This window comes from Pelobates fuscus, chromosome 10, assembly GCF_036172605.1.
Source record: "Pelobates fuscus isolate aPelFus1 chromosome 10, aPelFus1.pri, whole genome shotgun sequence".
NCBI lineage: Eukaryota > Metazoa > Chordata > Amphibia > Anura > Pelobatidae > Pelobates > Pelobates fuscus.
Window position 1 is genome coordinate 130387740 of NC_086326.1, and position 72089 is coordinate 130459828.

Below are 72089 nucleotides of genomic sequence, written 5' to 3' on the forward strand. Positions count from 1 at the left end.
TGGAAAATATAGAGCTCAATTTAAAATTCTGTCTCAATTTAAAATCTTCTGTCCGTACTCCCACCTCTGATCCTCGCCTTCAAGACTTCTCGAGGGCTGCACCGTTCCTGTGGAACTCGCTTCCCTCCTCCGTTAGATGCTCACCCAGTCTCCACTCCTTCAAAAATCGTTAAAAAACCACTTCTTCATAAAAGTGTATCAATTAAACTGTTAATAGCTCCCAACTGATTCCTCTTCTGCAACTGTCACTAGTTTAATACTATCCTTACCTTTTTGTGTCATTTTACCCCACTCCCTCTAGCATGTAAGCTCATTGAGCAGGGCCCTCAACCCCTCTGTTCCTGTGTGTCCAACTTGTCTGGTTACAACTACATGTCTGTTCGTCCACCCATTGTAAAGCGCTGCGTAATTTGACGGCGCTCTATAAATAATATAATAATAATATAATAGTAATAATTATGTTAAAGGTTTATCTGAGGGGAGGAGATGTGTGGGTTGTACCTTGTATTTTATTGGTTACTGTGTTAATTGTGTAGATGTCTCCCTTGCATGGGCAGCATCACATAAAAGGAGAGTGCCTGCCATTAAATTTCAGTTCTTCTTGACCCTTCAAAACATAGCCTTGTCTCGTTCTTGAAAGGGGATCGGCAGCGTAATCACCTAGCTCTTTTATGAGCTCTTCCTTACTTTCCACTTAGATCCAGTGAATGGGAATAAGCAACTCCACTACTGCAAAGCAGCTTGCCGGGAAAAAGGACGTCTCCAACGGCTGATACCCTCTCACCAACTGGGGTAGCCGTTACAGTGAGTATGTATGTTTGTCAGTGTGTGTGTGTGTGTGTGTGTCTGTATGTCAGTATGTGTGTGTGTATCTGTATCTCCTTATGTATGTGTCTGCATATGTGTATGTGTCTGTTTCAGTATGTGTGTGTCAGTATGCCTGAATGCCTGTATGTGTGCATGCCTGTTTCAGTATTTGTGTCTGTTTAATATGTGTATCTTTCTGTGTGTGTGTGTGTCTGTGTCCTTTTGTGTCTGTGTGTGTGTGTATTCCTGTGGGCGGGATTTGGAGGAGGACACTGGGGGCCCAGACCTTGAGCTGTGTTAGGGGCCCCAAAATTTCTAATGGCGGCCCTGTATATATGTATATGCACATACATACATCCACACACCTGTGGCACCTCAAAGGGGGCCTCTGAAGTGGGAGGGGGGGGGGGGCTTGGTGGAATGCTTAACCCCAAAGTGAAACTGGTCTGGATTCAAAACTTGCATAGCAAAAACGAAAAGGATTGGGGGTACACCAGTGGTGAAACATGAAAATTTGGGGGAAATTTCTGGCATTACTGCTTTATAAAGTATCGTGGTATAAAGACTCTTTATGTCACATGTCTTGATTTTTTTTTCTCTGGTAGATGTTGTGTTTCAAGTTTGAACAAAAACATCACTGTATCCTTACTACATATTCATACATTTGTAATGGCTCCTTGAAAAGGAAAACAAGCCATCTGACTATTGGTTCAATCAGACCACCTTTTTTTTTCAAAAACTACATATATATGTATATATGGAGTTTTTGAATAGTAATATCACTTTTATTACAACTTTCATTTAGCGTATATATAGTTTGCATTATAAGTATGCTCATCCAAGCACTAACACTTTAATTGTTTATATTTGTTTTCTTAGGTGATATTTAGTAGCCTGATAAGATTTGGAAGTATATTTTTATGTGCGCTATATAACTTAGTTTGTATTATATTACAGAACATACAGAATATGTCATAGAACTTCTATGTTTAACATTTATGAAGAATTTTTTTTAGCTTGAGACAATTTGGCATCTCCAGGTCTTTGAAACCTCCATGGGGACAGCCATGGCACCCATGTATGTAGATAATTTCATTTTTTAATTTCAGCAAACAGAGGATTTTGGGTTACTTCCATTTTATTGATGATATTTTCCTCATCTGGAAAGATACTAATGAGAAAGTATCATCAGTGGTTATAAGTATTACAAATCTAAAATCCTCTTTACAATTGTTCATGCCAGCTAATTATGAATCGGTGGATATTTTGGAATGATAATAAATTAGCTAACAACTTATTTACCAAATCATTAGACAGAAACACACTGGTGCATTCATCCAACTTCAACTCTCAACATTTGAAACAATTATTGCTATATTCACAGCTTTCCAGGGTGATTAGAAACAACTCTAATTTAGAGATAACGGAATTTCAGCTCCATGAAATGTGGAATAAATTTGCTTAGAAAGGATGTAATGAAACTATTCTAAGATAAGCCTTATAATGCACCTATGAAGAACAGTCCGCATAATACAAAACAAACTGGACATTAGTTTCCAATGATACCTCTTTGCCAGATTGTTCAAACTATCATCCAATGCTGTGCAATAAAAGTGGCAAAAATCTAAAGGACTTGTTAGTCCACACTGATCCATTAGTCAAGGTAGGTAACCTGACACTCAGAATAAGATCACACAGGCAATACAGTAAATAGCAATACATATTACCAGACCTTACAGTGACTTTGCTTAAAGGAAAACTATAGTGCCAGGAAAACAAAATTGCCACACTCGGATAACTGGAAAACACCACAGGGCACTGAACAGATGTAAAACTCAAGTGTTTGTAGCTGGAAGATCTTTTTTGTTTAATGTATTTAAACAAGTCTTTATATGCCTGGGGCGTTTCCTTTACAGCCATGCCTCTAAAATATAAGTGGGCATCTGAAGTAGCGTGATGGTGTCACAATGTGGTTGTGGTGTAATAACGTTATAAATAGTGGTGGGCTACAGGGTCTGCGCTCGGAATTGTTGATCAGAATAAGTTTGTGAAACTGATGTGGTGCATACATCGGGAGGTAAGGGCACCAGGTAAGTGCTGTAGAGCAAGGGTATGAAACATTACACCATTCTATTGATATGAAAATAAAACAGCCCAGACAAATATTGCTCTTACAAGTTTAGGCTGCGTGACTTGAAGCCATAATGTCCCTTCTAAAACCTACCTACATCACTATATTGGAAAAAAGTTGTTAAAAAAAAAACATGAGATTACATGTTGTGTGGATTTTATAGTTTACAAATTAACTTGCCCATGTAGCCTGGTCTACATTGACCAACTGCTCCTACTTTAAGAGATTAGATCAGAGGATATCGCATATCAATTAGAACAGCCTACTGTGATGGCCATTCCAAAAAATCAGTGGCCAAATACTTTTTGGAACATATTTAACTATCTATGCTCATATTTGTGGTCATTGACCCCATTCCCCCTTGAATAGTGGGGGTAACTGTTCAAGGATTCTGGTAATAACATTAGCCCCAGGGATTATAGGATTGAAAGAGAAAATGTGTTTAGTACTTTTTTTTTTTTATAACTGTGAGACCAATCTTGCCACTGTGCATTGGAGGAGCCTGGTTGCCCGCCTGCTGCCTTTAGATTATGGCCCCATGTTGAAACGCTTGATATTCCCCTGCAAAGACACGAAAGCCGGGTCATTCGGTGCTTGCCCTGTTTGAGCGGTGATACCCCAGATAGCTATGCCATGGAGCCCATTTGTATAATGAAAGATTATGGGAAAGACTTTGGTTCCATGGCAATTGAACTGTATGTGTGTGATTTGAGCGCCATTCAGTAATAATGTGCACTCAGATCTGAGCTATCTGGGGAGATGTTGAATGTACCTGTTTTATGCAATGGCTGCACAGTTATATATTTTTATGTATTTTATTGTATCTTGCTGCCATGTGTTCAATGGAGTTTTGCCTCTGTCCTTGGAGATAATTGGATTACTTCCCAATTATCTCCAGGATAGAAGACTCTGTGGAACTGGTTTTCGGCAGAAAAGCCATGCTTCATTTGGTCACAAAGGACTACGATCTATCTTTTGAACCACTGGACCAATTTGTATGATTGTGATGTATGTTTGTATTTGGAGTATGCTGATTCTGACAATGTATGTTTTATGTGAATGTGATGCATACTTTTAAAGTTATGAATAATGTGAAAAAACTGTATTTCTCTGCCTGTGATAATTACATTACCCATTGTGTAAGGTAATTGTATCACAGGCAGAGGGGAGGATTTTGTGTGGGAGTGTCTGAGTGTATTGTACGTGTTTATTGGTTGTTTTCCAAAACCCTGTGGGTGGTACTAATGTGTATATCAGAACAATAAACCCACAGCTCTGTCTGTTCCTGCTTGACCTTCAAAACTTAGCCTTGTCTCGTTCTTGGGGGGGATTTATTGTATGCTGTTCCAGTTTGACTGCTAGGAGTGTAAACCTATTCGTATGGTTTTTCCTATTTGGCTGTTTACGGCATTCATATGGTTTCCTGTTCGGCGGATTGGTGTCTTTGGTAGCTGCCTGCATATCTGGAAGGGGACTATCTCCTAAACGGCTTGTAACCCCTTTTATGCCCGGGGGTTCTGTTACAATAACCATGTGTGCACTCCCTCAGAGTTGGAGTTTATATGGTGTTTTCTGGCTCTAGATCTTTACATAGTTACATAGCTGAAAAGAGACTTGCGTCCATCAAGTTCAGCCTTCATCACATATGTTTTTGCTGTTGATCCAAAAGAAGGAAAAAAACCCAGTCTGAAGCGCTTCCAATTTTGCAACAAACTAGGAAAAAATTCCTTCTTGACCCCAAAATAGAAGTCAGATGTCTCCTTGGATCAAGCAGCTATTACCCCACTAATTAGAAATTATATCCCTGTATGTTATGTTTTTGCAAGTATTTATCCAATTGCAGTTTAACCCCTTAAGGACTGAGCGACACATTGTGAACATAACAAAACGTAAACAAAACCTGGCATTTGCGCTATATGTCTGTCCAACCGTAATTTACCTCTTTCATATTAAATGCACCCACCCTTAATATATATCATTTTATTCAGGGGAAACAGGGCTTCCATTTAATATCAAATATTTAGCTATGAAACATAATTTAATATGAAAAAAATGGGAGAAAATAAGAAATTGTATTTCTTTTAGCTCTACATGACATTTTAACTGTCAATGTCATTATACTGTTTGCTTTTACTGCAATAAAATACACATATTTGTATTCAGAAAAGTCTCACGTGTAAAACAGTACCCCCTATGTACAGGTTTTATGGTGTTTTGGGAAGTTACAGGGTCCAATATAGCACGTTACATTTGAAATTGAAATTCGCCAGACTGGTTACATTGAGACTGTATAGTAGCCCAGGAATTAAATTTACACCCATAATGGCATACCATTTGCAATAGTAGACAACCCAAGGTATTGCAAATGGGGTATGTCCAGTCTTTTTTAGTAGCCATTTGGTCACAAACACTGGCCAAAATTAGCGTTAGTATTTGTTTGTGTGTGAAAAGTGCAAAAAAAGCCAATTTTTACCAGTGTTTGTGACTAAGTGGCTACTAAAAAAGACTGGACATACCCCATTTGCAATACCTTGGGTTGTCTACTATTGCAAATGGTATGCCATCATAAGGGTAATTTTCATTCTTGGGCTACCATAGGGTCTCAAAGGCAACGTAACCAATCTGGCAAATTTTATTGTGAAAAAAATGAAACACAAGCCTTATATTTGACGCTGTAACTGTTGAAAACACCATAAAACCTGTACATGAGGGGTACTGTTGTACTCAGGAGACTTCGCTTAACACAAATATTTGTGTTTCAAAACAGTAAAAAGTATCACAGCAATAATATCGTCCGTGTAAGTGCTGTTTGTGCGTGAAAAATAAAAAAAAAACGTCAATTTACTGGTGATATCATCGTTGTAATACATTTTACTGTTTTGAAACACTAATATTTGTGTTCAGCGAAGCCTCCCGAGTAAAACAGTACCCCCCATGTACAGGTTTTATGGTGTCTTGGAAAGTTATAGGGTTAAATATAGTGCTAGCAAATTAAATTCCCTATACTTTCGGCATGGGTTGTCAGGCAGGTCCCGCTAATTGTAATTAATTAAAATACCTAATTATGTAAAAATATTACATAAATATATATGTAGAATTAATATGTGTGTGTGTGTGTGTATATATATATATATATATATATATATATATATTATTTTTTTTAGATATAGGTATATATAGTGATATATGTATATAGATATATATATATTATTTTGTTCTACGTGTATTTTGATATAAATATATATATGTATATATATATATATATATTAATATCACAATACAGTTAGAATAAAATAACACACATCTATATATTTTTTAATTACAACAATAACAATAATTATATATATATATGTAATCAGTATCAGTATATGTGTAATTTGATACTAATATATATAGTAAAATACACCTATATATATATATATTTTTTTTTATATATATATATTTTTTTTTTTTACACTTATTTAACTTTTTTTTATTTCAGCCAGCAGGGGGACTACGTGTAATTACAGGCAGTCCCCCTGCTGGCAATGCAGCAGGCAGCTAACCCGGCCATGTTATTGTGAGGTCCTCCAAAAATGGAGGGCGTACTATTACGCCCTGCAGCGTTTAGAGCCGCTTAGAATAGGGTGTAATAGTACGCCCTCCGGTTTTAAGGGGTTAAACATCTGTATATACTCTGACAAAACCACCTCTTCAGGCAAAGAATTCAATATCCTTATTGATTTTACTGTAAAAAAACGTTTTCTTTGCCTTAGATGAAATCTCCTTTCTTCAAGCCTAAATGTGTGACCTCGTGTCCTATGTATAGCCCTGTTAATGAATAGATTTCCAGATAATGGTTTGTACTGGCCGCGAATATATTTGTATAATGTTATCAAATCCCCTCTCAGGTGCCGTTTTTCCAAACTAAAGAGATTTAAATGTTTTAACCTTTCTTCATAACTAAAATGCTCCATTCCTTTTATCAATTTTGTAGCTGGTCTCTGCACTTTTTCTAGTGCCATGATATCTTTCTTTAGAACAGGTGCCCAAAATTGCACAACATATTCAAGGTGTGGTCTTACCAGTGATTTATAAAGAGGCAAAATTATATTTTCATCTCGAATTTATGCCCCTATTTATGCATGAAAAAACCTTACTGGCCTTAGCAACGGCAGATTGACATTGCATATTACTGCCTAAATTGTTGTCTATAACAATTCCCAAATCCTTCTCGTGTGTGGTTATCCCTAGTTCACTAACATTTAGGGTGTAAATTTATTGTGCATTCTTAACCCCGAAGTGCATAACTTTGCATTTCTCTACGTTAAATTTATTCTGCCATTTTAGCGCCCAGTCCCCCAATCGGTCCAAATCCCTCTGCAGCAAGGCAATATCCTGCTCACATTTTATTACTTTACAAAGTTTTGTGTCATCTGCAAACACTGATACATGGCTTTCAATGCCCATTTCAAGATCATTTATAAATATGTTAAATAGAAGTGGTCCCAAATCAGAACCCTGAGGGACACCACTTACCACTTTTGTCCCGCTTGAAAATTTACCATTAATGACAACTCATTGTACTCTATCCTTAAGCCAATGTTCTACCCAAGAACAAGAATATTCATCTAGACCAATTTCTTTTAGTTTGAAGACTAACCTATTGTGAGGAACCGTATCAAATGCCTTGGCAAAATCCAAGTAGATCACATCCACTGCAACACCCTGATCTATACTTCTACCTACTTCTTTGTAGAATGCAATTAGGTTAGTTTGACATGACCTATGTTTTATAAAACCATGCTGATTATTGCTAATAACACAGTTCTTCCCAATGAATTCCTGAATATTATCCCTTAATAGCCATTCAAATAATTTCACAGTCACAGAAGTTAAGCTACCAGGTCTATAATTTCCAGGCAAGAATTTTGAACCCTTTTTAAATATAGGAACAACATCTGCCTTCCTTCAATCCTCTGGTACAATACCTGAAACAAAAGAATCTTGAAAAATTAAATACAGAGGTTCACTTATTTCCCCACTAAGCTCCTTAAGTACTCGTGGGTGGATATTGTCAGGCCCCGGAGCTTTATTTACATTCATTTTATTTACATTCAGTAGCTGTAGCACCTTGTCTCGAGTTATCCAATCACAAGTTATCTGCAAGTGTGTTGCAGCAATCATTTGCTTATCTCTTGCCATGGGACCCTCATTAATATATACTGAAGAAAAATATTATTTAAAATTTCTGCCTTTTCCTGGTCTTCATTGACTAACAAACCCATCTCTGTTTAAAGTGTACCTACATTTAATTTTTTTTTTTTTTTTTAGCATTGATGTACTTGAAAAAAAATTTGGGGTTGGTTTTGCATTCTTTGGCTATCAATTTCTCATTTTCTAGTTGCCTCTAATTTGTCCGATTTAAATGCCCTTTTCTTATTTTTAATCTCTTGTTTTACTTCTCTACTAAGCCACATTGGTTTTAATTTGTTTCTTTTATATTTATTACCCAATGGTACATACTGGTACATGGTACATATCTGATCATTTTAAGTATCACAATGTTAGAAATGTTTATATATATATATATATATATATATATATCTGGTAAAGGCTTACATGTGGCGAAAATAACTTCGCCACTGGGTTTTGGAGGGGCCTGTTTGCCAGCCTTTTGCCCCAGGATTATGGCCCATGCTCTAAAACTTTGTTTTTTGTTTTTTTTTTTAAATTCTTTATTTTATTGTGCAAAGAGATATCACAATATGCACGAGGTACCCCGACGGCATTCCTCATGCTGTTTGTCACCAATTATAACAATGGGGTATACAGGGTTGCTTGCACATTTTTAGTTAATTAGTTTAAACGTAGCTTAACATGTCTATGAACATCTTGACAGTATAGTAGTTTAGATGAGCATAAATTTTTGTATAAGTGTATTACAGCATGAGATTAAAACCACACAATTTCAGATGTAAGATTGCTAAGAGAACCAAAAGTGTTAGCGATTAGACATGAAATACAATAGCATGCTTCTTACACTGTGTGAAGATAGGCTAAGTTATACTATATCGTTATGCATATCGATATCGTGTTAGCTATAAAGTGTGGGTAGTTTGAGCGTGTAGAGCAGAGCTGAACAGTAGTGTCAACATTGGTATCATGCTTATCTTGTTTAAAATTTCCACTCCATAATGTCCCATATGCGCCCGGCGATGGTCCATGGCGGCATGTCGGGCGGTCCGTCTGTGTGTAGGTCTGCTTGCCTCAACGGGACGAAAGGTTAGATGACTCTGGTACTAGTTAAAGTCCCGGTGGGTGTCCTTATAGTGAGGCAATGGGGTTTGCTGTCCTCCCTGGTGCCCGTTTCGGACGAGGGGAAAGTCCCAGCATGGTGGCTTTAAGGCGTCAGTCCTTTAGTTTCTGCCCTCCGTGGGAGGCTGAGCGTCATGGTAGAGTATTCCAAGGCCTGAGTGCTTTATTCTGTTTTGGGGTCGGTACCCTCTGGCTTTATGGGTGTTGGTGTTGCTCTTCCCTCGTGTACGGGGTTTTGGCACTTGATCCTCGGGTCCTGCAGTATCAGGAGAGGAGGGTGCTCCCGACTGCTCAGGTTTGTTCTGAGCGCGCCAGGTTAGTTCTCCATGCGGTCTCCGCCATTTTGGGAGTGGGCCTTCGCTGGCTTCGTGGCACTCTGGTGGGTCACAAGGTGGGGGCCGGGATCACCCCCGCCGGCCCAGGGGGGGGGGGGAACAGGGCCGGGCCCCCCAGCTTCACGGTTCTGCCGTACCGCTGGTGGGCAGGATAGCTGGGCAGCGGCCGTCCACCCCGCTCACCGCCCAAGCGGTCCCCATTTTACGTTAAGGGGATCGCCCCGCCGAGGGACTAGAACCTCATGGCAAGCCTCTCCTCGGGACCAGGGTTGCTTCTCGCACCGGTGTATAGTTCCCCGTTGTCGGGTAAGTGTTTTGTCGGGTTTTAGGGGCTAAAATCAGGTAAACTTCCAGGAGCTCTTCCTCTGTGCGTCCGCTCAGCATGGCGGCCCGGCCCCGCCCCCCAAAACTTTGTTTTTTGACTGTGTGAAAAGGCTTGTGCGTGCCTTTTCTTTATGTGGTTCGGTAAATGGGGTTTACCGAACAAACTGTCAAACAACCGGACCACACGCAAATGGAGTATGCAGCCAATTTACCTCCCAGGCTGGTGGTTAAGCGCAAGCTAATGGACGAACGTCTGGGTGGTCGCCATTCATATAGTCGAATATGTGGCGGCAGACATCTTGTTTAGCCAAACGCAGCCAATGGTGTTTTGCCGTCGAGTTCATGGAACTCAAATCGAACATGCAACAGCATGAACACCGCTGAACACCTTCTCTGGAACTTCGACGGGAGTCGAACAACGTTCAACAATTCGAACGCCAATTTAACCTTGGATATTTAAACGAATGGCCGCCGTTTGTGCATTTGAACTGCACTGGAACTATGTGAAATAGCCTGGCCGCACAGCCTAATTCTCTGGAACTGTTTTGGGCATGAAAATGTGCGTGCGGTCGGTCAAAAGAGACTTCCAGGAATTTCCTGCTTAAAGGCTTACACATTTCCTGCTATACTCTGTATACTCCCCTGGGCTATAATCACTAAGCTCTTTTAAGAGCTTGTTCCTGCTACTCTCTCTTGGAGGAGAGGTTCACCCACTGGAACCTGGAGCCTTGTCATAGGTCTAGGGTGGGTAGAGGACAGCGAGTTCCCAGCCAAACTGTGGCGGTTCGTGGGATCTGCAGTGCTTATGGTGTCTGGTGCGGTGCTGATGGTCCTTAGTAAGCATGAGGAGCATCGATTGACGGAGAGTCCGTCACACTACATATGTCTATTGTAGAATTTATTTTGTGTTTGGGACACCCCTGATGAAGTGTATATTTGTTTGATTTTTTTTTTACTTTTAGGACTGTTTTTTCCAACCTCTTATCTAATACTGTTCTCTAGTACACTAGAGAAGAGCAATTTCCCTTGTTTGTTTTTTTTTGTAAATTACTTGGAGCATAAAATTAAAATTGTCCTTTATACACATTGTGCCTGGGGTGTCACAATGTACTCCTTAGTGGGTGTACCCCATTTTTGTCAAAGCACTAGTTTTTTATTTGAGATCTGCTTAAAGGCTTACACAGTGGCTTGTCCAATTTCCGCTCCCACTTTTTGCTTTCTCCTTGCTTTCCCTTGGCTTGTTTGTAAACAGTTCTGTTAACTGGTACTCTTTAGTGAATAACCCTGTAATTTATGCAAATTGTATATAACCAAAGATACAAATCAGAACTCCAGTATACTATGCAAGCAATTTATTATTGCAGTGAAGCAATAATGTTCTTTTGCGTACCCAAGTGGTTGACACACTAGCCACAAATGTGATTCCTCAATTCACAGTACATGATTTTATCTAGTGGAGATTTCTGACTCTCTAAGACAGGTACTAACAAACTTTATCTACTTATGGACATACCAATGTTTTTGGATCAGGAAAATGCAGAAGAGTTGTAGAATATTGATAATACCAGCTAGTAGCAGAAAATAGAAATTTATATTAAATGCACTCTCACTAAATGTTAAAACAAATTCATGTATTTGAAATGAAAAATATTCTGATCATATTACTCACATTGTTAAGATTTGGAGCAGAGCAACTCTACCACTGTTCACAGATCATCATTCAAATATAAAGGTGTATTTTAAATGTATTTATTAGAAAGGCTAGTAACTTTAATCAATGCGCAAATTACAAATAAGATTTCTTTGGCATTTATTTTAATCAGGGTATGATGGTCATTGTATACAAACTTCATAAGCAGAAGTTCAATAGGCTAATTTTCCTCATTCTTAGAGGGTAAAGTAGGTATATGTGTGTGTGTATATATATATATATATGTATATATATATATATATATATATATATATATATATATATATATATAACAGTGGTCTGGAACTGCACTCACGGTCCTTTAAGTTGAAAAGAGTTTCTTTATTTCATCAAATACAAAAATCGACGTTTCGGTCCACACAGGGACCTTCCTCAGGATAGACTGACAACTAAAACATAAAATGTACTCACATATATACCCCCCAATAACGTAATTTAGTGACTTACCCCAGGTGTGTTTCGTTGAGTTCGGCGTCCTCTCCACTTGTGTGCGCATGCGCGCTAGCTGCATGTCGCTCTCTAGACGTCAAATGATCACGTGTGAACGTGAATAGACGTCGTTGTCTAGGTAGCGGATAAACTATCTCCTAGGTAACCCGCTGTAAATATAGAACAGTCGGGTTTATTTGTACAGGAGAAAGGATCGGAGAGTGGGCTTTACCCAACGGAACACCTTAATAGATAAAATTTATTTTGTGACTTCAAAAATCATATATATATATAGCGAGCATTAGGTTAAGGGAGGTTAAAGCTAGTATTGGATCCATCAGCCCTTCTAGATGATAGCCTATCCAGTATACCATATTGTGAATCATTCTGACATAAGATGATTTCGTGAATGTGTAGTGGCTATTAGTCTAAATAAATACCGTAAAGGCCCTGGGGAGATAGCGCAGCTAAGCGGACAAGGGCACATGTAGGAGTGTGGGGATAGATGCAGGGGAGGGTCTTTGATAGTGGGTGTATTGTGTGGGTGGGGGTTAGGGCTATGTGAGCTAGCAGGGGGGAGGTCTTACCTCAGTGCCACTTGGGATTCGGGCCAGTGAACAGCTTCCTGTCTCTTGCTCCTGTTTGCCTGGGCCTTTAGTCTCCACAGCTTGAGGGATGGATGTTGAGGCGATTCTGTCGTCCCTCAGGGCTGCTGCTGCGCTGGATGGTGGCCGGCAACTGAGGGAGCAATTTGCACACATTACTGGAGGTATGGCTAGCGGTGTGGGCACCCCCCGTGGCCTACCCTCCCCTGGGGTATCCTATGTGGTCCCCCCTGCTGCTCCTTCTGCGGTCCCTGCCCCTGGGGGCCGCACCAGCACTGGCAGGCGTTCCCGGCCGCCGGCCAGGCTCTCCCCTGATCCTACTCCTCGGGCCCGGTTGAGGACTGGGAGCCCGGGCCCGAGTCTTCGCCAGAACCGCGTGTCTGGGGCTCCAGACACGCGGCCTACTGCTAGGAGGTGTAATTTGCGGCCTTCTGCGGCCGCGCGCGTGGCACGGCCTTCAGACACGGGGCCTGCCACTGACGCGCGGCCAGCCGTCTCTACTGCCGCACGGCCTTCCAACTCGAGGCCGGGGACGCGGCCTACGTCTGCAGGCCGCGCGGCCTCTCACTACCAGGCCGGGGATGCGGCCTGCTTCCGCCGCGCGGCTCCCTGGTGCGGGTGCCGCGCGGCCTACTCGTGGATCCCCCTCTACGCTGTCCGCCCCGGCCGCCTGTGCTGGTTTGCGGTCCGGGGGCGGTGGGCGGCGGAATGTGCCATCCGGGCGGCAGGCGGCCGCCCGGCAACGATCCAGGTCCCCCCGCGGCCGGCGGGGCAGTAGGGCGGTGAGTAGGCCCTCGCGGGCCGCGCGGGGTACCTCTGTACCGCCGTTGGGGGTCCGTGGGGGGTCTCCCTGCCCGTCGGGAGCCTCCTCTGCCAGTGAGGAAGGCTCCCAGGGCTCTGTCTCCCCTGCTCGTTCTCATGTATCTTCTAGGGGGCCCAGCCTGCCCTTTCCTGGGCCCCCTGGTCCCCCTACCTCTGGCCCGGTTTCTGCCCCCCCCCTTTCCTCCTCTGGGGGCCCCCCTCCCCCTCTCCCTTCGTTTCTTACCCCTCCCCCCTCTTTCCTTGCTCCTCCTGTCTTTTCTTCCCCTTCTGCTGGTCCCCTTTCCTCCCTGTCTACCCCCCCTCCTTTCTATCCTGCCTCCTCTGCCCTGCCTGGCCCCCCTCCCCCCCCTGCAAGTCACTTACCTCGGCCATCTCCGCTGGGGCATGGGCTCACGTCCTCTCTGCTGCTCTCTTCTCAGGATACTGCTGCACTTCATGGATCCGTCCAGCAGGTGGCGTCTGGATCCCAGCTGACGTCTTCAGTGGATGCTGGAACTGCAATTTCCTTGCCTCAGCCTTCTGTGAGCGCAGTACCGGGCTTGGATCGCCAGTCTGCGACCGGTGAGTACCTTATTCCTTCCGTTTCTGGCGCTGCGGGTCCCGGGTTGGGGGGGTTCCTCTTAGGTCTTAGGGGTTTTTTGGATCAGTGGGAGAAGGGGGTGGCGGTTAGCGGTAATGCTATTGATGGTCAGCTCCGGTCAGCGTGGTCTCCTGCCCTGCTCCCTCCTCAAGTTCAGTCTTCTCCTACTACTGGGCCCCTTCCCGGGTCGGGTGGCGGTGCGGTACCCCTGGGTTCCCCGGCGCCCACGGTGGCCAGTGTTGGTTCCGCCGCGGACGATGCTTGTCTCGCGGTCGCAGACGTGGCGCGAGGTGCTGCTTACATGTGCTGGTCTGGCCCCCTGGGCTTGCACTTGAAGCAGGAGACTAAAGAAAAAATTTGGAAGGGGGAGTTTGTAGAGATATTTTCCCTTCTGCCGCTGGAGGAGGCTCCTCCAGTGGCGGACAAGGACAGCAAGGAGTCAGAAAAGGATAGGGAGAAGTACCGTTATCGCAAAATTCCCAAAAACTTTGGGAACTGGATTCGGGCTTTCTCTATTTTGGCCAGTGTGGTGGGGGAGAAGTCTCCCCAGAAGTGTTCCGCTCTGTTCTGTTATCAGGACACGATTTGGAACGCTTGTCGCACCTATGGGGGATTAGGTTGGTGGAGGTACGACGAGCAGTTTCGACAGCGGCTGGCAGTGCGTCCCTCGCTGTCGTGGGACCAGATGGATATCGGTCTGTGGCTCTCCATCATGACTCGTCCTGCCCCTCAACAGGGTGCTTTTTCGTCTTTTCTCGGGGGGGCCGGTGGGGGCGCATCCTCCTCCTCATCGGCCTCCAGTCCGAGGTCCGGCTGTTGTTGGAAATTTAACGACAGTCTCTGTAAGTGGGGGTCCTCGTGCCGGTTTAAGCACGAATGCTCCGGCTGCGGTGGGGCCCATCCTGCCTCCCGCTGTTTCAAGCGGGGCAAAACGGGGGAGAAAGGGGACATGGGGGCAAAGGGCGACGACGCCGGTCCTCGTAAACGCGATGCGCCCGTGGCTCGACCTTTATGAGAATCGGGCTGCGGCGCGTATCTTAGTGGAGGGGTTTGAACAGGGGTTTTGGATCCCGTTCACGGAGCGCCCTCCTATGCTCACCGTACGGAACCTCAAGTCCGTGCGGGCTTTTCCCCAAGTGGTGCGGGAGAAATTGGATAAAGAGGTTTCCTTGGGTCGGATGGCCGGCCCTTTCTCCGCCCCACCGATGGCGAATTTGCGGGTTTCTCCCTTGGGTGTGGTGCCCAAGAAGGACCCCGGGAAATATAGTTTGATTCACCATTTGTCATACCCTCGTGGTGGTTCGGTGAATGACGACATTTCCACGGAACTCTGCAGGGTTTCCTACGCATCCTTTGATGCGGCGGTTCGCATGGTGAGAGCAGCGGGCCCGGGGGCGCTGCTAGCTAAGGCGGATGTGGAATCCGCTTTCCGGCTGCTCCCGGTGCATCCGGATTGCCATCATCTTTTGGGGTGTGCCTTTGAGGGCCAGTTTTTTGTGGACATGTGCCTCCCCATGGGTTGCTCGCTATCCTGTTTTTATTTTGAGTGCTTTAGCACTTTTCTGGAATGGGTGGTGCGGAGGGAAGCGGGGGTCGCTTCCCTCCTGCACTACCTGGATGATTTCCTGTGTGTAGGCCCGGCGGAGTCGCACGTCTGTGCTCTCCTGCTGCGGGTTCTCGGGGAGGTGTTTCAGCGCTTCGGGGTCCCGCTGGCGCACGACAAGACGGTGGGTCCGGTCACGTGCTTGAGCTTTCTGGGCATCGAAATTGATTCGATGGCTGGGGAATGTCGGCTGCCGCCCGATAAGGTCTTGGACCTGCGCCTTGCGGTGTCCCGTGCACTGGGTCGGCGTAAGATCCAGCTGCGCTGCCTGCAGTCTTTGCTGGGGAAATTTAATTTTGCCTGTCGGATCTTGCCATCGGGGGTCGCTCATCCGCTGCATTTTATCCGGCTTACCCGGCCCTTGCGGGCCGATTTGGCTGTCTGGGACTCCTTTTTGGCCTCCTATAATGGCAGGTCTTACTGGCAGGCACCGGAGGTCTCTAATGCGGACCTCCATTTGTTTACCGATGCGGCGGGTTCTGCCGGTTTTGGAGCCATTCTAGGGGCTAGGTGGTGCGCTGACTCATGGCCGGAGTCCTGGTATGCGGCGGGGCTCACTCGGAATCTGGCGTTTCTGGAGCTCTTCCCAATCTTGGTAGCATTGGAGGTATGAGGTTCCCTGCTGGTGGATAGGCGGGTGGTTTTCCATTGTGACAACTTGGGGGTAGTCCAGGCTATCAACCAGCTGTCTGCATCTTCCCCCCCCGTGGTTCGCTTGCTCCGGCGCCTAGTGCTGCGCTGTCTGGAGCTGAATGTGTATTGTAGGGCTGTGCACATCCCGGGTGTGCGTAATGTGATGGCCGATGCTCTCTCTCGTTCACAGTGGGACGTGTTTCGGGCCGTGGCTCCACAGGCCGAAATGGAGGGTGTCCCGTGTCCGGCAGAGATGTGGTCCTTGGGTCTGGCAGACTGATGGAGCTGGTCCGTGGGTCGGTCACTGCGGCAACATGGGACCGCTATAATAAGGTTTGGCGGGAATGGGAAGGGTGGGAGGGAGCCCACGGGGGCTTCCGGGACTCATCTTCTCGTCTGCAGGGTTTGGTTCGGCTCTTGGGGGATTGGGAGGCCGCAGGACTGTCGCCCTCGGCCACTTCGGCTCGCTTGTCAGGACTCAGCTTCCTGTTTAAGTTACGGGGTTGGGAGGACGCTACTAAGGCGTTCATTGTGCGGCAGGCACTAAAAGGCTTGAGACGGGGGAGGGTGTCTGTGCCGGACTCAAGGCGTCCGGTCTCGGGCACGCTCCTGACTGCTTTGTGTGAGGCGTTGCACGAGGTTTGCCATTCGGATTTCGAGGTTCGGCTGTTTCGCCTTGCCTTTTCCCTGGCATTTTTCGGCGCCATGCGGATTGGGGAGCTAGTATGCCCCAGCCGGCGGCAGGTAGGGGGGGTGCTATTTGGTGACGTTTCGTGCGTCACTGATCAGATCTCGTTCCGAATACGCCGCTCTAAGACGGATGTCTTGGGGCAGGGTAAGTGGGTCCGTTTGGGGGCTGTGCCGGGTTCCGGCATTTGTCCCGTGTGGTCCTTTGGGGAATATTGTGCTGTGCGCTCTTCTCCTGCGCTGCCTCTCCTGGTGCATGGAGATGGTAGTTTCCTTTCCCATTTCCAGTTTGTTAGAGTGTTTCGTTTGGGGCTGGAAGCAATGGGGTTGGATAGCAGGGAGTTCGGGGGCCATTCCTTCCGTATTGGGGCGGCGACCGAGGCCTCTCGGCTAGGCATGCCAGCGCAGGTGGTTCAGAGGATTGGTAGGTGGGACTCAGGGCGCTATATTTCCTATGTTCGTCCGGCCGGTTTATTGACGTGATTTCTTTCCACAGTTTCTGTTCCCCCCAGGATCTGGATCGTCGGACACTCTTATGTTTACTGGGCTGGGCAGCGGGCGGCAGTTCGGCCTGGAGGTTCGAGGTTGGGTTTCACGCCTACCGAAGCGGAAGTTCGATGGCTCGGTGCGCGGGGTATGAGGTGGTCACGGCTCCTCCCCGAGTTAGTGCGGCTGTCTCAGCTCCTGGGTGCGCCGAGTGTCCTGGTGATCCACCTGGGGGGGAATGATCTGGGTTCGGTGCCCATTTGGGATTTGATCTCGGCAGTGAAGCGGGACTTGGCCCGCATCTTGGTTTTGTTCCCGGGCGTGCGCTTAATCTGGTCTGAAGTTGTCGCCCGCAACTATTGGCGTGGCGCCAGGAGTCAGAGTGCCATGGAGCGTTGCCGGCGCAAGTTGAATAGGCGGGTTTCCCAGTTTGTTTTGGGGGCTCATGGACTCCCGGTCCGCCATAGGGTTTTTGAAAAGGAGGCGGCTCATTTTTTTTTGCAGGGACGGGGTACATCTCACGGATGTCGGGCTCGACCTTTTTAATCTCGCCCTACAGGAGGCGGTGGAACAGGCCATGGCTGGTTTTGGTGGGGTTCCCCGCTGATTTAGGGGTAAAACAGCGGGCCTGGTGGCGGGGGTATGTCCTTGCCAATTAAGTGTGGTTATGTTAAGGATGGAATAAGTTCCTCATGTTTACAGGTCTCAGCCTCCCCTGCTTCAAAAGGTTTAACTTTAGGTTGCCTGAGGTCTCGTGCCCATCGAGCGTGGATAAGGTCGGCTGATGGCAGGCATTGGAATATGTTTTTTATGACGGGGGGGGAGGTGAGAGGCAGTGGTGTTTAGGAGCCACTGCAGGTTTTTATTGGCAAGGACGGGGGGTTCTCTGTATAGCACTGTATGTTGAATTGTTATTTATATATATATGTTATTTATGTTTTGTTGCTAACAATTTCGTTACAGAAAGAAGAGTTTAATATATGGAGTTATGGGTGTGTTATACAGTAATTTATTTATGTTTTAATAAATGCTGTGGCCTGTTCATCCATACCACGTTGTCTGTCGTTATTGGGGGGAAGGTTGAATGGGGTTTAATTATGTTTATGCTGCATCGTAATTCCCCACTACGTACATACAAGGCCCTGGGGAGATAGCGCAGCTAAGCGGACAAGGGCACATGTAGGAGTGTGGGGATAGATGCAGGGGAGGGTCTTTGATAGTGGGTGTATTGTGTGGGTGGGGGTTAGGGCTATGTGAGCTAGCAGGGGGGAGGTCTTACCTCAGTGCCACTTGGGATTCGGGCCAGTGAACAGCTTCCCGCCCGCCCACCCCGAGTAGGTTTAGTTAGTCACAGCGAGTCGGGGGTATGTCCTTGCCAATTAAGTGTGGTTATGTTAAGGATGGAATAAGTTCCTCATGTTTACAGGTCTCAGCCTCCCCTGCTTCAAAAGGTTTAACTTTAGGTTGCCTGAGGTCTCGTGCCCATCGAGCGTGGATAAGGTCGGCTGATGGCAGGCATTGGAATATGTTTTTTATGACGGGGGGGGAGGTGAGAGGCAGTGGTGTTTAGGAGCCACTGCAGGTTTTTATTGGCAAGGACGGGGGGTTCTCTGTATAGCACTGTATGTTGAATTGTTATTTATATATATATGTTATTTATGTTTTGTTGCTAACAATTTCGTTACAGAAAGAAGAGTTTAATATATGGAGTTATGGGTGTGTTATACAGTAATTTATTTATGTTTTAATAAATGCTGTGGCCTGTTCATCCATACCACGTTGTCTGTCGTTATTGGGGGGAAGGTTGAATGGGGTTTAATTATGTTTATGCTGCATCGTAATTCCCCACTACGTACATACATGTGTATAAATCTGCAAGAAAAAATGTGTGTGTAATGGTGTTGTAATCTAGTGAAACAAATAAATATAAATATGTACAAATAATTATGAAAAATAATTATGAAAAATAATAAAAAGTATATTGAAAAATATATGTATTTGTGAAAAATAAAGAATAAAATGAAAAAAATAAAAAAATGAGAAAAATGAAACGAATATATATATGTGTAATGAAAAAATGTATATTTTTAAGTGTTTGTGTGTTTACATATTAGACTGTGAATAGAACAGTGTGTAAATGTTATGATATAATTTATGTTATGTGTGAATCTGTTGTAAATAGGAATTAGTGACAATTTTAATTGAATGGTAAACATCATATTTAACTATCTTCAATCTACCTATCCACACCAATGCTCTAACAATATATCTATATGTAGAGTACGGTATCTAATAGATCCTAATATTTATATCTAGATTTTTTCTTTTCTTCTATCAAGCAAATGACACTTTCTATCAAAAAATCTTGTATCCTATAACATTTATTCAAAGTCCTCTCAATGAGCCCTTCAAAGAAAATTCTCTCAGAAACAATTGTCTCAAAGAGATCCTTTCAAAATCAACCTTTCAAAAAAGGCCTTTCCCAAAAGAATCCCCTCAAAAAAAATTTGTAATATTTAACTGGCTGACCAAGATTTTTTTGATAGAAAGTGTCATTTGCTTGATAGAAGGTCTAATCTTAAGAAGATACTGATGAAAGGATTGTTTATAGAAAGTATTTAGATAAAATGAGATTCCATAATTATGGGCCTTACAAACATTGTTTGATAATATGTTTTCAAAAAAGAAATAACCTAGAATACATTCTTAAAGAGACGTTTTCTCAAGGAGCCCTTCTAATACTTAGAAAAAATCTAGATATAAATATTAGGATCTATTAGATACTCTACATATAGATATATTGTTAGAGCATTGGTGTGGATAGGTAGATTGAAGATCGTTAAATATGATGTTTACCATTCAATTAAAATTGTCACTAATTCCTATTTACAACAGATTCACACATAACATAAGTTATATCATTACATTTACACACTGTTCTATTCACAGTCTAATATGTAAACACACAAACACTTAAAAATATACATTTTTTCATTACACATATATATATATATTCGTTTCACTTTTCTTCCATTTTTCTCATTTTTTTATTTTTTCAATTTTATTCTTTATTTTTCACATATACATATATTTTTCAATATACTTTTTATTATTTTTCATAATTATTTTTCATAATTATTTGTACATATTTATATTTATTTGTTTCACTAGATTACAACACCATAACACACACATTTTTTCTTGCAGATTTATACACATTACGGTATTTATTTAGACTAATAGCCACTACACATTCACGAGACCATCTTATGTCAGAATGATTCACAATATGGTATACTGGATAGGCTATCATCTAGAAGGGCTGATGGATCCAATACTAGCTTTAACCTCCCTTAACCTAATGCTCGCTATATATATATATGATTTTTGAAGTCACAAAATACATTTTATCTATTAAGGTGTTCCGTTGGGTAAAGCTCACTCTCCGATCCTTTCTCCTGTACAAATAAACCCGACTGTTCTATATTTACAGCGGGTTACCTAGGAGATAGTTTATCCGCTACCTAGACAACGACGTCTATTCACGTTCACACGTGATCATTTGACGTCTAGAGAGCGACATGCAGCTAGCGCGCATGCGCACACAAGTGGAGAGGACGCCGAACTCAACGAAACACACCTGGGGTAAGTCACTAAATTACGTTATTGGGGGGTATATATGTGAGTAAATTTTATGTTTCAGTTGTCAGTCTATCCTGAGGAAGGTCCCTGTGTGGACCGAAATGTCGATTTTTGTATTTGATGAAATAAAGAAACTCTTTTCAACTTAAAGGACCGTGAGTGCAGTTCCAGACCACTGTTTATATTTTCATCCCCTGAAAACGAGCACCCGGCAAGTAACAGTCTAATATTGACTTTAAACTTCATTTGAGCTAGAGTGGAAGGAATTTTTTGTAATTTTTATATATATATGAATATATATATATATATATTTATATATTACCTTTTAAGAAGGAGGGATTATATATATATTTGTGGTAAGGGAAATTAGCCGAGTAAGTGTTGATTGTGTTATTAGCTAAATTCAGTTGTGGTGTGCCGAAACCGAATGTACATGCAGGCCTGTAAATAAAGAGGGCCAGCCAAGTTAGAATTTGTAGATATGTGAATATGTGGAGTGGTGGGTGGGGTGACCAATTGACATCGGCCTGGTGTGGAGGTAAGTTTGTGTTTATATAGGCCGGATCATCTACTCCCACAACTACAGGCTCCGCCTTCCCATTTGTGGTCATGGAAATTAGCCGAGTAAGCGTTGATCGTGTTAACAGCTAAGTTCTGTTGTGGTGTGCCAAAAGCGAATGTACGGGCAGGCCTGTAAATAAAGAGGGCAAAAGATATGAGCAAAACATCTTTAATACGTAATAATTGATTTCAAGAACTAAGTCCCTGAATGCTTTCCTAAGTTCTTTTTCCGGATAGGGTATATACCAGTTGTATGCGGATGACTTCCATTGTCCTAGTTTTTTAATGATGTGTACTTGGACGTTTTGACTAGATGCGGCCGTTGCTGCACCTATACGAAATGAATGACCAGTGAAAGCTGATGGGTCACACCCTACTTTTGTAAAGAGAGTTCGTAAGTAGACCATAAATTTAGATTTTGTTAGAGGGTTACTGTATAGACTTAATAGGGGGGCGTTTTTGTCTTGTACTTTTATGGTAAAAGTTGGTCAAATAATCGCACTGGGCACCACTTGTTGCCTGTGGGGTATATAGGTATGTCATCGGGTTGTCCTGTTTGATTTGTTTTGGATTGTCAAAGTGTCAAAACATAGTGGTTCCCTATTTTGTTAAGGTCTGCCATTTTTAACATGTTGTTGGTGTGACTGTTTTTTTTCTATGGTGAATTTGTTTGGTCTCAAACCCGTAGAAGGCTAGATAAATAGCCGTTTTTAAGGTATTGTTAGTTTCGTTTTAGAATGGCAACATATCCAATGTGTCAGATAATGCCCGGAATTTTTAGCATCAATGAGTTGGCATTTTGTGGGCTTGTGCTCTTCTAATCATAAGATACCTTTCAGAATGTTTTTTTTTAATGGGATTTGTGGACATGAAAGTCCTGTGATTAGGGTATGTATTTATGACATGATATTGTATACCTGTAAGATATAGCTTTATCGTATTGTGTGCAAGTTTTAGATGCAAGTCGCAAAAAGATGTAAACACCACCATGGTATCTAATGACAACGGGTTACTGATTCTGTATTCTGAAATGAACCTGTTGAATATTGTTAAGGCTCGATTGTACGAGCGTCTAGTGTTTGCTGAGAGTGCCAACTGTGCCAGCATTCTCCTGTGTGCCATGAGTATTTTTAGTCCAGGATGAGTTCCTGGAATAGCGGTGGTCTGTACGGGTTTGTTTCGGCTGTGGGATGTTCTTGATGGAACACCTGTAAGTTAGAACGAGAAAGGGCATCAGCTGCTGTATTGTGGTGGCCCAGTATGTGCTCGCATGTGAAGTGGAAGTGCTGTGTGGCTACCAACGACACTAGTTTCCTGACTAACTTCATGATGGTTAGGGTTGAGGTCCTGCCCTTGTTGATTATATCACATGTTGCTGCGTTGTCTGAGTAGCATTCTACTGCTTGTCTTTTCCAAAGGTGTCCCCAAACTTGGGCTGCTGCCACTATTGCGTATACCTCGAAGAGGGTGGAGGTGGTGTTGAATAATGCTAAAGTTGCTGTCTCAAATTGGCCATGTGTCTCTAAACCATTTGTTACCGAAAATTGCTGCGTAACCTGAGTGGGCTGCTGCGTCTGTCCACATCACTGGGGAATTCTCTGTCCAGGGTGGTATGAACATATTGATAACATTCCATTGAGTCAAGAATTGACTCCACATGGACAAGTCTGCCCTGGCTTGTTGATCCAGTGTGACTACGCTTTGGTCGTTTGGTAATTTGGATAAGAAGCTGAGTAGTCTGGATATAAATGCTCGTCCTTGTGGGATAATTCTCATGGCAAAGTTCAGAGAACCAAGGAAGGATTGTAGGTTTTTCCAACTCGTAGTACCTCTGTTGAGGAATAACTCTACCTCTGTCCTGATTCTCTGAACTTTGTCTGCAAGGAGATTTGCTTGCATAGTGAGTGAGTCTAGTCATATGCCAAGAAATGACAACCTGGTGACGGGTCTTACAGTTTTATCCAAGGCTACCGGTACTCCTAAGGTTGAAAAGAGTGCTACGGTTTTTATGATGATTAGTGGTGTGGGTTTGTGGTTTTCTATGGTCAGAAAGTAATCTAGGTAGTGTATGACAACTGGACAGCCACATACATTCAATAATAGCCAGCACAGCAGTTCCGCGAATAAGTCAAATAACTTTGGGCTGCTTTTTGCCCCAAAAGTTAGTTGGTTAGCAAAATAATATAAGCCTTTCCATTTTATTCCGTGCAGATGCCACAGTGATAGGTGTATAGGGAAAAGTTTGAAAGCATTGAAAATGTGTTTTTCCCAACCAAGCTGCCTCCCCTGCCTCCAAAATTGCCTGTATGGCATTGTCTACTGTGGCACACTGCAGGGAGAATTCCTCTGATGGTATGAGTGAGTTAAGGCTTGGCGTAATGACAGAATGAGAAGCCAAAAAGTCTATGATTAATCATTTTTTATTATTGTACTTGCCGGTAGCGATACCTATCGGGCTGGTACGCCAACACACGTGTCTACTGTAGTGGTTTCAGTTATATATAGTTATATAGTTACATAGCTGAAAAGAGACTTGCGTCCATCAAGTTCAGCCTTCCTCACATATGTTTTTTGCTGTTGATCCAAAAGAAGGCAAAAAAACCCAGCTTGAAGCACTTCCAATTTTGCAACAAGCTAGGAAAAAAATTCCTTCTTGACCCCAGAATGGCAGTCAGATTTATCCTTGGATCAAGCAGTTATTACCCTACATTGAAAGATTATATCCTTGAATATTCTGTTTTTGCAAGTATGCATCTAGTAGCTGTTTGAACATCTGTATGGACTCTGATAAAACCACTTCTTCAGGCAGAGAATTCCACATCCTGATTGTTCTTACAGTAAAAAAAACCTTTCCTTTGCCTTAGACGAAATATTCTTTCTTCTAGTCTAAACGCATGACCTTGTGTCCTATGTAAAGTCCGGTTTGTGAATAGATTTCCACACAATGGTTTGTATTGGCCTCGAATATATTTGTATAATGTTATCATATCCCCTCTCAGGCGACGTTTTTCTAAACTAAATAGGTTTACATTTGTTAACCTTTCTTCGTAGCTGATATGTTCCATTCCTTTTATTAATTTTGTAGCCTGCCTCTGCACTTTTTCTAGTACCATAATATCCTTCTTTAGAACAGGTGCCCAAAATTGCACAGCATATTCAATGTGTGGTCTTACCAGTGATTTATAAAGAGGCAAAATGATATTCTCGTCCCGAGAATGAATGCCCTTTTTCATGCATGACAATACCCTACTGGCCTTGGCCACTGCTGATTGACATTGCACATTGTTGCATAGTTTGTTGTCTATAACAATTCCCAAGTCCTTTTCGTGTGTTGTTATCCCTAATTCGCTTCCATTAAGGGTATACGTTGCTTGTGTATTCTTTACGCCGAAGTGCATAACTTTGCATTTTTCAACATTAAATTTCATCTGCCATTTGAGTGCCCAGTCCTCCAGTCTATCTAAATCCCTCTGCAGCAAAGTAATATCTTGCTCACATTGTATTATTTTACAAAGTTTTGTGTCATCTGCAAACACTGAAACATGACTTTCAGTGCTGTCTTCAAGATCATTTATAAACATGTTAAATAGAAGGGGTCCCAGAACAGACCCCTGAGGGACACCACTTGCCACCTCTGTCCAGCTTGAAAATTTACCATAACCGACAACTCTTTGTACTCTGTTTTTAAGCCAATGTTCTACCCAAGAACAAACATTTTCATCTAGACCGATTTCCTTGAGTTTGAACACTAATCTTCTGTGTGGAACTGTATCAAATGCCTTAGCAAAGTCCAAATAGATCACATCCACTGCAGCACCCTGATCTATACTGTTACAAATCGCTATTTGTAACTGGCCCTTTAAATGAGAAATTGCCCTGCTTCCCTGGATTGTGGAGAAGCATGTTTGCCAGCCTCCTGCCTCATGACTATGGCCCCTGGAAGATTGTGCCCCTGAAAACTTATTAACATTTATTGGGTGTGTATGGCCCTTTAAGAACCGTCTGGGGACATATTGTGACTTTGCTGAACAATGTCCCTTTAAGACTATGTCCCCAGACCTGTAAAATAACTTGCCCCTGGCTTTCTCCCACTTGGTTCAGTAAATAGGGCTTACTGAACCAAGTACCACACAGGCGGACCACCCAGAAGTTAAAGTGTGCAGGCAATTTACCTCCCAGGCTGTGAGGTTACTGCAGGTTAATTGCCGAGCGCTGGGTGGCCGCCATTCGGCAGCCGAACACGTGGCGGCGGCCATTTTAGTCATTCGAATGCGGTCAGCGGTGTATGCTAAAGATTCTGTGGAACTAAAATCGGCTACACATTCTGCCGAACACCGCTGACCCTTACCTTCTTCCATACTGAACTTGCAGCTCCAGAGACTAAGTCCCGTTCGAAATGGGACTTAGTCGTTTTTTCGCATGAAATTGACCGACCGCACAGCCCAAATCTATGGAACTGTTTTGGGCAGGAAATTGTGCTTGCGGTCGGTCATAAAAGGACTTCCAGCTAACTTTTGATCCACTGGAGGGATTTGGCTGATTTTTGGAAGTGTTTATGTTTGATGTATGCTGAGTCTGAATATGCAACTTTTATTGAAATACTGAATGTATGGTTTTAAAGTTACAGTGTGTATGTGAAAACTGTATTTTTATTGTATGTAATAATTGGTTTAACTGTTTATCTGAGGGGAGGGAACCTGTGGGCTGTACTATGCTGTTATTGGTTAATTTCATCCTCCCCCTGGGAGTGTCCTGTGTGTACCTTATCCTAATAAAAAGCAGGCTGGGTGTTCCAGTCCTCAGACCTCTTCTGACCCTCAATACGTAGCCGTGTCTCGTTATTGGAGGGAACTGCTATATCACATTGGGGATTGCTATGCGCTGCATATTCCCCTGAGCTCTTAATCACTTAGCTCTTGTAAGAGCTTGTTCCGGATACGCTCTCCTGGAGGAGAGGTCTTCCCCACACGGTCCTGGAGGACAGAAGCCGATCCAGGGTGGAAGGAAGACGGCGCGGCTCCAGTTAAGCTACGGCGGTTGTGGAGCCTGCGGTGGTTGTGGTGTCGTCTGCAGTGCTTGGAGTTCTCTGAGAGCGCTAGGAGCATCCATCAACGGAGGGTACTCGGTCGGGGTACACGGAGCTCCGTTACATATACTTCTACTTACTTCTTCGTAGAATGCAATCAAGTTAGTTTGACACGACCTGTGCTTCATAAAACCATGCTGATTTTTGCTGATAACCATGTTCTTCTCAAGGAATTCTTGAATATAATCCCTTAATAACCTTTCAAATATTTTACCAGCCACAGAAGTTAAGCTCACAGGTCTATAATTTCCAGGCAATGTTTTTTAACCCTTTTTCAATATAGGAATCACATCTGCCTTCCTCCAATCCTCCGGAACACTTCCTGAATGAAAAGAATCTTGAAAGATTAAAAACAGAGGTTCACTTATTTCTACATTTAGTTCCTTAAGTACATGTGGATGGATACCGTCAGGCCCTGGAGCTTTGTTTATATTAACTTTCTTTAGTTGCTGCAGCACCTTGTCTTGAGTTAACCAATTACAATTATTCTGCAAGTTTTTAGTAGCAATCATTTGCACATTTATTGCCATGGGTTCTTCCTTAATATATACAGAGGAGAAATAGTTACCGTATATACTCGAGTATAAGCCGAGTTTTTCAGCCCATTTTTGGGGCTGAAAAACCCCAACTCGGCTTATACTCGAGTCAAGGTCTGTATTATGGCAATTTGCATTGCCATAATACAGACTGGGGGGAGAGGGGGGCTGTGAGAGATGTTACTTACCTGTCCTGCAGCTCCTGTCAGCTCTCTCCTCCTCTGCGCTGTCCGGTCAGCACCTCGGTCAGCTCCCAGTGTAAATCTCGCGAGAGCCGCGGCTCTCGCGAGACTTACAGTGTGAGCTGATAGAAGGAGCTGCACAGACCGGGGCGGAGGAGGAGAGAGCTGACAGGAGCTGCAGGACAGGTAAGTTACAGCTCTGCCAGCCCCCCTCTCCCCCCCACTGAACTGCCACTGGACCACCAGGGAAGGAGAGCCCCCCTCCCTGCCATATATCAAGCAGGGAGGGGGGACGAAAAAAAAATATATAAATAAAATAAATAATAATAAAAAAATAATAATAATTAAAAAAGGGGTATAAGGACCACTATAGGAGGGGGGGGGTATAAGGACCACTATGGGAGGGGGGGTATAAGGACCACTATGGGAGGGAGGGGGTGGGTTAAGGACCACTATGGGAGGGAGGGGGGTATAAGGACCACTATGGGAGGGAGGGGGGTATAAGGACCACTATGGGAGGGAGGGGGTGGGTTAAGGACCACTATGGGAGGGGGGGTATAAGGACCACTATGGGAGGGAGGGGGTGGGTTAAGGACCACTATGGGAGGGAGGGGGTATAAGGACCGCTATGGGAGGGAGGGGGGTATAAGGACCACTATGGGAGGGAGGGGGGGATAAGGACCACTATGGGAGGGAGGGGGGGATAAGGACCACTATGGGAGGGAGGGGGGTATAAGGACCACTATCGGAGGGAGGGGGGGGGATAAGGACCACTATGGGAGGGAGGGGGGGTATAAGGACCACTATGGGAGGGGGGGGGTATAAGGACCACTATGGGAGGGAGGGGGGTATAAGGACCACTATGGGAGGGGGGGGGTATAAGGACCACTATGGGAGGGAGGGGGGGGGATAAGGACCACTATGGGAGGGAGGGGGGTATAAGGACCACTATGGGAGGGAGGGGGGGGGGTATAAGGACCACTATGGGAGGGAGGGGGGGGTATAAGGACCACTATGGGAGGGAGGGGGGGTATATGGACCACTATGGGAGGGATGGGGGGGGATAAGGACCACTATGAGAGGGAGGGGGTGGGATAAGGACCATTATGGGAGGGGAGGGGAAAGTAAGGACCACTAGGGGAGGGGAGGGTAAGGACCACTAGGGGAGGGGTGAGTCAGGACCACTGGGGGGGGGGTGAAGGAACACGGGGGTGGGGAGGTAAGGACCACTGAGGGAGGAGGAGGGGAAGTCAGGACATATGGGGGGGGGAGGGGGCGGCAAAATTTTTTTTGCCTACGGCGGCAAATATCCTTGCACCGGCCCTGCACACACTGCATTCACACACTGCATTCATACACACACACACTGCATTCATGCACACACACACTGCACTCATACACACACACTGCACTCATACACACACACATACGCACACACTGCATTCATTATACACACACTGTAAATAAATATTCAATTAATATATTTTTTTTTAGGATCTAATTTTATTTAGAAATTTACCAGTAGCTGCTGCATTTCCCACCCTAGTCTTATACTCGAGTCAATAAGTTTTCCCAGTTTTTTGGGATAAAATTAGGGGCCTCGGCTTATATTCGGGTCGGCTTATACTCGAGTATATACGGTATTTAAAATTCCTGCCTTTTCCTGGTCTTCATTGACTAACACCCCCGTTTCAGTTTTTAGTGTACCTACACTTTCAGTTTTGGGTTTCTTAGAATTTATGTACTTAAAAAATGCTTTGGGGTTGGTTTTGCTCTCTTTAGCTATAATTTTTTCATTTTGAAGTTTAGCAAGTCTAATTGCCTTTTTGCACGCATTATTTGCTATAAGATGCATCTGATTTGTCCGATTTAAATGCTTTAAATGCCCTTTTCTTATTTTTAATCTCTTGTTTTACTTTTCTAGTAAGCCACATTGGTTTTAATTTGTTTCTTTTATGCTGACTGTCAGTTATTACACTCGATAGTGCCTACTAGTGCAATTAACCCTGTGTGGAACCCTTCAGTGAAGCCCGCGATGAGGAATTTGACCAGGTCTTGAGATTGGTGTGCGTCGAGGTAGAAAGCAATTGTGTCGACTTGTACCTCCGTCAGTCATGTTTTAGGAAAGAGACAATTAGGGCACATGGTCTTGGCATGGGCTCTAAAACAGATGGAGCAGATATGCAACAATCTGCATGCACTGAAGCTGCAACCCCCTGCATTGACGTTGTTGCATATCTGAGCCTTACCTTAAAAAACTATCGGTCTTCCTAGTTTGTCTTTCAATCCTCTTTGCTCGAACGCGCTAGTGCTAGGGGAATCGTAGTTAGTGGTGGGTGAACTAGGTTCAATGGAGCACAAATTTGTAGCGTGAGAGTTGGACAAAGCAAATAGCGCAAGCCGGTGGCACCCGCCCAGCAAAGTGGCAACAGAACAGTTCGTTATTTATGTGTCTCCAGTTTATTCTGATATTAAACTGAGCGAAAGTTGCCGCCGCCTTTGCTGATAAAGACTTGTGATGGAATGTAGTGCCACCGTACTTGTTTCCCAGGTCTACCAATTTGTGCATGTAAAGGTCCAACTCCTCTCCGCGCTGAGGGAAGTTGAAGCAAATTACATCTCTATACAGTCAAAATGCTAACACAAAGTCTGGTATTGATAGTTTTTGTTTAGTTTTTGCTTTAAGCACAACTGACCACAGCAATTGTATGTCTTGTTCTCGACTATGTCCTGGGACGCTATCAGTAGAGACATGAGATTAACATCCTTCCCCTCTAAAATATCCTTTTTTATCAATGTGAGCTGGTGTCATGATATGTGTTGCTGAATCCTGTGTGGGTGGCGTGATTGTGACACTGCCCTGTGTGACCGTTTGGTCGGTGGGTAAAGTGGGTGAGAAATCTGCAGGGGTTATGGTAGCTGGTGTAATGGATTCCAGCTTCTCCATTCTTTTGTTCAAATTATTTATGGATGCCAGCATAGCCGACATTGTGACCTGAATCCCAGTTAAAGTGTCATTGATATTGGCTTGTGTGCTTGACCCTGGTTGTGGATTGTCTGTGTTGGCCATCAGGAGTTTGTATAATTCATCCTTCCTAGCGATGGCTGGGTATGATATGCCTCTTCTCCTTAATTCTGTGACAATCTTAGGGATGGTTCATGACCTCATGGAACAGGGACTTGACGTGTCCTGGTTTTCACCTATGGTGGGGGCTGCGGTGGGTGTGGGTGGTCTAGCCAGAGTACTGGGTAGTGAGAAGTCCTTTCCTTGGTCAGACAGGTGAGACATATTATAATGACATATAAATGCATTGTAATTATGCTGTTGTTGGCGGATTATGTTAACTGGCGACTGTTTAATGCCGGGTGGCGAAGAACTTATCTACATTTGGGATGGTGAGGCCCTGCAAATTGCCAAGTGGCTGGTAGAGGCACTGACTATGATTTGGACCTGTGCAGTGCCATGAAGGTATGGCAGGGTGCAGGCCTCTTGAAAGCATGAGAATGCTGTGAGTAGGGAAAGGGACATTCTGTCTGCTCCACTTGTGGAGTGTGCGAGACTCTAGCTATGATTTGGGCCGATGGGCAAAAATACCTTCATGTGAGGATGAGTGTTGGTATCGCTGTGATAATAAATTATAAACCTAAGTTAGGAGTTGTATAAATGCCCTACTTGCCAGTTAACCATGCCTGGTCTGAAGTCACGACAAGGAAATGCCTACCTAAGATTTTTTGAAGGATCTTATTACTTGACAGGGTATCTGATTGGGTGGTCACCTGTAGAAACCAAAGTGTGGTTGGTAAACTTTTTTTTTGTATAACCGTTTGGTTTGTCATGGTGATACCTACCTGTTTATCTAGATCCTTTCCTTGAGGGGTGGTAATAATTGTGGTGTTGTTTCTGAACCTAGCAGATTGAGGGATCAAAGTAAGAATTAACTATTTAATATCGTATGACATTGGCGTGCTTATGTACCCTATTTACTATGTGAGTGTAGGCTCTCTATGAGATGGTTGTTACTTATGACTTAAGTGACTTAGTATTTTTTGTATTTTTGTATGTCATAACCGGTATGTATTCAATGTAACTTACGGATTTGCTTGTTGAACCAAATGTGTATGCTGAATGCTAGCGTACCTGTCTGAGTATTGTAAGGTTGATAGTAGTTCTTAATTGGAATGAAATCGTATAGAGATATTCCTGAATTTATTACCGGGTTGACCGAGTATTATTATGCTGATGTTAGCCCCCGTGTGATATTTAGTTTGGATTGGAATTGTGCTTATTGTCATAGCTTATGTGTGGTTCCTTACCCCCTCCTGTGTACTTGTTTGGAAACAGACAATTTTTTTACGTACCGTATTCACTGAAATTAGTGTTTAACCGTGACTGGTAAGCCAGAGAGTGCAGGTCATAAATCTGGAAGGACATGAAGTGACATATGCAACGTATGTGGGTATTCGTGGGACATTAAAACTGAAACAATTGGAATGTTCCCGTCAAAATTGCCCCCTCTTTTTTTTTTCTTCGTAAGCAGAGCAAAACCATTTATATAACCATGAAACATCAGAATTGTAGGTCAATTAAACATAACATTGATCAGTAACAACTTTATGTGGTGAAGGGTTTTTTACTGTTTGTTGTAGTAAGCGATTTTGGGCGGTAGATGGCGGTGTTGGTACGTGACCTCCGTCTGCGTGTGGGGAAATGCCTGTATCTTTTGTTTGTATGTGTGTGTCCCCGTTCAGTAGTTTAGGTGGTACCCTTGAACTCGTGACCAAGTATTATGTAGTCGAAAATAGCCAGTTCGTTTGAAATGGTATGTGTAAGACTAGTATCATTCGTATGACGTGCATTCGTATGATTTCCCGTTCATATAAGTTTGGTTCGTGTGTTAGAGCGTTTCGTTTAGTTTTCACTCAGTTTCCAGGAGCTCGTCTACTGACCCGGAAGTTCGGAAAGCTGTACCGGGAATGTAGTGGTATAGTGTGTGATACCGTGCCCGAGCGGTAGACGCTTGGTGCCGGCATTCTGTGGATGGAGGTCCTGCTAGATGCCTGGTAAGTGTCCTGGCTTGTGACAGGCCTGGAAAGCACAAAGGAGACTGTCCTGGCGAAACCAGGAACCGGAAGTGGCCAATCGACGTCGGCATGGTATAGAGGTAAGTTTGTATTTATATAGGCCGGATCATCCCCTCCCACAACTCCAAGCTCCGCCTTCCCATATATATATATATATATATATATATATATATATTTATTTTTTATTCAAGTTTGATTTCCATTACTTTTATATTTAATCATCTTTAATCATACTAAAAATTTTAATTTTATAAACAAAACAAAAGAAAAAAAATACAATTTTAAAAAAATTCACAAATGATAAGTCGTTTTTCTCCACAATTCTTATCATTCCATAATCCTGAGTCATACATTTCCACACAATCTTCATTCCCTTTGACATTATTGGGTTCACCAGGTTTCCAGTTTGAGTAGCTGATTATCCTTCCATTTGGGTATCTAAAACTTCCCTCAGTCTGAATGTCATTAATACCAAGAAATGGATTCTTCTTATTTTGTAAAGCCACGGCTAGTACAGCTCGGTTCTCTTCTGCATTCGTTGGTGAAGCAAGCTGTCCTCCAGCTGAAGAGCAAATTGCTTTTCCATCATAGTAAGTTGCTTCCTGGCCATTTGTAATATAGATTTTGTCACCACTGTTTGCTCCTTTAGAGAAGACCAGGGCTTAAAGAAAATAAAACATGTATCAACTTTATTTGTTTTGCTTTATTAAATAATATTACACAGCACTAAAATGTTTCTAGCATTCTGTGATTTTTCTTGGAATCATAGATTATTCAGAATCCGAAATAATATTTAATAATAAAAATGTTTAAAAATGTCCCGGGAAATGTTGAATATATCAGTGACTACATGTCTAAAATTGTAATTAAAAAAAAAAAAAAAAAACTGTTTAACCATTATACCGAATATGTGAATACAATACAATGTACAATACATTTGCTAAAGTTTTAGATTTGGACTACTAACCTTTCTTCTGAGCCTCTAACTTAGATCGAAGCTGTTGTTCCATGGAGGTTACTTTAAGTTCCAGTGCTTCAAGAGCTAAAATGATAACCAATATCAACATGTGATGAATTCACATTATGACAAACATCTGGATACTATAAGTTATTGGTTTGTAGCCCCAGTGTTGGGACCTAAAATAAGTTCCCATTTAATTTTAGTGACTTCCCACTGGTAGGAACAGGCAGATCATAATTATTATTGTCCAAGTTGTTTGTGGTTACAGTAGTGGTATCACTTACCAGAGTGCAAAGTACAACAATGATAGTGGGAAGAGTCTAATAAATGTGTTTTGTAAAAGGGGTTGCTTAGTACATCATTTGATTTTAGAAAGGAAAAAGCACTTTTTTATGACACCAACAATACAGTAAACACATGTGCCCTTCCTGTAAGGACACATTTTGTGAGATTACATAATACTGTAAATCAAGAGATTAAAGAAAGTGAGTGGAGTAGACAGATACAGAACATATATTTATTAATTGCAAATACAATCTTACATAAATGTTAAATATGAGCGTTCTGTGACATAATCTATAAAAAGTAATACACACCCTTCATTTTGTCTAATGAACAAATTGACTATATGCCCGGGAGACTGGCTTCAAACAATATGAGACAACATACTGCTCTAATAAAATTAGCTATAACCTTTAGATTTAGAAGCTGAAAAGGCATTTGATCCCCTAATTTGTAAATGTATGCCACCCTGAAAAAAATTTATCTTTCAAAACCATTCTGAATTACTGTAAGTGTTCTATACACAATATAACAATTGTTAAAAATAAAATTGTCTGAGGAGGTAGAATTATGCATAGACATTGTTTATGTAGAGTAATGTAAGGCTTTATCTTCCAACCTCCTGAGGTTAATGACCTATAAAGCCATTAGGGCATAGGCGTGCGCATGGGGTGTGCCGGGTGTGCCTGGGCACACCCTAATCACACCTCCGTGCTGCACTGCCTCTGGGCAGACTGACATGTCGGGTCCTCGGTCTATGACCGAGGACCCGACACAGGAGGGGGCCGGCGGCGTGCACACAATGCCGCCGGGTGAGAGGCCCCTCCTGTCCGTCTGACCTGATCCTCAGTCTGCAGCTCCGCTGGGAGTGAGCTGCAGACTGAAGTATCTCGCGATCTCCAGCCTGTCAGAGCGTTGCCACGGCAACGCTCTGCCTGGAGATCGCGAGACTCACCATGTGGTCTGCAGCTCACACCCGGCGGAGCTGCAGACTGAAGAGAGAGGGCGCCCACTGGACCACCAGGGCAGGTATTTAAACCCCCCTCTGCCCCCTGTCACTCACTTCCCCCCCACCCTGCCTCTGCACCCATACCCCCCTAACCCCTGTCCCTAGCCCTCTAACCCCCTAACCCCTGTCACTCACTGCCCCCCACCCCCCCTAACCCCTGTCCCTACCCCTCTAACCCCTGTCACTACCCCTCTAACCCCTGCCACTACCCCTCTAACCCCTGTCCCTAACCCCTGTCACTACCCCCCAACCCCTGTCCCTAACCCCTGTCACTACCCCCCAACCCCTGTCACTACCCCTCTAACCCCCTAACCCCTGTCACTACCCCCTTAACCCCTGTCACTACCCCCTTAACCCCTGTCACTACCCCTCTAACCCCTTTCACTACCCCTAACCCCTTTCACTACCCCTCTAACCCCTGTCACTACCCCTCTACCTCCCTAACCCCTGTCACTACCCCGCTAACCCCTGTCACTACCCCTCTAACCCCCTAACCCCTGTCACTACCCCTCTACCCCCCTAACCCCCGTCACTACCCCCTAACCCCGTCACTACCCCCCCAACCCCTGTCACTACCCCCCTAACCCCTGTCACTACCCCCCTAACTCCTGTCACTACCCCCTAACTCCTGTCACTATCCCCTAACTCCTGTCACTACCCCCTAACCCCTGTCACTTTCCCTCTACTCCCCTAACCCATGTCACTGCCTCTCCACCCCCCAACCCCTGTCACTGCCCCTCTACCCCCCTAACTCCTGTCTCTACCCCCCAACCCCTGTCACTACCCCTCTACCCCAACCCCGTTCACTGCCCCTCTACCCCCTAACCCCTGTCACTACCCCAACCCCTGTCACTACCCCTCTACCCCCCAACCCCTGTCACACCACTCTACCCCCTAACCCCTGTCACTGCCCCTTTACCCCCCTAACCCATGTCACTGCCTCTCCAACCCCCTTAACCCCTGTCACTTTCCCTCTACTCCCCTAACCCATGTCACTGCCTCTCCACCCCCAACCCCTGTCACTGCCCCTCTACCCCCCTAACTCCTGTCTCTACCCCCCAACCCCTGTCACTACCCCTCTACCCCAACCCCGTTCACTGCCCCTCTACCCCCTAACCCCTGTCACTCCCCCAACCCCTGTCACTACCCCTCTACCCCCCAACCCCTGTCACACCACTCTACCCCCTAACCCCTGTCACTGCCCCTTTACCCCCCTAACCCATGTCACTGCCTCTCCAACCCCCTTAACCCCTGTTACTGCCCATCCACTCCCCCACCCCCTGTCACTGCCCCTCTACCCCATCCCCTGTCATTACCCCTCTATCCCCAACCCCTGTCATTACCCCTCTATCCCCCTAACCCGTCACTACCCCTCTACCACCCCTAACCCCTGTTACTCCCCCCAAACCCCTGTCACTAACCGTCTACCCCCGCTACCTCCTGTCACTGCCCCTCCACCCCTCCACCCCCCCACCTCCTGTCTCTCTACCCCCCCAACCCCTGTTGCTGCCCCTCCACCCTCCTAACCCCTGTCGCCCACACAGTGCACCCCTCACAATCATACACACTGTACCCAACACACACACTTAATCCCTCACAATTACACAAACTGTACCCCTCGCAATCACACACACTGCACCCCTTACACGCTGCACCGCTCACAATCACACACACTGCACAGCTCAGCTCACAATCACACATACACTGCACCTACGTATACTTGTATTTGTGTGTGTGTATGTGTATATATATATATATATATGTGTGTGTGTGTGTGTGTGTATATAAAAATACATATATACACGGCGTGTGTTTGTGCTTTAGGGTGCACACCCTAATGCAACAGGCTGCGCACGCCTATGCATTAGGGTAGTATGAAGTCGAGATTCTGTGGAATTTTTTCTTTAGTCTTAAATGCCACTATGCACCTGGAAATATGTAGCAGCACATATATTTCATTCTAATGTTAGATGTCTATATTACATTAAGGACAATAAGATAAATCCATAGCATGAATTATTTGTAATTTATATCAAGGGTAAAAATGACTTTTTATTTACTTTTAAAATTATTTTTGCATACTAGATAACAGCAGCTATCAATATTATGGATACATGTTTGCTTTAAGTGGAAATAAACACAATTTGTACATCTTTCACCATCTGATGCAATTAACATGAGAAAATGACAAGATTATTATTAGGAAAATTACATTTTACACATACCTGAAGCCCTGCTGTCTCCTCTCTCTCCTTTTTGACCTGGTGATCCCTGTTGTCCTGTTAGTCCTGGAGGTCCAGGAATTCCTGGAGGTCCTTTGGTTCCTTGTAATCCAATTGGTCCTAAACATATTTAAATTAACACAAATTAATACCAATATAATGAGTTGATGTCTTATCATTGTTTAACTCACTTTATGCCATCAATCAAAACCAAGTATTTTACATGTAATAGCATTAATAGCAAAATGTGAACATGTATCTGTTAATCTGTGAAATGATATGTTCAATGCTCTGTGAGACATACAGAACATACAGAACTATGTTGCTCAATTTTTTTTTCAAGTACATCAATTCTAAAAAAAAAATCAAAAAATGTAAGTGCAGGTACACTGGAAACAGATGGGTCTGTTAGTTAATGGGGACTCAGACATGTTAAATAACTATTTTTCTTCAGTATATACTAATGAGGATCCTATGGCAAGAGATATGCAAATGATTGCAGCAAAATACTTGCAGATAACTTGCGATTGGATGACTCGAGAAAAGGTGCTACAGCAGTGAAAGAAAATTAATGTAAATAAAGCTCTGGGGCCTGACGGTATTCACCCACGAGTACTTAAGGAGCTAAGTGGGGAAATAAGTGAACCTCTGTATTTAATTTTTCAAGATTCTTTTGTTTCAGGTATTGTACTGGAGGAAGGTAGATGTCGTTCCTATATTTAAAAAGGGTTCAAAAAGCTTAACTTTTGTGAATATTTGATGGGCTATTAAGGAATAATATTCAGAAATTCATTGCGAAGAACTTTGTTATTAGCAATAATCAGCATGGTTTAATAAAACATAGGTCATGTCAATCTAACCTAATTGCATTCTATGAAGAAGTAAGTAAAAGTATAGATCAGGTTGCTGCAGTGGATGTGATCTACTTGGATTTTGCCAAGGCATTTGATATGGTTCCTCACTAGGTTAGTCTTCAAACTAAAATAAATTGGTCTAGATGAATATTCTTGTTGTTGGGTAGAACATTGGCTGAAGGAGTACAACGAGTTGTCATTAATGGTACATTTTCAAGCTGGGCAAAAGTGGTAAGTGGTGTCCCTCAGGATTCTGATTTGGGACCGCTTCTATTTAACAAAATTATAAATGCTCTTGAAATAGGCATTGAACGCCATATTTTAGTGTTTGCAAATGACACAAAACTTTGTAAAGTAATAAAATGTGAGCTGAGCTGGACATTGCTTTGCTGCAGAGGGATTTGGATAAATTGGGGTACTGGGCACTCAAATGGCAGATGAAATCTAATGTAGAGAAATGCAAAGTTATGCACTTCAGGGTCAAGAATACACAAGCAACTCACACCCTAAATGGTAGTGAATTAGGGAGAACCATGCATGAGATGGATTTGGGAATTGTTATAGACAGCAAATTAGGTAACAATATGCAATGTCAATCTGCAGTTGCTATGGCCAGTAAGGTTTTGTCATGTATAAATAGGGGCATAAATTCTCGGGATGAAAATATAATTTTGCCTCTTTATAAATCGCTGGTAAGACCACACCTTAATTATGCTGTGCAATTTTGGGCACCTGTTCTAAAGAAGGATATCATGGCACTAGAAAAAGTGCAGAGATGAGCTAAATTGTTAAAAGGAATGGAGCATTTTAGTTATGAAGAAAGGTTAAAAAAAGTAGATATCTTTAGTTTGGAAACAACAGCACCTCAGATGGGGATTTGATAACATTATACAAATATATTCGGGGCCAGTACAAACCTTTATCTGGAAATCTATTCATAAACCGGGCTATACATAGTACATGAGATCATGCATTTAGGCTGCAAGAAAGGAGATTTCATCTAAGGCAAAGAAAAGGGTTTTTTTTACAGTAAGAGCAATAAGGATATGGACTTCTCTGCCTGGAAAGGTGGTTTCATCAGAGTCAATCCAGATGTTTAAACAACAATTGGATAAATACTTCCAAAAACATAACTGTGGCGAAACCGACCTCACCACGTGTCCTTGAGGGGGTTGCTTGCCCGCCTCTTGCCTTTGGACTATGGATCTGACTTTATGTGAATGTGTTAACCCAGATAGCTATGCCATGGAGCCCATTCATGTAGTTAAAGACGTCGGCTCCATGGCAATTGAACTGTGTGAATAGGATCTGAGCGCTATTTGGTAGTTTTGTGCGCTCAGATCCCAGTTGTCTGGGGATATGTGACATGTCTGTGTTTTATGTATAAAATGTGACTTTGTGTATTTTATAGTATTTTAATGCTTTGTGCTCACCATGTGCATAATGGAGTCTTGTCTCTGTCCTGGGAGATAATTGAATTACTTCTCAATTATCTCCAGGATAGAAGACTCTGAAACTGGTCTGGGCCAGAAAGTCATGCTGGCAGGGGTTTTTAAAAGATACTTTACTAACTTTTGAACCCCTGGTCTGATTCATGCCATTTTATAATATGTTGTTCCCCTGAATGGATTGATTGTGAATATGTAATTTTTATGTGAATGTGATGTATGGTTTTAGAGTTATGAAAGTTGGGTAAAAAGTATGTTTTAAACTGTATGTGTAATTGGATTACCTCTCAGGCTAAGGGGAGGGAATCTGTGGGATGTAACCATTGTGTAATTGGTGTATTGTAAATCCCTCCCTTGCATGGGAGAATCCTTTATAAGACAGTGTGTGAATAAATCTTGAGTTCCTGCTTAACCCTCAAAGTGAAGTGTCGTCTCATTATTGGGGGAGGATTTATTGTATGCTGTTCCAGTTTGACTGCTAGGAGTGTAAACCTATTCGCATGGTTGTTCCTATTCGGCTGTATACAGCATTCATACGCCTGAGAGCATTCATATGCTTCTCCGATTCGGTGGTTGTGGTGTCTGCCAGAGTGCTTGGAGTCCTTAGGAAACACTAGGAGCATCCTTTAATGGAGGTACCCAGTCGGGGTGCCCGTCGATCCGTTACATTACAGGGATATAATTTCTAATTAGTGGGGTAATAGCTGATTGATCCAAGGACATATCTGACTGCCATTTTGGGGTCAAGAAGGAATTTTTTTCCTAGTTTGTTGCAAAATTGGAAGCGCTTTAGACTAGGTTTTTTGCTTTCTTTGGATCAACAGCAAAAACATATGTGAGGAAGGCTGAACTTGATGGACGCAGGTCTCTTTTCAGCTATGTAACAATGTAACTATGTAACAGTATTTGCTGTAATTTGTGATTATTAATTTAACAATTTTCTAACCACTATAAAAGGGTTTAGCTGGTGACAAATGTGGCTGAGGTTAAATCAGTGTTCCATAGATAATGATTATAAATTAAGCTGTTTACCTTGCTCGCCTTTTTCACCCCTTGGTCCTGTGATCCCATCTTTTCCTGGTAGCCCGTCTTTTCCTGCTGATCCACATGTAATGACAGTACATGTATTTTTTTCTGTATCTTGGCATATCTGGCTACTGGCTGCTACAAATGGCACAGTAAGTGCAATGAAACCGAGAATCCAAAAATGGTTCATATTTCAAGTCTTTAATACCTATAGATTAAAATTTATAAACAAATATAAATGTAAAAATAAATAAAACATTAAAAGAAGCACATATATAAAGAAAAAAGTCTGCATAACAAAAAAAAATACAAAAATGTGTATGATGCATCTATCAAAGTAGTCATAAAGCAATTAATACCTTCTACCTTTACCTTGATTCAAATGTGCTTGCTGGTGAAAGCGTTGAAAAAAATGGGACAGGCACATCAATATATACTCCTTAGCTACCTCCAAAGAAAAGATTATTAGATGATAATTCTGCAGTGCATTGCAAAATGCAAACAAACTCTGGAGAAACAATGAAAATGACAGATTTTTTAGATTATTGTTGGAGAAAATAAATAATTGGCATGATTCTGATATGCAAATAAAACACATTATCTTGCAGACAAGATATTTGTTTTAACATTCCTTTAGTATTTTTATTAGCTTAAAAACGCACATATATATTTAAAACTCTTTTATTTCAAAAGTCAATATTTACTGGAGATATGGAAAGAACATTTTTAAAGTCTTAATAAATGCAGCTTATACAGTACCTATATTGCATTTTGTTTCTTTAGCAAAGATTTAATTAAGATAATATCAGCAACTAATACATTTATTTTGTTTTTCTTTTTTTGTCCATGTAATTAAAACAAAAGGCATTTAACTTTGACATTCAGTTTCACTGATGCCTCAGGTTAAGTATGCATGGCCACCTTCTTCAATGGTTCCTGTTGTGCTAAGTGGTGGTCTCAGACTTGGGCTTGCCAGGTCTTGGAGTGGAGACATGGGGTGACAAAATAAGCATGGTTTATGTTATTAACGACTCTCCAACAGTCTTGATTCTTTTGTGACACTTGATTCTTAGGCGCTTATATTTTAACATCTGGATTGTAGTGCATCGTGTGCATGGTGAAGAAAATGCCAGCGACGACTCTTTCTTGTTGTAGTTGAACCATTTTTGGAGAGCAGCACTGGTTCACCACTTTTTTGCTTTCCCTGCACAACCTTCTTATCCCCTTAGGAACAGAGGCAATTGTGCATGTTCTGACCAAAACCAAATGTAAATAAAACCTGGAATTTGTGCTAAATGGCTGTTTAACTGTAATTCATATTAAGTGCAATCACACTTATTACATATTATTTTGTTCAGGAGAAACAGTGCTTTCGTTTCACATCAAATATGTATATATGAAAAATAATTCAATATGAATAAAATCTAAAAAGTTTGAGAAATTAAGAAATTTTTATTTTTCAAAGTTCTGCATGGCATTTTAACTGTAAATGTCATAATACGGTTAGCTTTTACTGCAATAAAATACAAATATGTGTGCTCAGCAATGTCTCACGAATACAACAAATATAACATTACCCCCCATATACAGGTTTTATGGTATTTTGGAAAGTTTACATGGTCAAATTATAGGGCTTGCAAATTCAATTCTCTGGACTTTCTGCCTGGGTTGTCAGGCAGGTCCTTCAAATTGTTATTAGTAAAATCACTTAATGATGTCATAAATGATGTTTAAATATATATAGATATATAGATATACACACACATATATATATATATATATATATATATGTGTGTGTGTGTGTATATCTATATATAATTATATATATATGTATATATATATAAAACGTAAGGAAGTCAGGCACTCTACCTTTAAGAGTTTGTTGAGATGAACCTCGGTGCTGCACAGCGTGGATAAATAAAGATGTTGAAGAGAGCACTCCAGAGGATTTGTTTAACAAGTTTTATATGTGATGCAAAATGATCAACGTTTCGACCCAAGCGGTCTTTGTCAAGATGTGAGTACTAGTGAATAAGTTGTATATATGGGACATAAATGGCAATAATATAATCACACTTAGTGGGTATTAGGTGAAACAAACACACAAATTACCCTTAGTTAGCTGTATTGTAGATAACGGATTCCTCTTATATCCTCAAGGCAATAACAACAAAACACCAAAAAATGGCAATCTACAATACAGAAATAATAGAGAGGGACATAGCGCAATATTGTCACAGAGAATAGAAATAAGTAGTATAGAGGATTGCACTCACAAACATAGTTTGATTGAAGGCATATCAAATATAATGGTGTGGAAACTTCAGGACTGGTTGGACATCAATTTCATGCATAGGAGGAAAAAGAGAAATAATAGTGCAGAGTATCCAAGTAAAAAAGTTACACGCTTTATTCACAAATACACTTACAAAATGGAAGTGTCAAACAGACACATCAGGTTCAGATGGAATAACGAATCCCAATGGAAGAATTCTTTATTTCCCTATTTATTTCTATTTATTTATTATTATTCTTTCTTATTTTTCTTTATTCACCTATCTAACTTTATTTATTTTTCATGCTGCTTGAAGTCATTTATATATATACCTCTTTTGAGTAACTTTATTTTATCTTATATTTTCTGTATCAGTTGGAGGCTTTCTTAATGTTGTTTCTATTGTCAATCAATATTCATATGTGATATGTTGTTGATTCTGCATATTGTTTCCGTTTTTCTGTATAATGTGGACTTGTGTTTGAACGTATGAACGAAGTGGAATTCTTCCCCCTGCCACTTCCGCATCTGTGAGTGAAATCAAAGCGAGGCTTGGCCAGCAACTCCGGAACGCATGACGTAACCGGAAGTGGTATGGAGTCCGAACCCGGAAGTAAGCGATTAAGCTGGCGTTTTCGCGCCAAAACGGACGGATTTAAAAAGGGAGACTGTGGACTAAGATCTTATGCCTGCATATGGACGGTATTATGCTCGATGCCCCTGAGGAAGTTCAACTTTGAACGAAACGCGTAGGGCTTGTTCAGTACAGTGTTTAGAGTATTTTACTGCTGATTTTATTCTACATTTTTATTTTATTTTATTTGTACATCTGGCTTTCCTGCTCCATTGGATTCTTCCATTGGGATTCGTTATTCCATCTGAACCTGATGTGCCTGTTTGACACTTCCATTTTGTAAGTGTATTTGTGAATAAAGCGTGTAACTTTTTTACTTGGATACTCTGCACTATTATTTCTCTTTTTCCTCCTATGCATGAAATTGATGTCCAACCAGTCCTGAAGTTTCCACACCATTATATTTGATATGCCTTCAATCAAACTATGTTTGTGAGTGCAATCCTCTATACTACTTATTTCTATTCTCTGTGACAATATTGCGCTATGTCCCTCTCTATTATTTCTGTATTGTAGATTGCCATTTTTTGGTGTTTTGTTACTATATTGGATAAGGTAGCGGCTAGGGAGCTTCCTATTTCATTAGAGGACCTGATCTTATTGATATAGATAATAGGATTCGTGACAGACTCTATACCAAGAATAGGAATAGATGTTTTGTTACACTTAATACTCCTAGAGTTGCTAATTCTGAGAACTTCAAGGTATCAGAGGAGGAACCCATGCAATTAGGGGTTGCCAAACTCTCTGATGCTGTAAAATTGCATGGGAGAAAGGAGGGACTTTACTTGTACTGTGGCAGGAAGGACCATATGATAAAAGAATGTCCTGTGCTTCCGGAAAACTCTCGCACCTAAGTCCTTACAGGGGATTGGCCTTGGGTGTGATATCTAAGTCCCCAAAATTGCCTCTTAACCGATTGCTTCTCCCTGTTTCTCTGCATATAGGAATCAATTGCTTAGCTGGGCACACACTAGCCCTGGTTGATTCCGGGGCAGCTGAGAATTTCATAGATACTGGTTTTGTTAAGAAAAACTACATTCCCATTAGAGAGAAGAAGACACCCTTGGCCATAGATGGTAGACCATTATGCGCTATGCTGGGTCCAAGGATGAATGCTGTCCCCGCCCCCTGAAAATCCCCTCCACTAAAACACATGTCCACAAAAACACACCCACATACACAGACACACACTAACTAATTTGACACACTCTCACTGACAAACACACAGTCAGTGACAGACACACTCATACTCTCATTGACAGACACACACATGCATGTACCCATACTCTGTACACAGTGTGCCATCCTCACACATATAACAATATGATACACTGACATGTACCTATTCTCTGTACATTGCACACAGAGAACTGCATGCACTGTAATATGCCACACACACTCACACCCGCTGGTGTGTGGGGGGGGAGACATATGTGGGAAGGTGACAGTGTGGGGGCGTTGTGGGGTAGGGTGACATTATGGGTGTCAGTGTGGGGGAAGTGTGTGGAAGCGCAACAGTGTGTGTGTTTGTGACAGTTTGTGACAGTGTGGAGGTCAGTGTGTGTGTGTTGGTGACAGTGCAAAAGGGCAGTGTCTGTGTTGGTAACAGTGTTGGGGGCAGTGTGTGTTGGTGACAGTGTGGGGGGCAGTGTGTGTGTGTGTGTGTGTTTGTGTGGTTGATGGTGATAGTGTGGGGGCAGTGTGGGGGTGTAGTGTGTGTGTTGGTGACAGTGTGAGGGGGCAGTGTGGGGGTGTAGTGTGTGTATTGGTGACAGTGTGGTGGGTGTGTGTGTGTTGGTAACAATGTAGGGAGGCTGTTTTAGTGACACGCGTCCCCACATTTAAATACCATTTTTCTTATTTTTCAGTAAAACATTCCCTAGAGGTCCAGTGTACTTCCTGGTGGTCTGATGGGCAGCTTGCCAGATCTGCAGCTCTGCCAGGTGCGGAGCTGTAGACTATGTGATAGAGGTCTCACGAGCACCCAGAAAGTAACTCGTATTGGCGATGCTCTGGAAGGTTGCGAGACCTCTATCAGATGGTCTGCAGCTCTGCACTACGCAGAGCTGTTGACCGAAGACGCTAGGTCCTCTCCACATGGGCAGACTGCTAAGAGGAGCCCCACACATTGCAGTATACAGGGCAAGCACCTCCTAGTGTTGAGTCTGCGATCACGGACCAAGGAACCGACCAGTCAATCCACCCAAAGGCGTTTTAAATGTCCACGAGGCCTTTGGCGACAGTCTAAATCACCTAATTTGAACGCCGCCTCTGGCCATATAATGCATCTCTATCAAGAGATGCTTAATGGTTAGGGATGCAAATGGCGACAACCCCCACCCCACCTCCTTGGCTGAGATCATCAGAATTGTGACAATAGTAGTAACAATAGTCCCAGCATGTTTTGTAAGATTTTCTCAGAGCTATGAGTGTCCCAAATGGATCCATCAATAGTACACTTCCCGGGACCACCACAGCTAGATAGTTCCTATTGTGTACCATGTTGTCCATTCAAGGGAAAACCCAATGCAGAATGTCCACTTTGCGTTCCACTCAACTTGGGCATCGAGAAACAATTCACTTGTTGTTTTGCTACAGATATAATGAAGGCACTTTTTAAAATCCTGCTTACAAAGGAAAATAATCAAGAATGCAATGAATCCTCAAGTTTGACACTGTATTCTTTGTTGTTCTGCAAAGAATGGTTTTGGAAACAATATACAGTTTCCAAGTGCCTCCAATTTAAAGATATACAGCCCTCCCCTTCTAAATCAGCCCAGACTTTTTATGACTTTCCAACTAGACTTCCATGCAGCTGAATTTCCTTTGAGCACTTGTCTGCCTCTTGAGGTTAGCTCTGTTGAGCTAAACAACCAGGAAGCAACAGAATGTTTATCTGACAATTTACAAAAGTGCCAATTTGTATTGAAATCTGCCCTTTTTGTAAAATGAAAAAAAAGAGGACACAGTCTTCACACATAAAGTACTTCAGCAAATTAAAGTGCTTTAGGGCTCTTGAGCACAATGGGTCAACAAAGACTTTATGGGCTATCAATGCTATCCATAGAAAATGAAGTATGAGGAACTTTGATTTAGGAAAAATAATTTATGCATTTGCTAAGAGAGATGTCCAAAGGGTAAAATTCACTCACAGGGTTATTTACTTACATGAGAATTCAAGGTGATTTCAAAGTGAATTTATCTTGAATTCTCACTTTAGAAAATAAATAATTTTATAATTTATAAATCAGAATAAAGCAAATATACTAGCTGTGACCCACTACATATAAAGTTTAAATTAATAAAAAAAAAATGGTAATAATTCCAGCAAATTGAGTAGTTTTTATATCACAAATATGATTTGGAAAACCTATAAATGGAAACAGAGAACCATAGTGTGACCTGTAAAACTAATGTTGATAATATGATATAAATATAATTATAATGTTGTATAATATGCCCAATGGGGTGCCAATACTGGCCAAACGATCCAATTATCAGGATGAAACACAGGAACGGAACCAAGCAGTCCAGGAAAAAATATTTATTTAAACATAATAGTAAATTACATAGTTACATAGCTAAAAATAGACTTGCGTCCATCAAGTTCAGCCTTCCTCACATTTGTTTTTTGCTGTTGATCCAAAAGAAGGCAAAAAAAAAAACAGTTTGAAGCACTTCCAATTTTGCAACAAGCTAGGAAAAAAATTCCTTCTTGACCCCAGAACGGCAGTCAGGTTTATCCTTGGATCAAGCAGTTATTACCCTACATTGAAAGATTATATCCTTGAATATTCTGTTTTTGCAAGTATGCATCTAGTAGCTGTTTGAACATCTGTATGGACTCTGATAAAACCACTTCTTTAGGCAGAGAATTCCACATCTTTATAGTTCGTACAGTAAAAAAAAACACTTTCCTTTGCCTTAGATGAAATCTTCTTTCTTCCAGTCTAAACGCATGACCTCGTATCCTATGTAAAGTCCGTTTTTTGAATAGATTTCCACACAATGGTTTGTATTGGCCCCAAATATATTTGTATAATGTTATCATATCCCCTGTCAGGTAATGTTTTTCTAAACTAAATAGGTTTAAATGTGTTAACCTTTCTTCATAGCTGATATGTTCCATTCCTTTTATTAATTTTGTAGACTGCCTCTACACCTTTTCTAGTGCCATAATATCCTTCTTTAGAACAGGTGCCCAAAATTGCACAGCATATTCAATATGTGGTCTTACCAGTGATTTATAAAGAGGCACAATTATATCCTCTCTCGAGAATGAATGACATTTCACATGGTAGCATAGTTTGTTGTCTATCCCAAGTCCTTTTCGTGTGTTGTTATCCCTAATTTGCTTCCATTAAGGGTATACGTTGCTTGTGTATTTTTTACGCCGAAGTGCATAACTTTGCATTTTTCAACATTACATTTTATCTTCCATTTGAGTGCCCAGTCCCCCAGTCTATCTAAATCCCTCTGCAGCAAATAAATGGGTACTATAAGAATGGTGTTAGAGGTAAAAACCAAAATCAAGCACCATCTATGAAGTAACCCTAAGAGTACAATATAAAGAATACAATATAAAAACAGGTATGTAAGAAAGTGAACAGCATACACGTTTTGGCTATCGCCTAAACCAGGGGTAGGCAACCTTCGGCTCTACAGATGTTTTGGACTACATCTCCCATAATGCTTTTACAGCCATATTGCTGGCAAAGCATCAAGGGAGATGTAGTCCACAACATCTGTAGAGCCGAAGGTTGCCTACCCCTGGCCTAAACCCTTCCTCCAGTGCTGATTTTCAAAGTGAATCAATGACTCCTTATATACCTCCCATACAGCTGCAGATAGTTTTACTAACGGCAATTAGTCATTTCCATCCATTTCTGATGACATCATATCCATAAACAACGGTGGAACACATTTCCAGGTTGTGGTGTCACATGATGTCCAATAGTGACATCACTTCCGAAAACTGATTTTTCAAAATTCCGTTCATTTTGCCAATTGCAATACAGTTTCTGCAGTTTGTACACATATCGGTGGTATAATCCACCATCTTATATAAGGGCAAATTAGTCTATACAATGATAAGGATAAGGGCAATGTAACATATATAGACAGCCTACTATAAGTAGATAAAAGGATATCATTAAAAATCTAAATTAAAATATATAATACTTAACAAGCATTGGCATTCACATAAAAATATATATAATGTAAAAAAAACTATAGATGATCTAAGGAATATAAGAAAGTGGAAATAGGATATATAAAAAGATATACAATGCAATGTTTTGTGGTCCCAGGACATACTTGAAAACGAGAGAAATGTCAATGTATCTTTCCTGGTAAAATATTTTATAAATAAAAAATAATACAAAGTGTATGATCCTAATAAACATAGGCATACACTTAAAAATCTAATAAAAATGTATAAAAACACACCCTAGGTAAACTAAGGGATATGCTAACTAAAAATATAAGAACGATATAAACAAAAATATTCCCTCTAATTGTGAAATTTCTAAATCTAAATTTAGCCCTGTTGGTGTGAGGGTGTCCATAATAAAAATCCACTTACTTTCCACTTTTGCTAATTCATTAAAATTAACTTCACCTTTCCAGGTAATTGTTTTTTTTTTTTTTTTTGTATAAATATTTTTTATTAAGTTTAAATATATGACAAGTACAATCAGAAATATCAAAGTTTGATAGTAATATTTCATAAAATTCCATAGACATTCTTGCACTTTCTAACGTTGGACAAACTGTATTTACATACAAATATTGGCAATGCTAAGGAAAAAAGAGAGAAGGAGCCCAGAATTTTTTTTAAATTTCTCGCACATTAAAATTTACAGTACTTTAAAATATCCTTCAATCTCATTTAACCAAGGAAATTTATACTTGATGTCATTACGTTATATTTCACATTGCCGTAAACTTACATAAAAATAAGATCAACATACAATAGTTAACATACAAAAGATGTCATGGGTATGGTGTATTCTATGCTTTACAAGTTTGGATAGAGCGCTGGGGATGCCTGAGAGGGGAAAGGGATCGCTATGCCTTTGTAAAATAATTGGTAATACTGTGAGTATTCAGACGTGTCCACATATAATCTGACTTATTAACATCTTCTAGTTTAAAGTCAAATTGCCCTATTGTAATAGTCAAACCATTTGGACCAAATTGTGTTATATTTCAAGATATTGCCATTATTAAAATAAAATGCTTTTCCCATAACTCCTTGAAAATTAATTTGAGTCAAAATTTCAATTGTGGAAGGAATGTTAGTACTCTTCCCGTGTCTTGAGATACAAATCTTTGTTGCCATGAATATATTTATTAATAAGAATTTTTCACATTTCTTTAAACCGTTGATTTTCAGATGGAAAAGAAAACTCTCCGGGGTGAGTTCTGGTAACTTTAAAACTAAGTCTTTACAAAGATTTAACACAAATTCCTTAATCTGACTTGGTTTTAAACAGTCCCACCATATATGTTTTAGTGTTCCAATTCCGCTATCGCATCTCCAACATCGATTAGTATATTGGGAGTTAAATTTACATACAGTTGCAAGAAAAAGTATGTGAACCCTTTGGAATGATATGGATTTCTGCACAAATTGGTCATAAAATGTGATCTGATCATCATCTAAGTCACAATAGACAATCACAGTCTGCTTAAACTAATAACACACAAAGAATAAAATGTTGCCATGTTTTTATTGAACACACCATGTAAACATTCACAGTGCAGGTGGAAAAAGTATGTGAACCCCTAGACTAATGACATCTCCAAGAGCTAATTGGAGTGAAATGTCAGCCAACTGGAGTCCAATCAATGAGATGAGATTGGAGGTGTTGGTTACAGCTGCCCTGCCCTATAAAAAACACACCAGTTCTGGGTTTGCTTTTCACAAGAAGCATTGCCTGATGTGAATGATGCCTCGCACAAAAGAGCTCTCAGAAGACCTACGATTAATAATTGTTGACTTGCATAAAGCTGGAAAGGGTTATAAAAGTATCTCCAAAAGCCTTGCTGTTCATCAGTCCACGGTAAGACAAATTGTCTATAAATGGAGAAAGTTCAGCACTGCTGCTACTCTCCCTAGGAGTGGCCGTCCTGTAAAGATGACTGCAAGAGCACAGCGCATACTGCTCAATGAGGTGAAGAAGAATCCTAGAGTGTCAGCTAAAGACTTACAAAAGTCACTGGCAAATGCTAACATCCCTGTTAGCGAATCTACAATACGTAAAACACTAAACAAGAATGGATTTCATGGGAGGATACCACAGAGGAAGCCACTGCTGTCTAAACAAAACATTGCTGCATGTTTACAGTTTGTACAAGAGCACCTGCATGTTCCACAGCAGTACTGGCAAAATATTCTGTGGACAGATGAAACAAAAGTTGAGTTGTTTGGAAGAAACACACAACACTATGTGTGGCGAAAAAGAGGCACAGAACACCAACATCAAAACCTCATCCCAACTGTGAAGTATGGTGATGGGGGCATCATGGTTTGGGGCTGCTTTGCTGCGTTAGGGCATGGACGGATTGCTATCATCGAAGGAAAAATGAATTCCCAAGTTTGCAGGAGAACTTAAGGCCATCTGTCTACCAGCTGAAGCTCAACAGAAGATGGGTGTTGCAACAGGACAATGACCCAAAGCATAGAAGTAAATCAACAACAGAATGGCTTAAACAGAAGAAAATATGCCTTCTGAAGTGGCCCAGTCAGAGTCCTGACCTCAACCCAATCGAGATGCTGTGGCATGACCTCAAGAAAGTGATTCACACCAGACATCCCAAGAATATTGCTGAACTGAAACAGTTCTGTAAAGAGGAATGGTCAAGAATTACTCCTGACCGTTGTGCACGTCTGATCTGCAACTACAGGAAACGTTTGGTTGAAGTTATTGCTGCCAAAGGAGGTTCAACCAGTTATTAAATCCAAGGGTTCACATACTTTTTCCACCTGCACTGTGAATGTTTACATGATGTGTTCAATAAAAACATGGCAACATTTCATTCTTTGTGTTATTAGTTTAAGCAGACTGTGATTGTCTATTGTTGCGACTTAGATGATGATCAGATCACATTTTATGACCAATTTGTGCAGAAATCCATATCATTCCAAATAGTTCACATACTTTTTCTTGCAACTGTAGTCTAGAAGGGACTAAATACCATCGATTTAACATTTTGTAAAAGTTTTCGAGAATATTTATACAGTGTACCGATTTTGAAAGGACTCCGTCCATAGATGGCGCGGGAATATATTATCTAGATCTTCTTCCCACTTTAAGATGGAGTTTATTTTAGATTCTGGTGCAGATTTAATTATAATCTGTCTAATTCTTGAAGATTTTGGAAGTTGTGAACCATATATGATCAAGTCTAAGGGAGACTGATCTATTGTTTGTATTGTTTTAAGGAAATTAACAATTCTTAAAGGACAACTCTAGTGCCAGGAAAACATACTTGTTTTCCTGGCACTAGAGTGCCCTGAGGGTGCCCCCACCCTCAGGGACCCACTCCCGCCGGGCTCTTGGGGGAGGAAGGGGTTAAACTTACCTCTTTCTCCAGCGCCGGGCGGGGAGCTTTTCTCCTCCTCTCCTCCTTCCTTGCGATGTCATCGGCTGAATGCGCATGCAATGCTTTCCTATGGACGCTTGCGTGCTCTCACTGTGATTTTCACAGTGAGAAGCACGCAAGCGCCTCTAGCGGCTGTCAATGAGAGGCTGGATTAACCCTCAGTATAAAAAAAAGGGTTAATCCTAGAGGGACCTGGCACCCAGACCACCTCATTAAGCTGAAGTGGTCTGGGTGCCTAGAGTGGTCCTTTAAGTATGTGAATTTTTCATTGTTAGGGAGATCATATTTATGTTGCAAATCATAAAAGGTGTTAGGAGAAGTATTAAATCCTAGTAAACCAATTTTTAATGTTTTCTCCTAACCATCTGGTTAGGTCGAGGTCTCTTATATATAGTTTAACTATGTCCAATGGAGCTTTACCCAAAACTTGGTTTTGATTAAGAAATATTTTTTTTTTAATCGGATCGATTGATTTAAACATTTGTAGAATTATCCAATTATCTATTTTCAGGTTCCTATACTTTTTTTTTTGTCAAGCCAGAAAAGGAAATAGGGATCTATTCCTGCACACTGTTCTTTCTCCATCGTATGCCATGTTTTCTCTCTAGATTTCATGTTACCCCATACTAAATAATTGGAGAACATGTATTGTGGATCAACTGAATGTTAGGGAAGGACATTCCACCTTCTTTTGAGTGTGTAGTCATTATCTTTCTATTCATTCTTGATTTTTTTTATTGGACCACACAAAAGAATAGAACAAATCAAACAAATCTAAAATCTTGTTCAGTACTCTAATTGGGATCGTACGAAATAGATATTCAAGTTTCAGGCATTAAATATGCCTTTATTGTATTTCTTCTACCCATCAAAGAAAGTGTTGATTTTTCCCATTTTCTGACCTGATCTTTAAGGTCTTTAAAGGGACTCTACAGTACCAGGAAAACAAGCCGTTTTCCTGGCACTGCAGATCCCTTCTCCCTTCTCCCTCCCACCCCCCATCCCATGTTGCTTGAAACCCCTTCAGTGACTTACCTGTATCCAGCTCCGATGCCCTTCGGCGCTGGGTCAGGGTCTGCCCACGCTCCTCCGACGCCGACGTCATCCAGCGGGGGAGACCTATTGAGCATACGCGGCCCGTGGCGGGGAAGACCTAATGCGTATGGGTGGCAATGCCCGCACATTAGACCTCCCCTAAGGAAAGCATTGAATAATGCTTTCAATGCTTTCCTATGGGGATTTCAGCGACGCTGGAGGTCCTCACATAGCGTGAGGACGTCCAGCGACATTATAACACACTTTTGATGTTCTATGATGAGTGTCCTCTAGTGGCTGTCTAGGAAGACTTAACCCTTCAAGGTAAATATTGCAGTTTATGAAAACTACCATAATTACACTTGCAGGGTTAAGGGTAGTGGGAGTTGGCACCCAGACCACTCCAATAGGCAGAAGTGGTTTGGGTGCCTGGAGTGTCCCTTTAAGTAAACTCATATAATTTATATTTACCCAAGATTCTATGTCAATGTTTATTATAATTCCAAGGTATTTTATTGTTTGTAAATCCCAATTATATTTATGTGTTAATTTAAGTAATTTTACCTGATCCTGAGTTAGGTTCCTATATAATATTTGTGGTTATTATTTTGTCAATTTATTTTATAGTTTGAAAAGCGACTAAAATTTTCTATGCATTCCATTACCTGGGGAATAGAAGTTTCAGGATTAGTAAGAGTTAATTTATATCTGCAAAACGTTTTATTTTTTGTTCCTTATCGCCTGTTTGTATTACTGAGATGTTTATAGAGTTCATAAAGTACGCTGCTAATGGGCATATCTAACAGCATTCCATACAATATCATAAAGTGTGCACACAGAGTTACTCATAAGATACCCGTGTGAACCTTATAGTTGTGGGGTTTCCCATTCTGGCGACATCCATGGGATCTTTGCGTGCTTGGTGGTTTGTACAGTTGGTAATGGAATGTCCTAATCTTTAAGCTTTGCAGACTGTCTTCAAGAAAGTTCACTGAAACGATAGTCCCCTGTCATGGATCAATAGCTTGGCTGGGTGTCTGCAAATTCATCCATCTTCTGTTCAAGGCGTAATGTTTTTTTCCCAATCTCTTTAATATCTTTGTGGAGTTCTGCAGATAACGTTTGGGCAGACATAGTTGCTTGAATGGTGGTAGTAAGTTCAGCCGTTATAAGTCTTGTAGCTGGAGCTGTAAATGGTCTCTCGTGCAAGAGCAAGCTTGGGAGGCAGAAGGGGATGGGGATGCTTCCCTCGAGGTTACTCAGCCGCCATCTTGGTTCACGCCGAGACCTTCGCGGGTTTTTGAAGCTGCGGCTCTGGTGAGAAAAAAGGAAGCCCATTCCGCTTTTGCGGACTTGGACTTTTGCCTCTGCAACATCAGGCAGGTAGGGTATCTCTGTTAAGGTAGGTATTGCTCAGTATAACAATTTATATTTCTCTCCTTGCCGCTCGAACCTTAGGAGCTTCTCTCAAGTTCAGTTCCATCGTTTGGCTACGCCCCCCGATGTTAATTATTTCAAAAATCATCAAAGGATACTTAACATTTTTTACATATAAATATAAATTTGAAGTAGATAAAACAAAAAAGAAATATTGAAAATTTGCCTATCGTGACTAATGATGCTTGAAACAATGAAAAAGATTTCCTGTATATATATATATATATATATATAAAAAAAGACGTGTTTAGAAAAAATAAATATACATCCATGCTTTAATACGCAGTTATACTCAACAAAACAGAACAGGAATGCCAAGCATGTCTGCGACTCAGCACAATCCAGGGCAGCACTTTTCATGTGCTGAGCAACAGTGATACTTTGTCGTAACAAATTCAAATGCTTTTTGCAGCAGGGCTTTTTTTTTTTTGTTTAATTTCGTTTTTATTTCTTTTTAGTTAATGATTTCGGAAACCGGGGTTACAGAAGAGAAAAAGGAACGTAGAGGTTTGAACATAGTGGGGTTCCACAAAGTTATACATATCATTTAAAATTTTAAACAATCAAGCATTATCGGCTACCGCGCCCTGTTGTTCGGTTATGGTTTGCGTGGGTGGATGCTTAGTAGGTATTACGGTCTTCTGTTGTCTGCTTCCGTAACAGACGTGAAAAGGTCACCTAACAGTTTGGCCGTCCAATTCCCAGCAATGTCGCTGGTAAGCTGTTACATTGAGATAAGTTGGCAACATATAACATATAACGTTGTTTGAACATTTGGTAACATGTGACTGAGTGAGACCCCAGTCGAACTTGAGATTTTGAGTATCTCAACCTTCCCTTTCTCATATTGAAGAGATAGAAATAGTGGACTCGCAGGTCAATCGTTCCTACCATGCGCTTGATCGCGCTGGGACGCGCAGGTCCCCTTCAGTACGTTAAACCTAGATACCTTTGTCTCCTTAGCTAGCAGTCGGGTGGCATCAAAGTCATTGCCCCAGGTGCTTAGTGCCTGGAAGATGGGGCCTGCGGGTGGTAAGGGCATCTCAGAGCATATGTCAAGGTAGGACCCGTGGGTCTAACCTTTGGGGTGTTTCGGGTGAGTGCTCTTTGGCCTTTGTGGTTACTTGTTTCCCATCATGGTATACTCCAGGTCACAATCTTTGAGTGTAGAGTACCTCATCCCGGGACTGCTGGTCCTGATGTGCCTCTCTAGAGGTCTCAGTCAGTTTTGGTCGCGTCTATGCGTTCGGTCTCGATGTGTCAGCTTTCAGTGCTTATGAAGCATGGATGGGCGTAGGCACGGGCTTAGTGCCACCCATCGGTCAGTCAGGTGTCTGTCAGTGCTGGGAGGGGTGGGAAGAGGGGGGAGGGGAGCGGGGGGGGGGGCGGGTTCTCCATGGGGTCTTCTAACGTGGTTCGGGGGATCAGTATGGATCCCCTGTGTGTACTCGACTAGGGCTATCTGTCCTGGTTTTCAGAGGTCTGGGGTCATAATATTATCTTGTCTCTCCCAGTATGTCCCGGAGTTTGTCTCCAGTCATCGTCAGAATCCAGTGAGTCCATGTATCTAGGTATCGTTGTGTCCTGTCTGTGGCCGCCATGTGTAGGTCTTCAGTCACCCTGAGATCTTCCATTTTCGGGAACCATTCCCTAAGGGTAGGGGCCTCGGTGTCTCTCCAGTGTAGGGGGATGAGGAGTTTGGCGATGTTCAATATCCTAATAGTCATTGATCGTTTATATATGTTGCTAGGTAGCGTAGTGTGGTGTAGAAGCAGTGCTGCTGGTTCAAAGGGTGGGGGGAGGTCAGAAAATGTTTGTATCATTTTGTAGATCCCTTTCCAGAAGGGTTGTATCTTCTCGCACGACCACCAGATGTGTAGGTGTGACCCCGTTCCTGTCCCACATCGCCAACAGTGTGCGGTGTGTGTTGGATATATGTTGTGTAGTAAGTCTGGGGTGCGGTACCATTGCGTGAGCAGTTTATATGCGGCCTCCTGGTGTCTGCTGAAGGCCGCACAGTGGTGTGTCAAAGTGCAAATTTTATCCCAGTCCTCGTCGCTAAACGTCTGGTTTAGGGCCGTTTCCCATTTTCCTTTAAATCTAGGGGTTTCTATAGGGATCTGGTCTTGTAGTAGGCTGTAGAGTTTGGATATCCCGTGCGGGAGTGGGTCTGGGTCAAGGCACAGGCGTTCGAACTCCGTGGGGGCGCGGCGCAGTGCACTACCTTGTGGCAGGGTCTGGAAGTAGCTCGTCAGTTGTGCGTGTGTGAATGTCTGTGAGAATGTTGGGGGTCGGTCAACTATGAGGTCTGGGAGGGTCTTCCGGCCTGATGGTGTGAGGAGGTGGTGGAGCCTAGGTAGTCGGTCAGGGATGATGTTCCTGAGAATGAGCGGGTCGAGTCCCGGAGGGAAGTCCGCGTTGTGTGTCAAGGGCAGCAGGGGGGATGGAAACGGGGCCAGCCCCGCTCTGTCCGCTATACCGTACCATACTTGGAGGGTGTTCCCCACATATATGGGTGTCTCGGCTCTTCCCTTTCTAGGAAGCCATGGGGCCAGTGTTATGGGGATCTGTAGGTCCGCTTCCTCCACGACCTTCCATTGTTTGTGGACGTTGGGTTTAGACCATTCCACTACTCTTAGGAGATGGCATGCTTGATAGTAGAGGTGGAAGTCTGGCAGTGCCATGCCTCCCCGCTCCTTCGGCTGGGTGAGTTGAGAGAATTTGAGCCTGGGCTTTTTCCCTGACCACACGTATTCTCTCAGGGTCCTATGTAGGGTCGCGAAGTACGTTTTAGGTATGCTTATGGGTATCGCCTGCATCAGGTACAGCAGTCTTGGTAAAAAAATAATTTTAATGACTTGTACCCGGCCAAACCAGGAGATGTGGGGGTATGACCATTCCCCGGCATCTCTCTTGAGCGCTGCTAACATTTGGGCGAAGTTCTCTCTAAAAAGGTCCGCGCTGTTTCGGGTGAGCCAAATTCCTAGATATCTTATCTTCGTGTCCGCCCATTGGAATGAGAAGCTCTGGCGGAGAGGTGCCTCCCTTTTTTGGGGTATAGAAATGTTAAGAGCGTATGATTTGGTGTAGTTAATCTTCATATTGGAGATCTCCCCATAATCTCTAAAAGCTTTGATAATGTTGGGAAGCGAGATTTCGGGTTTGGATACGAAGAAGATATGTGTGGGGCCTTTAGTCACCCCCCCCTGCTTTTTGATTTTATCGTTCTAGGAGCTAGTTTATATGCAGAAGGCATACACTGTTTTCAGTAGCTGCATGATTTGTTTTAAAGAAAAATTGTTACTTGATTTATCTGCTTCATATAGGTATTTGTCTTGTTACCTTATAACGGAGGGCATATGAGTAGATACACCCTGCGTTGCTTTACTCCAATACATTCAAGCTTAATGTCTACTTGTTGCAGTGATTTAACTGCCTTAATACTGCTTGATGAAATCACACTGTATTTATAACTTAAACAAGGGGTTGACAAATTATTGACAAATGTAGAAGCCAGATAGACATATTTAGACAATGGTGTTCCAGACATCACGTCGGAATCAGTAAAGTCCAGTAGAAGGAGAATTTACCAGGTATAAGGCCTGCAGCATAAACAATAACATAGTTTTAGCGTATGGTAATGTTGGAGGTGTTAGGGAATTGCTTGTAAATTTGACACTTGACATTTAACATGAAAGGGCTTCTCAAATAATAATTACTGTCTCCCAACAATTGACTAGTTATCATGCTTGTTGAGTTGTTGTGATTATTTAGCGACAAGTTGATAATCACTTCATTAGCGATTACTGGAAATTCCCGCGCTGCAAGTGTAACATGTAACCAGGGCTCAAAATTTCAAGTTGTACGCTGCTTGCATGGTCTAAAAGTTACTCACCCATGCAAATCTCCTACTACAGGTGGTCCTCACTTTACGACATACCTGTTTTATGACAGCTCGCACTTACGACTAAATCTTTGGCATGGGGATTCAAGGGATTTCCAACTTTGGAGAGCTGGTCTATGTTTTGGGAATTTTTCCCAAACATAGATTTCAGTGATTCCCTGCAGTATTGAGCTAAGTTTTCCCGAACATAGATTCACGTTATTCCCTGCGCTAGTGAACTGGTCTATATTTGGGGGAATTACCCCGAACGTAGACCTGCACTCTTATGCATCTTCACTAGTGCATCCTCACTTACTGACCAATTCGTTTTACGATCGGGTCTTACAACGGAACCCGGTCGGTAAGTGAGGAATGGCTCTAGTGCCAGAACGAAGAGGATCGGCGATAGGGGGCAACCCTGTCTAGTGCCGTTCTGTATTGTGAAATCCTCTGTGAGGGCCCCGTTCACTAGGATCTGGGCTTTGGGTTGCCTGTAGAGCGCCTCTATCCATCCCCTCATGTGTGCCCCCATGCCCAGGTGTGTGAGGGCCTGAAACAGGAACAGCAGGGCTTTTTTTATGTGCCCCAAAGGGTACACACAGGAGAGGGGCCTGTGCTCCTTGCGCTGAAGCCCAAGACACCAGCATGCTCTTCTCAAGAGCTCCTTGAGGGGGCCAAACTGGCCAAACTGCAAAATTGAGTGAAGGAGAAATCACTTGCAGACATGACAAAACACAGTAAAGGTAAATTCAAGAACCATAAAACACAAAATAAGAAATTAAAACAAGCATGTCTGTGATTCAGCACCCAAGAAATACTGCCCTGGACTTGTGAAAATCAAGGGCAGCAATTTTCATGTGCTGAGCAACAGTGACACTTTGTCCTAAAAAAAAAATGAAAGGCTTTTTATGTGTCCAAAAGCACAAGCAGGGGCTTTTTTTGTGCTAAAGCACAAGACGCTGGCAAGTTCTTCCCTTGAGCTCTCTCAGGGGTGAAAAGAAATGGCTAAACTGCAAAACTGGATGAATGAGAAATCACTAGCAGACATGACAAAACACAACAAAGTGATATTCAAGAACCATACAACAGAACAGGAAAGTCAAGCATGTCTGCAACTCAGCACCCGAGAAATGCTGCCCTGGACATGTACTGAGCAACAGTGAAACTTTGTCCTAAAAAAATCAAATGCTTTTTGAAGCAGGGGCTTTTTTTGTGCGCCCCAAAGGGAATACACAGGAGATGGTCCTGCCCACTAGACGCCGGCCAGCTACATACTCACTCTCATCAGTCTCAGCCCAGACTGTGTATCTGTGTGTATGTGTCAGAGTGTGTGTTTTTGTGTGTATGTGCCAGGGTGGGCATGTGTGTGTATTTGTGTGTATGTGGCAGTGTGTATCTGTGTGTCAGTGTGTATCTGGGTGTATGTGCCAGTGTGGGCATCTGTGTTTTGATGTATGTGCCAGTGTGTATCAGTGTGTATGTGTCAGTGTGGGTATCTGTGTGTGCATTGTCTGTGTGAAAATAGTTGTCATATGGTGTGTGTGACTGTGTGGGGGTGCACATGGTGAGGGATTGGGATTCAACTTGCTGAAATTAGTTTTTGCAAGTTGGCATGTCTTGTGACAATTCCGGCAGCACTTTTCATTTGCCGAGTAACAGTGGCACATTGTCCTAAAAAATTCAAAGTTTTTTGCAGCAGGGCCCATGTTTGTGTGCTCCCAGGAGAATGCACAGGAGAGGGGCCTGCCACCCTGTACTGTAACCCAAGATGCCAGCAAGCTCCTCCCTTGAGCTCCCTCAGTGGGGACAAAAATTGGCCAAACTGTAAAAATGGGTGAATGAGAAATCACAAGCAGGCATGACAAAACACAGTAAAAGTACATTTAATAACCATACAACACAAAAGGAACGTTAAGCATGTCTGCGACTCAGCACCCGAGATATGTTGCCATGGACTTGTGAGAATTCAGGGCAGCACTTTTCATGTGCCTAGTAACAGTGACACTTTGTCCTAAATAAATCAAACACTTTTGGAAGCACAAGACACCAGCAAGCTCCTCTCTTGAGCACCCTGAAGGGGGACAAGAAATGGCCAAACTGCATTAGTGTGGAAAGGCGACAATGATGACCAAACTATCAGAACCTTAACAGAGGACTGTAGTAGTTTTGATAGTTGGAATAATATTTTAAAATATAATAAGAAGTTAAATAAATGATACAAATAAACTCACCAAATATGGAGTAATATGGATTTCGGCTTTCAAACGTCGGATGATTCTTATGCCAAAAATAAATAAATAAAAAATGTATTTCATTATTTCCTATAAGGAATACAATAGAAATTATAACATATTTATTAGAAAATAAACTTTAAGAAATATAGGGGAAAAAAACCCTAACACTTCAATGAACTGAAGTGGTCTGGGTGCCTATAGTGTGCCTTTAATGGCTGCTGTAATTAAAGAGACACTCCAGTGCCAGGAAAACAATCCGTTTTCCTGACACTGCAGGTCCCCACTCCCTCCCACCCCCCATCCCAGGTTGCTGAAGGGGTTAAAAACACTTCAGTGACTTACCTTTGCGCCTATGTCCCTCGGCGCTGGTTCAGGGTCCGCCCACGCTCCTCAGGGTCCACCCACATCATCTGGCGGGGGAGACTTATTGCACATGCGCAGCTGGCGGCGGGGGAGACCTAATGAGCATGTTAGGCAATGCCGCGCACACGCATTACACCTCCCCATAGGGAAGCATTGAAAGATGCTTTCAATGCTTTCCTATGGGGATTTAAGCGACACTGGAGGTCCTCACATGCCCACAAAATCTGTGCTATAAACTAGGAAGTGCCCTCTAGTGGCTGTCTAGTAGACAGCCACTAGAGGAGGAGTTAACCCTGCAAGGTAAACATTGGAGTTTAAGAAAATTGCAATATTTACAGTTGCAGGGTTAAGGGTAGTGGGAGTTGGCACCCAGACCACTCCAATGGGTAGAAGTGGTCTGGGTGCCTGGAGTGTCCTTTTAAGGGGGATTATTACAGAGGTCTCTGTTTTCACAGTACCAGCTGAATGGACAGCTGCTAGTAATAAGGGTTAATGCAGACTGCCTGCCACTAGGGGATGCACTGAAAGAAAAAGAAAAAAGGGTTCCAAGAGTTTGTGAGACTAATTACCTAATTAGGCACCTGTCTTCCTGTGCAGGCCTTTGCAGTCTTAGTCTGGAACACTAGACGTATCAGTTGTCTGTCAACATGAGGTAGTGAAGCGTTATAGTGAATGTGATCATCCAAACAGTGCTGAGTTTAGCCCGCTTGCACAGAATGGGTTAAACCTTTTATGAACAGCTTCCACTTCTTTAATCCCACATTCCCTCACACTGCTCATTCCTACTATGTTTTATTAATTTTGGAGGGAAAGTTGAGCACAAAGTGTATTATTATCCCATGAACTTCTGCATTTGCGTTTGGTAAGGCAGAGACAGGATAGAAGTTCCACAGTATGAAAGCTCAGTAAAGGTAAGTTTCAATACTATTTGAAATATATAATTAACATTTTATTAACATCGAATGGGATATAATATTCACCTTTTGTCATTCTAGATGCTTATTTTCAAATATGCTCCAGCTGGTTGGTGATTAAATTGATTTGTTTGCAGAGTATTTTTTTTTACTTTTGATAATTGGCTTTAGAACGTTTTGTCAGGATATTATTGCTATTTATCAAGCGAGGAAGTATGCATTTTATTTATTTAGTAAGGGCAGCAGATAATTATGAAATGGGTGGTGATATATGTGACATGGCATAATACTTATGGATGTGGAGGAGTAAAATTGATATGGGTGGCTGTGGTAAAGCATGTTTTGAAATGCTTTATATTTGGGAATGAGGGTGAACTGAATGACACTCGCAGTGGAAATAAATGGCTGTGGGGAGGTGGAAGTTAGAAAATATAATATTTTCTGTATTTACATGCAAAAACAAACACACATAAAATGCATTTACACTTTTAAAATTGCCAATGAATATTTGGAGTGATTTGAGAAGAGCAACATGATCTGGGTTACCTTTAACCCCTTAAGGACACAGCTTCAAAAGCTTGTCTTGCACGACACAAGCAATTTTTCACATTTTGTGTTTGCGTTCAACTGCAATTTGCATTTTACTAATTTATTGCACCAACACACATTCTATACAATTTTTTTTTAAAGGACAGAGTGCTTTCCTGATCAATCATGGCAGCATTTACTCATGGGTTATCTCTTCCCCTCACAGCAGAAAGGACTGGAAATAAAACCCTGAATAGGTATACATAGATCCTCCCCCCTCCTATCACACAGTTTGTTTTCCTGTCCTTCACATAAGTTTGGAAGGAGTCTGCTTATGCAGGCCTAGATATTTCTCTTATGCTCACAATGTCAAGATTTTGTAGCCCTGCCAGGGTTCAGCCTCCAAGCCCTGAAGACCCAGCAAAGCACTATTGTAAAGTGGCTAGCCTTTAGTGACTGGGGGTTGGACCCAACTTTTCCATCAGGGGATGAAAATGGTCCATTGCATGCCAGGGTTCTGCCTCTTATCCCTGAAGACCCAGCAACAGCATATCTCTTAGTCGCCAGCCTGGGTAACCCCTCGGGGATGAATGTGATCTACTGCCTATGTGAATCCATGCCAAGTCTCCGCCTCTTATCCCTGAAGACCCAGCAAACCGCACTTGTGTAAGAGTTGCCAGCCTGGGTACCTCCTTCAGCAACCACGGGTCTGACCTATCTTTCTCTCTGAGGTGACACTGCATACATGAAGCCCAGCTGAGCCTAAGCCTTTATCCATGAAGACCCAGTAAACAGCACTTCCATAAGGTGACTACCTGGGTATGCCTCTTCTATGTATTCAACCTTGTCTTGGGTTTGGTTTAAACCTTCTCCCACTTGTGATGACGAACGGCATTTGGGATACAGATGGAAGCCTATAGTTTAAACCAAGCATGTCAAACTCACGGGCAGCATGCGGCCCACAATGGACTTCCTTGCGAGCCACGATTTCATGCATAGTGTAAAAGCAGAGTAAGCAACTGCTCACCCCACATTGCAGGTGCTTACTCTATCATTAACCCGGCCGTAGGAGAGAAGCAGGACACTGGCGGCAGTGAGGGATCTCAATGTTCCTGCTCCTCACTGCGCCATCTGTAGTGATGCCGGGCACCAGAACCTGCCCCAAATGAATTTTGTTAAACATTTCCAAACAAATTGCATCCCAACCCCGGTAACCAAACCATCGGAGCTGAACCACGGATCGCGGAAAGCCCAGCTGTAGACCATGCCGGCGAACTGCAACTCATCGATGCACCATATATATATATACGAATGGCCGACCACCCATGCTGTCCAACCTGTAAAACATAACGAGAACATAGACAAACACAAAACAACATAATACCACTGTCCACCACCAACCACCGCTAGGGCTTACACCAACTTATCCAGACTCCCACCTGCCAATCCTCTTCACCAGCTCATCCCCCAAGCCCAGTCTCGCAGCCTCAGTTGCCGCGCCAATCCTAAAGGAATGAGTCCTGAATTAGCCCTGGTCCACCCTTGACAACGCCATCCAGAAGACCCTGAAGTCTAAAAAAGGAACCCTCGGCTGTCGCCCAAACCTCGCGGAAGGCTGCTGCGCACCTGACCAGGCATACTTCCCCGCCCGGGAGCTCCCACAACGTAATCAAACTCCCTTTCCCCAACACGCCCGTTTTGGATCAACTCAAATTGATCACCACCATATTAGTCCATACTTCCACGTCCACCGCCTGAAGCCCCCCGGCCCCAAGGCGATTGCTGCTGACTAGCTCGCTTACTCGAAACGCCCCAAAAAAGGCAAAACTAAAAACCACTGCGAACAATGTGACTTCATACCCTGAAAAACACACCTCGGGCAGTACACTGACCACCCGCCGAAGCAATTCGAACGACACTGGTCTCCTGGAATCAACCGACACCTTGCCTCTCCTGAAACCTTTTAAAGGGACACTATAGTACCCTGAGGGTGCCCCCACCCTCAGAGTCCCCCTTCAGCTACTTGCCCTTTCCCCCCGCCGGGCTCCCTTACCTCTCCTCCCCCGCCGACATCAGCATCCTTGTCTGAAATCAACGGCGCCGAATGCGCATGCACAGCACTGCAGAGTGCGCATTCAAAGTGTCAGTAGGAAAGCATTTTTCAATGCTTTCCTATGGACACTCTGCGTGATTGAGGCATAATATGCCTCAATCATTGCCGATGCGCCTCGAGTGGCTGTCCGGAAGACAGCCACTAGAGGCTGGCTTAACCCCAGATGTAAACATAGCAGTTTCTCAGAAACTGCTAAGTTTACATCAGGCAGGGTTAACCCTAGAGGGACCTGACACCCAGACCACTTAATTGAGCTGAAGTGGTCTGGGTGACTATAGTGTTCCTTTAACGCTTGCCTGACGAGGAAATGTTTAGTGACATCATCCCAACCAGAAAACTTGAACAGAAAGGCTGAAGCTGCTAACTTCCGCCCGACTACCGCTGACGAGGCCCCTGAGGCGAATAACCTACAAAGGAACCACAATAACTAGTCCAGCCCAGCCTCCCGCGAGAGCTGACACCACCCCCCCTCCATATGTAGCACCAGCTCGTCCCACTCCCCCCCACACCTTACTGTACGGCGTCCGGGTGGCGGGTGCCAGAGAGTCCCTGATCAGTCCGCTAAGCATGAGGTCTCGAGCCGCCACATCTCGTCCGGGCATGACATCCCTTCCGCTTGCGCACCAGGCGCTACCTGCCGGAACCTCTCCCACTGCGAATGAGACAACGCATCAGCTATAACATTAAACAATCCGGGCACGCCACGATATTAAACTGCTTACAGAACAAAACATAACGGCGAAGAAGCCGCACTACCGGGATAGAGGAAGCTGAAAGCCCATTTACTGCATCTACCACCGCCATATTGTCCGAAAAGAATATAACCTTCTTATCCTGCAACTGAGGACCCCATAATGACAGTGCTACAACTAATGGGAGAGCTGATTTCCCACAGCAGAACTCCACCAATATATTAAGAGGATGCAGAAACAAGTAATAAATCCAAGAGAATATCCAGCACAATCAGCAATAAAATCCAATAGTATCCCATCACCTTTCCCAATCACTGGACGACACAAGTTTAATGGCAATGTAACGGCTACCCAGGTAGTGAGAGGTTATCAGCCGTTGGAGACGTCCTTTTTCCTGGCAAGCTGCTGTATAGTAATGAAGTTGCCTATTCCCATCCACAAGTTCCAAGAGGAGAGTCAGGTTTAGCTGTTAAAAAGCAAGGCTACGTTTTGAAGGGTCAAGAAGAACTAAATCTTAATGACAAGGATTCTCCTTTTATGCGATTCTCCCCATGAAAGGGAGACGCCTACATAATTGGGACAGTAACCAATAACAAACATGGTACATCCCAGACATCCCCTCCCCTCAGATAAACAGTTAATATAATTAGCACACACACATTTTTACCTGAGTTTTGGATGTACCCCAAATACTTGGGGTACATCCAGAAATCCAGTATCACCAGATAGCCACAATCTGGGGGAACAACATATTTAAAAATCATCCCATTCGGTTAAGCGGTTCGGGAGTTATGGGACTTTAAAGTTTTGACCGACCGCACAGGCACACTAGCCAAAAATGGTTCCATAAGGTTTGGCCTTTCAGTCGGTCCTCGTTCGTGTTGTGAAAAGGCAAGAAAATCTTGCCATCCGTGCATTTCCTGATGGTCACTAGGATCCCTGTATGTGGTATAGTCTATCTACCGAACAGCACAACGGTCGGTGGTTTCAGCACAATTTTACTGTGTTATGGAGGTCTCAGCGGTGTTCGCCGTCTCGAGTGTCCAATTTTCGTTCCAGACACTCAACGGCAAATCACCGCTGTTCGTGAACTAAGATGGCCGCGAACACGTGTAAAAGTCCCGAAATTGCGGCCACCTAGGAACTGAAACAAAGTTTGTGCGTTTCATACGGATGGTAAGTGCCGATCTGGGAGGTAAAATACCACATAATTAAATAGCAGGGTGGTCCGGTGTTCGGTAGTTTGTATTCGTTTTTATACAGGCTGAGTCTCTACCGTATGGGTTGCATAATTAGACGAATGTTGGTAAAAGTCCCGAAAAAGTAATCCACATGAACCAGGTAAGCATGTAACCATTGTGTCTATAGTCTGTTATTGTACATGTACCTGGTTAGTTGTTAAAGGGCCGGTTTAGCAATCAGTATTTCCAGGCAAAAGGTAAGGTTCTGTTACAGGCAACATTCCTGATTTTATGAGATTATCCCATGCAAGGGAGGGATTCACCACAATTAGTACAGTAACCAATCCCATAGACGTTGCCTCCCACACAGCCGAAAATAGTTCCATGAGATCTGGCCCTGCGGTCAGTCTCAATTCGTGCCCCAAAAGTCCCGAAAGGCTATATCATCCATAGTGAAGTCGGTAACCGGATAAATCTAGTTCGTGGGATTCATCCTACCGAACGACGGGCCATTCGTGCGTTTTCATCAGTGTTTTCTGAAGCCCTGGAGGTCTTAGCGGTGTTCGGCTAGTCGAGTGTCCATTTTGAGTTCCAGACACTCGACGACCAAACACCGCTGCTTGCGGCTTTAAGATGGCAGCCGCCACGTGTTCGGCTGCCGAAATGGCGGCCACCCAGAGGATAAAGCAACGTGTTCGTATGTACAAGGGAATATGAAAAGCGATCAGGGAGGTAAATTGCATCGATTATTCACATCAGGGTGGTCCAGTTGTTCGGTACTTTGTTCGTATGGTGAATTTAGTTGTTCACATGCAAGCTGGTATTCTTATACCGAACAAAGTATGGCCACATATAGTTGCATGTAATTCTGTGTACTCCAGGCACGGGAAAACCTCTGCAGTGCCAACAATAAAAGCAATATATTGGACAGCCAAAAAGGGGTTCTGCTACAATGGGAACAACTCCAAGAATGCTAAGTTGCCTTCCATGCCGCCGGCCAAGTTCCCACACACCAGCGGCCTGTAAAGTAAGCCCCGAAACCGATACTCCCCGACGCATCCGTAAACGTCTCCAAATCCGGGGAAGACGCAGCCGGCTCCCGAAAAAACAACTTCCCATTAAAATCCCGTAAAAAAGCCACCCAAACGTCCAGGTCGGCCTTCATAGCCGCCGAAACCCAAATAAGATGGTGCGGGAACACCGCACCCCCCCCCCCCATTGCCCTAGGGAGGAACCTGTTAAACACCCTACCAACCGTAATCACCTGACAGGCGAAGTTTAGCCGACCCAGCAATGACTGTCCGGAGCATGACTTTTTTAGCTTCCCGCACCTCAGCCACTGCCTTCCGAAGTGCCAGCAACTTATCCTGTGGCAGCCTAAACTCCCCTTTTACCGAGTCTATCTCCAAGCCCAAAAAACTCAAGCATGTCGTAGGTCCCACCATTTTGTCCCTAGCCAAGGGAACTCTAAAGACATGCGCCACCCACTCCAGCGTTCTCAGTCCTAAGCAGAATTCCTCCGAACCGCGAGGCCCGACGCATAGGAAATCATCCAGGTAATGGACCACAAGCTTAGTGCCCACCTCCTCCTTCACCACCCATTCCAGAAACGTGCTAAACTTTTCAAAGTATGAACACGATATAGAGCACCCCATGGGCAAGCATAAGTCCACGAAGTACTCGCCGTCGAAGTGACACCCCAATGAGTGATGACACTCGGGGTGAATTGGAAGCAGGCGAAATGCCGCCTCCATGTCCGCCTTTGCCAATAATGCCCCATGACCCGCCCGCTGCACCAAAGTCACCACTTGGTCAAATGAGGCGTACGACACTGAGCACAGTGCCTTGTCAATGTCGTCGTTGACTGACGACCCTTTGGGGTAAGAAAGGTGATGTATTAGGCGGTACTTCCCCGACTCCTTCTTGGGAACCACCCCCAGTGGGGAAACCCTCAGGTTAGGTAGAGGGGGCTCCTTGAACAACCCTGCCATCCTACCCAACTGAACTTCCTTAACTTCTCCTTAACCACCCCCGGAAACTCCCTGTAACGGATCACCTGGCACCCCGACTGGGTATCTCCGTTGAAGGATGCTCCTAGCGCTTCCTGAGGACTCCAAGCACTGCAGCAGACATCACAACCAGCGAACCGGAGAAGAATACGAATGCTCTCAAGCATTAGAATGCTGTAAACAGCTGAACAAGAAAAGCATACAATCAGCTTACACTCCTGGCAATCGGCATACAATCCAATTCCCCCAATAACGAGACAACACTTCGTTTTGAGGTCAAGCAGAACTGACTGTACTGTCACAGCCTCTTTTATTCACAATCCACAAACATAGTACTGCCCACAGGGTTTTGAAATACAACCAATCAATCCGTATAATACACACAGACACTCCCACACAAAATCCTCCCCTCTGCCTGTGATATGATTACTGAACACAATGGGTTATATAATTATCACAGGCAGAGAAATAGTTTTATAAAACATATCCCAGGGACACCAAAATATGCAATAACCCCATATCCTCGGAACCGCTGGATCTGGGTGAACCAGATATCCAAAATTCACCCAGATCCGTTCAGTAGTTTGGAAGATGCAGATTCCGCAGAACATATACAGGCTATATGAAAAATAATCACTTTATAATGCGTCCCCTGTTGTATAGTTTAAAACTGTCTTTGTGCACCAAATACCGGTGAGATGGCACTGTGTAGAAAACTCCAAACAGTGTCTGTGAGTTAAAATGGCCGCCATCCATTGTTCTCACCATGTGCTTCATCCATTGTTCTCACCATGTGCCTCTGATACATGAAATGGTGGCCACCCAGTAACTCCACAGTATGTCCCCAGATGGTTCTTAAAGGGCCAGCAGCAGCATAATAAAATACAATATGCCCAAATCAGTTCCTAGAAGGGCAATACATCCCAGGGCCATAGTTGCAGGGCAGGAGGCTGACAAACAGGCCCCTCCAAAAACCAGTGGCGAGGTCACTTTCGCCACACTTCCCTACTGATTTTAGGTTGAGAAAGCCGATGTACCGTTACCTGCTCCCGAAACTGGATCACAAACCCTTTTAGAAAGCCCTCCTTGAGCAAAACCGCATCCACCCTGTTAACATAGTGGCTTAGCCATGGTAGCATTGCGCGCTGACCTTCACCGGCGTTGCAGTGGGTGCGGCCAAACCCCCAGGCACCCCCCCGTGGCAGCTGTCTTATCTTTCTTGAAGCACCTGTGCAATCCGTGGGTACCTCCACAACCGGAGCACTTATGCTTGAAGTGACATGTAGCCCCCCATTTGCACTGCCCTTCGTTATAGAGCCAACAATAGCCCTGCTTTTGGGTGGCTGACACGGCGGTGGAAGTGCCCGCGCCCTGACTGAAGGGAGACACTGTCTGCGCCATCATAAGCTTCATCCAGAGAGGCAGATTCATTTGGTCCCACTGCATCCCTGGATTAGCCGCCAGGCGCTGAAGAAACTGCTTGTCATATCGCCACCAAGCAAAACCCCCATACATGCGATACGCTTCCCAAATGCCATCCTAATAACAAGAGCTGTGAACAGCACTCCGCCGCCTTCTCACGCATTACACTGGCCAAAATGCAGAATGCCCTCAACCAATTCCCAAACGTCTTAGGGACCTTCCTATACCGCCGCTTCTCCTCCTTCTTAGCATCCTTTTTTTCCTCCTCCTAGAAGTCAAGGTAGTCCTCCAGGGGGAGAAGTGAAGAGTTCCACAAACTCCCCTTTCCAAACACGCTCCTTCACCTCCAGTTTTAAGTGGCAGCCTAAAGGGCACGCGGAAGAAACGTATACGTTCTGCTGCGCGGCCTCCGGATTTTCCCCAAGTAAGCTGGCCCTCTCAATCGCCAGATCAGGCACCGCTTCCACAGAGATCGCACCCAACTCCTCGTCCACGCTGCCCCCGACCACTACAACCCCTACCAAACTAGACCTTGAAACATCCCCCTGCGGAGCCTATACTTGACTGCAATCCCCGACTCTCCCTTTACCTGCACCCCAAGAATCAATTAAATGCTTGATGCCATGTAACAGCTCCCCTGACTGCTGCAAAGACAATGTCTCACTTTCTGAACCCATTGCCGCCGAGGGTCATGGGGGTGCCGACCGACCATGGCTGTCCTGCCCCAAGCGCTCAGCTGCTTCGAGCCATACTCCTGAAGTGCCAGATCTCACCCAATCCACGCGCGACCATGAAGACGCCTGTCCAGCGACCGGGTCCACCTTGTCCACAGGCAACCGCCCTGCTGTCCTCACAGCACGTGATCTCACCCTCCCCGAGGGCGACAGTCTTTGCGACTTGCAAGGAGAAGACATCCTGGGTAGGCTGGTCATGACAACCCTGCCCCGTCTCCTCTCCTCCGCCCTGTCTCTCTCAGGGGAACTCCCACTCATGGACCTGTCCTCCAGCCACCGGTCCTGACAGGGGAGACTCTACTCAGCCCATGGAGCACCCTGTCGTCAACAACCGTTTCACTACGATGGCTGCTACACGACCGTTGCCTGACGTCCCCCCCGCCCTTGCACCAGGTGCGCTCCTCCCCCATAAGGTGCAGTACCTCGGAACTGTCCCTCACTGTCACCCCCCTCCGATCCCTCACTAGCGGCCTGACTCACCCCATCGTCCCAGGCCCGGTCGTCTGGGAGACCCGGGTGAAGCACTACTCCCCCCTCATGCTGCCCGGAATGACTCTGGAGCTTCGTGTGTCACCATATTCCCTAGGTCCAGTCCCTGCCCTCCTAGCCCCTCTCCTTCCAACTGCCACCCTACCGTCACCAACCAGACCCGTACTGGGACCCACCACCGGGGCAACCCTTGGCATAGCAACTGGAGGGGCAATGATGTCAGAGGTCGAATCACCCAGGCGATGAACTGTCTGTCCCAGCTCTGCCACCGCCAACAGCACTTCCAGCGCTCCCAGGTCCTGCTGCCAAGCCTGCTTTACCGATCCTCCCTTTCCTGCGGATTCCCTTCCAGAACAGCCGTTTTTCCGAACTCCTGTCTCCAGCAGCCACTTCTCCAGCTATACCTGCAACAGAAGAAGCAAAAAACGAACGTTTGGCAGTTTTCCTGCTTCCCCGTTCGGCAACCGAACGATCGGCAGTATGGCTACCTCCACGTTCAACTCCTGAACGTTCTGCAGTCTTATTACCTCCCCGTTTGGCATACGAATGGTCGGCAGTGTTCGCACCTCCGCGTTTGCCCCTTGACCATTCGGCAGTTCTCGTACCGTCCACTTTGAAGGGTGGCAAGACACAGGGGGCCGCCTCTTCAGGCATGCGGGAGGCCCCCTGTGCCCGTATCCAATCGGTATGGTGTGGTGGGCTGACCGTGTGCTTGAGGAGGAGATGGCTAAGCTTCCTGAGGTGGGGCGAGGAAGTGCCTCTGAGGGACGAGGCTAAAGATGACCGCCACCACGTGTTTGTCCATGCGAACGATGGCCACCCAGCTGACCGCTCAGAATGTTAAGGTAATTGCGTTTACTGAGGTACGAACAAGGGTGAAAAGGGTCAATGAGCAGCACACGCCTCCCCTGGGTGGTCTGGCTGTTTGGTAGTTTGTTCGGTATACGAACCAGATGAGTCTCAGATGTTCAGTCAATCCCATATACCGATCTACTCAGTGTAACAAATAAGCATAAATGAACAGTATGATAATCCAGGGATAGGGGGTGTGACGAAAGCCACTTTGCCTCTGGGCTTTGGAGAGGACTACTTGCCATCTTTTTACCCTGTGACTATGGCCCCTTTAATTTATTTTGGCTGATAGACCCTAATTGTGTCTATTGGGACTTTAAACATTGGTTCTTCGAACTCC

General features: G+C 43.5%; 1 protein-coding gene across 1 annotated transcript; it reads right to left on the reverse strand.

Moving 5' to 3' along the window:
• Positions 1–32814: 32814 nt before the first annotated feature.
• Positions 32815–52968, reverse strand: LOC134574803 (pulmonary surfactant-associated protein D-like). The gene is made up of 4 exons (XM_063433871.1): positions 52899–52968; positions 37017–37133; positions 33507–33581; positions 32815–33200 (listed from the first exon to the last, which is right to left on the reverse strand). The coding sequence occupies exons 1-4, from the start codon at positions 52966–52968 to the stop codon at positions 32821–32823; spliced, it is 642 nt and encodes a 213-aa protein (XP_063289941.1). The 3' UTR covers positions 32815–32820.
• Positions 52969–72089: the final 19121 nt, after the last annotated feature.

Bases quoted from the DNA above. Each gene is read 5' to 3' on its own strand.
- LOC134574803 (XM_063433871.1), bottom strand. From the start codon at position 52,968: ATGACGTCGGCGTCGGAGGAGCGTGGGCAGACCCTGACCCAGCGCCGA. The intron at 37,134-52,898 runs GTAAGTCACTGA...AAATATGTTTAG, and splicing joins GGCATCGGAGCTGGATACAG to GACCAATTGGATTACAAGGA. The intron at 33,201-33,506 runs GTTAGTAGTCCA...ATTTTCTTTAAG, and splicing joins GTTAGAGGCTCAGAAGAAAG to CCCTGGTCTTCTCTAAAGGA.